This window comes from Oncorhynchus nerka, linkage group LG21, assembly GCF_034236695.1.
Source record: "Oncorhynchus nerka isolate Pitt River linkage group LG21, Oner_Uvic_2.0, whole genome shotgun sequence".
Classification (NCBI taxonomy): Eukaryota; Metazoa; Chordata; class Actinopteri; order Salmoniformes; family Salmonidae; genus Oncorhynchus; species Oncorhynchus nerka.
In genome coordinates this window covers 2157894-2229982 of record NC_088416.1, presented here as the reverse complement: position 1 = coordinate 2229982, position 72089 = coordinate 2157894, and the positions used below count along the sequence as shown (strand labels likewise).

General features: G+C 41.9%; 2 protein-coding genes across 5 annotated transcripts; one reads left to right on the top strand and one right to left on the bottom strand.

Annotated features, from left to right (window-relative positions):
- Positions 1-17114: 17114 nt before the first annotated feature.
- LOC115120493 (cytosolic purine 5'-nucleotidase-like) lies at positions 17115-49940 on the bottom strand. 4 transcript variants are annotated; one of them, XM_065006196.1, is made up of 18 exons: positions 49736-49940; positions 46754-46886; positions 34630-34703; positions 29695-29812; positions 29269-29364; positions 29019-29110; positions 28748-28805; positions 27945-28038; positions 27628-27681; positions 27352-27435; positions 26948-26989; positions 26714-26821; positions 25355-25421; positions 24892-25062; positions 22779-22830; positions 22355-22415; positions 21718-21894; positions 17115-21116 (listed from the first exon to the last, which is right to left on the bottom strand). In XM_065006196.1, exons 2-18 carry the CDS (start codon positions 46852-46854, stop codon positions 20880-20882), a joined length of 1686 nt encoding a protein of 561 aa, XP_064862268.1. In that variant the 5' UTR covers positions 46855-46886; positions 49736-49940; the 3' UTR covers positions 17115-20879. The 4 variants fall into 4 exon arrangements, with proteins under 4 accessions (XP_064862268.1, XP_064862269.1, XP_064862267.1 ...); XM_065006197.1 differs by lacking the exons at positions 46754-46886; positions 49736-49940 and adding an exon at positions 43985-44028; XM_065006195.1 differs by lacking the exons at positions 46754-46886; positions 49736-49940 and adding an exon at positions 42060-42142.
- Positions 49941-53249: 3309 nt separating this feature from the next.
- LOC115126580 (glial fibrillary acidic protein-like) lies at positions 53250-59448 on the top strand. The gene is made up of 3 exons (XM_029656207.2): positions 53250-54349; positions 55097-55221; positions 55875-59448. The coding sequence occupies exons 1-3, from the start codon at positions 53288-53290 to the stop codon at positions 56188-56190; spliced, it is 1503 nt and encodes a 500-aa protein (XP_029512067.2). The 5' UTR covers positions 53250-53287; the 3' UTR covers positions 56191-59448.
- Positions 59449-72089: the final 12641 nt, after the last annotated feature.

The window sequence follows — 72089 nt, the reverse complement described above, 5'->3', positions numbered from 1 at the left end:
GTATTCCAGTAGCTCGGAAAGATGGACAACAGTGTGCATGCCCCCCCATTCCACTGACCACACACAAACACTTACACATAAGTATACACACTTTCCAGTCTGTTCTTGTTCAGGGATTGGCAGTGGACTGTAGTATTACTAGTACTACTACAACGAAGGACTTAAACGCACGCAGACAAATATGGTTAGTCAAAGACTGTACCAAATACCGCTTTGAAGGAAACCATGGAACCATGAACCAAGAATGTTTTTGTGCATTTATTTATTATATATATACAGTGGGGAGAACAAGTATTTGATACACTGCCGATTTTGCAGGTTTTCCCACTTACAAAGCATGTAGAGGTCTGTCATTTTTATCATAGGTACACTTCAACTGTGAGAGACAGAATCTAAAACAAAAATCCAGAAAATCACATTGTATGATTTTTAAGTAATTAATTTGCATTTTATTGCATGACATAAGTATTTGATACATCAGAAAAGCAGAACTTAATATTTGGTACAGAAACCTTTGTTTGCAATTACAGAGATCATACGTTTCCTGTAGTTCTTGACCAGGTTTGCACACACTTCAGCAGGGATTTTGGCCCACTCCTCCATACAGACCTTCTCCAGATCCTTCAGGTTTCGGGGCTGTCGCTGGGCAATACGGACTTTCAGCTCCCTCCAAAGATTTTCTATTGGGTTCAGGTCTGGAGACTGGCTAGGCCACTCCAGGACCTTGAGATGCTTCTTACGGAGCCACTCCTTAGTTGCCCTGGCTGTGTGTTTCGGGTCGTTGTCATGCTGATAGACCCAGCCACGACCCATCTTCAATGCTCTTACTGAGGAAAGGAGGTTGTTGGCCAAGATCTCGCGATACATGGCCCCATCCATCCTCCCCTCAATACGGTAGAGTCGTCCTGTCCCCTTTGCAGAAAAGCATCCCCAAAGAATGATGTTTCCACCTCCATGCTTTACGGTTGGGATGGTGTTCTTGGGGTTGTACTCATCCTTCTTCTTCTTCCAAACACGGCGAGTGGAGTTTAGACCAAAAAGCTATATTTTTGTCTCAGACCACATGACCTTCTCCCATTCCTCCTCTGGATCATCCAGATGGTCATTGGCAAACTTCAGACGGGCCTGGACATGCGCTGGCTTGAGCTGGGGGACCTTGCGTGCGCTGCAGGATTTTAATCCATGACGGCGTAGTGTGTTACTAATGGTTTTCTTTGAGACTGTGGTCCCAGCTCTCTTCAGGTCATTGACCAGGTCCTACCATGTTGTTCTGGGCTGATCCCCCACCTTCCTCATGATCATTGATGCCCCACGAGGTGAGATCTTGCATGGAGCCCCAGACCGAGGGTGATTGACCTTCATCTTGAACTTCTTCCATTTTCTAATAATTGCGCCAACAGTTGTTGCCTTCTCACCAAGCTGCTTGCCTATTGTCCTGTAGCCCATCCCAGCCTTGTGCAGGTCTACAATTTTATCTCTGATGTCCTTACACAGCTCTCTGGTCTTGGCCATTGTGGAGAGGTTGGAGTCTGTTTGATTGAGTGTGTGGACAGGTGTCTTTTATACAGGTAGTGAGTTCAAACAGGTGCAGTTAATACAGGTAATGAGTGGAGAACAGGAGGGCTTCTTAAAGAAAAACTAACAGGTCTGTGAGAGCCGGAATTCTTACTGGTTGGTAGGTTATCAAATACTTATGTCATGCAATAAAATGCTAATTAATTACGTAAAAATCATACAATGTGATTTTCTGGATTTTTGTTTTAGATTCCGTCTCTCAGAGTTGAAGTGTACCTATGATAAAAATGACAGACCTCTACATGCTTTGTAAGTAGGACAACCTGCAAAATCGGCAGTGTATCACATACTTGTTCTCCCCACTGTATATATGTGTATATATGTATGTGTGGAGAAGATATGATATATACCATTGCACAAACATGCATGGGCATGTAGATGTTTGTGTGTGTATATATGTGATATTGAAATACATGCTATATATATATATATATATATATATATATATATATATATATATATATATATATATATATATATATATATATATATATATATATATATACTCATACAGTACCAAAAGTTTGGACACACCTATTCATTCAAGGGTTTATCTTTATTTTTACTATTGTATCAAATATATTTTGATTTGTTTAACACTTTTTTGGTTACTACATGATTCCATATGTGTTATTTCATAGTTTTGATGTCTTCACTATTATTCTACAATGTAGAAAATAGTAAAAATAAAGAAAAACCCTTGAATAAGTAGGTGTGTCCAAACTTTGGACTGGTACTGTACATCCATGTATATGAGTTGGTGAGGGTCTTTTAAAGATATGTATATTACAGATCTTGTTATTTTTACAATTCTTCTCTATCAGGCTCATGGTACCGTATCTTTTCACCTTCTTAAAATCACACTATTGCCTTTTAAAAAATCATCTTAATTATTTTTTAACAAAGTGCAATGGGAAAAAAACAGTATATTTAAGAGATTATGATTAAAAAATTCACTTTATTGTAAATTGAGACAGATATATTTGTATGTTTGTATGCACCGAATGTATGTGTATATTTTGGTTCAAAGATGCTGAGTTGCAACCGTCCACAAGCAAAACCCGTCCCTAAGCCAGTTTCTTTTCCTATTATGGCCGATGTACGATCAGAAGCCCTTTGACCTCATTATATTGCTGTTTGATATGGAGGTTATCCAGACTTTAGTTAACAGACTTAAGTCAGACTTAATAATTATAATCCAGACAAGTCTTACGACTGTGGTTAAGGAGTGGGACCCGGGATGTATTGACATTGAAAAGTGCGAACTTGGCACTTATGAACGCATGTGTCTTTTATTATTAATAATCAAACGTGATCATTGGCCAGTATTAATGACCTCATCTAACATGTTGAGCATCATGAACTTCACAAAAGCAACCTCGACATTAAACTATTGTCCATGAATGACCCTCTTGTATGGCACAGCACTCTCCTTTCCACTGTGTGTGTGTTGTGTGGCATGTTAAAGTATGTTCAGTCGCCTTCAGCTCATGTTGAGCTTAGAGTGTAAGCTTTATTCAATCAAACTCCTGAACTGGGTTTTGGGGTTAAAGGCAGACTATGCATTATGAAATACACTGAGTGTACAAAACATTAGGAACACCTTCCAGTCATTTTGAGTTGCACCTTCACTTTTGCCCTCGGAAAAGCCTCAATTCGTCGGGGCATGAACTCTACAATGTGTCGAAAGCTTTCCACAGGAATGCTGGCCCATGTTGACTCCAATGCTTCCCACAGTTGTGTCAAGTTGGCTGGATGTCCTTTGGGTGGTGGACCATTCTTGATACAGATGAGAAACGGTTGAATGTGAAAAACCCAGCAGGGTTGTAGTTCTTGACACAAACCAGTGCACCTGGCACCTACTACCATACCCCTGTTCGAAGGCACTTAATCTTTTGAGTTGCCCATTTACCCTCTGAATGACACACACAATCCATGTCTCAATTTTCTCAATGCTTAACAATCCTTCTTTAACCTGTCTCTTCATCTACACTGATTGAAGTGGATTTAACAGTTGACATCAATAAGGGATCATAGCTTTCACCTAGAATCACCTGGTCAGTCTATGCCATGGAAAGAGCAGGTGTTCTTAATGTTTTGTCCACTCTGTGTGTAGCATACACAGTGTGGCAACTTCCTGCTTAAATAAATTGACACCAACAAAACTGAAATTGACTATTGCATTGTGGGAGGGTGCAAAGTCGAAAGAGCCAATAGTTGGGAGCCTTGGCAGATTCAAATGTTCTCGTTGTTGTTGTCAGTAAACAGGATGTCTTCCCGCTGTGAATGATGTCATTTTTTGGAGTGTACCTTTGAGATGAAGGTACCATTCTTCTTGCAGTGTGAGAATGTAATGAAAAACAATGTTTACTGTGTGAAACAAAAATAATAATGCTTCAAACATGCTCTCTTTCAGTGCAAGAAGAATGTTTTTTCCCAACAATGCCCCAATCATCTGGTTAGCAAGTTTAATCAAATAGTGTGGGCTTGAACTGAAACCTTTTTATAATTGAACCTTTATTTAACTAGGCAAGTCGATTAAGAACAAATTCTTATTTACAATGAAGGCCTACAGCGGAACAGTGCCTTGTTCGGGGGCAGCATGACAGTTTTTTTTACCTTGTCAGCTCGGGGATTCGATCCAGCAACCTTTCAGTTACTGGCCCAACGCTCTAACCACTACCTGTCAGCCCAAGCTTGTTGATGTTTTACACCCTTTCACTTGGTCACTTGGTCACTGTTGGAGATGAACAGAAACGGTTGTTTTTCTGTGACTGACTGATCTTTTTTGTAAGGCTCAAGTTCATACCAACTTAAAACACTTTTAAGTGGAAACATTGCCAAATTAAACACTTAAGTGCTTGTTTTCACATGCTAGTTTTTCATCTTTGTAATCTAATAATAATTCATGTGCCACTGAAGCTAAAAACCTTAACATTCAAATGCTTACTATTATTATAATTATTTATTGTAAGAGCAAAACATTCCCTTCGCTGGTTACTATAGATGCTAGTTATTTGAATTGTGATGACTTGAATCATAGCAATGCATAGTTTGGGGGAAATTGAGGAAAATATGAAATCTCACCATTGATGTACTGTATTGAATGTACGCAATTACAGTATTAGAACTACTAATGCGTTTTCTGTATCTTAGCCACAAATATGTTCTAGCCACACTTATGTTGTATATTTCTTATCACAATTCTCCTATAAGCCTGTAAACAAATGATTCTCTGTTTTTCTTTGCGATGGATCATTACGTAATTTGTTATCATTTGTCTCTTGGGAAATATGTATGAAGAACCAAGCCAGGGTTGGGGTGTATGTACAAGGCCTATGCCTTCTGTTGAGTATATTAACTTCAAGTGTAAACTTATTTCTAGGGTAATGTAATGTTGAGTTGACTTTTTCTTTGTATCCGTTTGTATATAAATGGTTTTATATGAATCAAAGCTGAACTTAAAGTAGAAGTCCAAAAATAACTCTTCTATCCTAAATCTCTGTAGACGCAGCATCTTAACGTAACGCACGTTGACGCAGTTTGTAGTCATCCTAGACAGTTGTAATATCTGCTCGCTAAAGCAACGATATTCATTGCAGAATGTAGCTCCAAATAGTATGGGAGTGCAATTGCAACTTTTGACCACTGGTGGTCGCGATTCTCTTAGTGTCACAGTATTCCCAAATTACTGTGAGCATAAACAACTTCTTTAAAAAAACACATGGGTTGGCAACCTTCCCACATACACCAAGGGGCTTCCATTTCAAAATGACCAGACTATGGAAGAGATTAATAACACTGACCAGATATTGTTTTTCTTGTTTTACTTGTGAGTGTTCCTATGCATCAGGTGAACTCTGCTCTGCAAGGACAATCATTCCAGAGATAAGCGATGATGATGATGATGATATAATACGATTGTATTTGTACTTTACCATCTATATTTTGATCACTGCTGTATCTAATACACTTATATGAAAAAAAAGAGTATCTCCTTCAAAATAAAAGTCCTTCACATGCAGATGAGGGTTTTTCACATGTTCATGTCAGAATGTTGAAAATAACATATATGACTTTCCAGTGTAGTCTTGTGTTGGTTTTGGAGCCTTGTTGTGACCTATATCTTGACCCATGTGGTCTTTACCCCTGCTTCTTGAACATTCACAGGAAAAGAAACACCTGAAAAAAGAGATCCCTCTCTCTTTCTATTGCTCTTTCTCTTTTCCCCCCTCTTTCTCTGAGGACTTTCTCCGCTCTAAAGATAAGACTCACATCACCAATGAACGACTACTTCACTTGCTACTCTCCATTCTATCCTTATCTGAGTCATATCGGACCACGTTTATACTCATGCTGCTATGTATATGTGCCTGTCCACATGTTTGATACTCAACACGACAAAAGCATTCCCATATTCTGCTCTGGTTGGTGTTGGTGGTACAATAAAAAGTGAATTATTAACAGAAAGAGTGTTTGTGGTGGAATATGTTATTTTTTCCCCTCAACACAAAGGTGCTCAGATTAAAGAGTGGCAATTTCAAGGACAGAATGATCTATTGCAAAGATGATTTACCCTTCTGTTAAAATGACATTTTCACTAGCTGGTTTAAGACAACCCTGATTTAAAGCTGGTTTAAGACAACCCTGATTTAAAGCTGGTTTAAGACAACCCTGATTTAAAGCTGGTTTAAGACAACCCTGATTTAAAGCTGGTTTAAGACAACCCTGATTTAAAGCTGGTTTAAGACAACCCTGATTTAAAGCTGGTTTAAGACAACCCTGATTTAAAGCTGGTTTAAGACAACCCTGATTTAAAGCTGGTTTAAGATTTAAAGCTGGTTTAAGAACCCTGATTTAAAGCTGGTTTAAGACAACCCTGATTTAAAGCTGGTTTAAGACAACCCTGATTTAAAGCTGGTTTAAGACAACCCTGATTTAAAGCTGGTTTAAGACAACCCTGATTTAAAGCTGGTTTAAGACAACCCTGATTTAAAGCTGGTTTAAGACAACCCTGATTTAAAGCTGGTTTAAGATTTAAAGCTGGTTTAAGACAACCTGATTTAAAGCTGGTTTAAGACAACCCTGATTTAAAGCTGGTTTAAGACAGCCTGATTTAAAGCTGGTTTAAGACAACCCTGATTTAAAGCTGGTTTAAGACAACCCTGATTTAAAGCTGGTTTAAGACAACCCTGATTTAAAGCTGGTTTAAGACAACCCTGATTTAAAGCTGGTTTAAGACAACCCTGATTTAAAGCTGGTTTAAGACAACCCTGATTTAAAGCTGGTTTAAGACAACCCTGATTTAAAGCTGGTTTAAGACAACCCTGATTTAAAGCTGGTTTAAGACAACCCTGATTTAAAGCTGGTTTAAGACAACCCTGATTTAAAGCTGGTTTAAGACAACCCTGATTTAAAGCTGGTTTAAGACAACCCTGATTTAAAGCTGGTTTAAGACAACCCTGATTTAAAGCTGGTTTAAGACAACCCTGATTTAAAGCTGGTTTAAGACAACCCTGATTTAAAGCTGGTTTAAGACAACCCTGATTTAAAGCTGGTTTAAGACAACCCTGATTTAAAGCTGGTTTAAGACAACCCTGATTTAAAGCTGGTTTAAGACAACCCTGATTTAAAGCTGGTTTAAGACAATTTAAAGCTGGTTTAAGACAACCCTGATTTAAAGCTGGTTTAAGACAACCCTGATTTAAAGCTGGTTTAAGACATTTACCCTGATTTAAAGCTGGTTTAAGACAACCCTGATTTAAAGCTGGTTTAAGACAACCCTGATTTAAAGCTGGTTTAAGACAACCTGATTTAAAGCTGGTTTAAGACAACCCTGATTTAAAGCTGGTTTAAGACAACCTGATTTAAAGCTGGTTTAAGACAACCCTGATTTAAAGCTGGTTTAAGACAACCCTGATTTAAAGCTGGTTTAAGACAACCCTGATTTAAAGCTGGTTTAAGACAACCCTGATTTAAAGCTGGTTTAAGACAACCCTGATTTAAAGCTGGTTTAAGACAACCCTGATTTAAAGCTGGTTTAAGACAACCCTGATTTAAAGCTGGTTTAAGACAACCCTGACAACCCCTGATTTAAAGCTGGTTTAAGACAACCCTGATTTAAAGCTGGTTTAAGACAACCCTGATTTAAAGCTGGTTTAAGACAACCCTGATTTAAAGCTGGTTTAAGACAACCCTGATTTAAAGCTGGTTTAAGACAACCCTGATTTAAAGCTGGTTTAAGACAACCCTGATTTAAAGCTGGTTTAAGACAACCCCTGATTTAAAGCTGGTTTAAGACAACCCTGATTTAAAGCTGGTTTAAGACAACCCTGATTTAAAGCTGGTTTAAGACAACCCTGATTTAAAGCTGGTTTAAGACAACCTGATTTAAAGCTGGTTTAAGACAACCCTGATTTAAAGCTGGTTTAAGACAACCCTGATTTAAAGCTGGTTTAAGACAACCTGATTTAAAGCTGGTTTAAGACAACCCTGATTTAAAGCTGGTTTAAGACAACCCTGATTTAAAGCTGGTTTAAGACAACCCTGATTTAAAGCTGGTTTAAGACAACCTGATTTAAAGCTGGTTTAAGACAACCCTGATTTAAAGCTGGTTTAAGACAACCCTGATTTAAAGCTGGTTTAAGACAACCCTGATTTAAAGCTGGTTTAAGACAACCCTGATTTAAAGCTGGTTTAAGACAACCCTGATTTAAAGCTGGTTTAAGACAACCCTGATTTAAAGCTGGTTTAAGACAACCCTGATTTAAAGCTGGTTTATGATTTAAAGCTGGTTTAAGACAACCCTGATTTAAAGCTGGTTTAAGACAACCCCTGATTTAAAGCTGGTTTAAGACAACCCTGATTTACCTGATTTAAAGCTGGTTTAAGACAACCCTGATTTAAAGCTGGTTTAAGACAACCCTGATTTAAAGCTGGTTTAAGACAACCCTGATTTAAAGCTGGTTTAAGACAACCCTGATTTAAAGCTGGTTTAAGACAACCCTGATTTAAAGCTGGTTTAAGACAACCCTGATTTAAAGCTGGTTTAAGACAACCCTGATTTAAAGCTGGTTTAAGACAACCCTGATTTAAAGCTGGTTTAAGACAACCCTGATTTAAAGCTGGTTTAAGACAACCCTGATTTAAAGCTGGTTTAAGACAACCCTGATTTAAAGCTGGTTTAAGACAACCCTGATTTAAAGCTGGTTTAAGACAACCCTGATTTAAAGCTGGTTTAAGACAACCCTGATTTAAAGCTGGTTTAAGACAACCCTGATTTAAAGCTGGTTTAAGACAACCCTGATTTAAAGCTGGTTTAAGACAACCCTGATTTAAAGCTGGTTTAAGACAACCTGATTTAAAGCTGGTTTAAGACAACCCCTGATTTAAAGCTGGTTTAAGACAACCCTGATTTAAAGCTGGTTTAAGAAACCCTGATTTAAAGCTGGTTTAAGACAACCTGATTTAAAGCTGGTTTAAGACAACCCTGATTTAAAGCTGGTTTAAGACAACCCTGATTTAAAGCTGGTTTGATTTAAAGCTGGTTTACAACCCTGATTTAAAGCTGGTTTAAGACAACCCTGATTTTAAAGCTGGTTTAAGACAACCCTGATTTAAAGCTGGTTTAAGACAACCCTGATTTAAAGCTGGTTTAAGACAACCTGATTTAAAGCTGGTTTAAGACAACCCTGATTTAAAGCTGGTTTAAGACAACCCTGATTTAAAGCTGGTTTAAGACAACCCTGATTTAAAGCTGGTTTAAGACAACCCTGATTTAAAGCTGGTTTAAGACAACCCTGATTTAAAGCTGGTTTAAGACAACCCTGATTTAAAGCTGGTTTAAGACAACCCTGATTTAAAGCTGGTTTAAGACAACCCTGATTTAAAGCTGGTTTAAGACAACCCTGATTTAAAGCTGGTTTAAGACAACCCTGATTTAAAGCTGGTTTAAGACAACCCTGATTTAAAGCTGGTTTAAGACAACCTGATTTAAAGCTGGTTTAACAACCCTGATTTAAAGCTGGTTTAAGACAACCCTGATTTAAAGCTGGTTTAAGACAACCCTGATTTAAAGCTGGTTTAAGACAACCCTGATTTAAAGCTGGTTTAAGACAACCCTGATTTAAAGCTGGTTTAAGACAACCCCTGATTTAAAGCTGGTTTAAGACAACCCTGATTTAAAGCTGGTTTAAGACAACCCTGATTTAAAGCTGGTTTAAGACAACCCTGATTTAAAGCTGGTTTAAGACAACCCTGATTTAAAGCTGGTTTAAGACAACCCTGATTTAAAGCTGGTTTAAGACAACCCTGATTTAAAGCTGGTTTAAGACAACCCTGATTTAAAGCTGGTTTAAGACAACCCTGATTTAAAGCTGGTTTAAGACAACCTGATTTAAAGCTGGTTTAAGACAACCCTGATTTAAAGCTGGTTTAAGACAACCCTGATTTAAAGCTGGTTTAAGACAACCTGATTTAAAGCTGGTTTAAGACAACCCTGATTTAAAGCTGGTTTAAGACAACCCTGATTTAAAGCTGGTTTAAGACAACCCTGATTTAAAGCTGGTTTAAGACAACCCTGATTTAAAGCTGGTTTAAGACAACCCTGATTTAAAGCTGGTTTAAGACAACCCTGATTTAAAGCTGGTTTAAGACAACCCTGATTTAAAGCTGGTTTAAGACAACCCTGATTTAAAGCTGGTTTAAGACAACCCTGATTTAAAGCTGGTTTAAGACAACCCTGATTTAAAGCTGGTTTAAGACAACCCTGATTTAAAGCTGGTTTAAGACAACCCTGATTTAAAGCTGGTTTAAGACAACCCTGATTTAAAGCTGGTTTAAGACAACCCTGATTTAAAGCTGGTTTAAGACAACCCTGATTTAAAGCTGGTTTAAGACAACCCTGATTTAAAGCTGGTTTAAGACAACCCTGATTTAAAGCTGGTTTAAGACAACCCTGATTTAAAGCTGGTTTAAGACAACCCTGATTTAAAGCTGGTTTAAGACAACCCTGATTTAAAGCTGGTTTAAGACAACCCTGATTTAAAGCTGGTTTAAGACAACCCTGATTTAAAGCTGGTTTAAGACAACCCTGATTTAAAGCTGGTTTAAGACAACCCTGATTTAAAGCTGGTTTAAGACAACCCTGATTTAAAGCTGGTTTAAGACAACCCTGATTTAAAGCTGGTTTTAAGACAACCCTGATTTAAAGCTGGTTTAAGACAACCCTGATTTAAAGCTGGTTTAAGACAACCCTGATTTAAAGCTGGTTTAAGACAACCCTGATTTAAAGCTGGTTTAAGACAACCCTGATTTAAAGCTGGTTTAAGACAACCCTGATTTAAAGCTGGTTTAAGACAACCCTGATTTAAAGCTGGTTTAAGACAACCCTGATTTAAAGCTGGTTTAAGACAACCTGATTTAAAGCTGGTTTAAGACAACCTGATTTAAAGCTGGTTTAAGACAACCTGATTTAAAGCTGGTTTAAGACAACCCTGATTTAAAGCTGGTTTAAGACAACCCTGATTTAAAGCTGGTTTAAGACAACCCTGATTTAAAGCTGGTTTAAGACAACCCTGATTTAAAGCTGGTTTAAGACAACCTGATTTAAAGCTGGTTTAAGACAACCCTGATTTAAAGCTGGTTTAAGACAACCCTGATTTAAAGCTGGTTTAAGACAACCCTGATTTAAAGCTGGTTTAAGACAACCCTGATTTAAAGCTGGTTTAAGACAACCCTGATTTAAAGCTGGTTTAGACAACCCTGATTTAAAGCTGGTTTAAGACAACCCTGATTTAAAGCTGGTTTAAGACAACCCTGATTTAAAGCTGGTTTAAGACAACCCTGATTTAAAGCTGGTTTAAGACAACCCTGATTTAAAGCTGGTTTAAGACAACCTGATTTAAAGCTGGTTTAAGACAACCCTGATTTAAAGCTGGTTTAAGACAACCCTGATTTAAAGCTGGTTTAAGACAACCCTGATTTAAAGCTGGTTTAAGACAACCCTGATTTAAAGCTGGTTTAAGACAACCCTGATTTAAAGCTGGTTTAAGACAACCCTGATTTAAAGCTGGTTTAAGACAACCTGATTTAAAGCTGGTTTAAGACAACCCTGATTTAAAGCTGGTTTAAGACAACCCTGATTTAAAGCTGGTTTAAGACAACCCTGATTTAAAGCTGGTTTAAGACAACCCTGATTTAAAGCTGGTTTAAGATTTAAAGCAACCCTGATTTAAAGCTGGTTTAAGACAACCCTGATTTAAAGCTGGTTTAAGACAACCCTGATTTAAAGCTGGTTTAAGACAACCCTGATTTAAAGCTGGTTTAAGACAACCCTGATTTAAAGCTGGTTTAAGACAACCTGATTTAAAGCTGGTTTAAGACAACCCTGATTTAAAGCTGGTTTAAGACAACCCTGATTTAAAGCTGGTTTAAGACAACCCTGATTTAAAGCTGGTTTAAGACAACCCTGATTTAAAGCTGGTTTAAGACAACCCTGATTTAAAGCTGGTTTAAGACAACCCTGATTTAAAGCTGGTTTAAGACAACCCTGATTTAAAGCTGGTTTAAGACAACCCTGATTTAAAGCTGGTTTAAGACAACCCTGATTTAAAGCTGGTTTAAGACAACCCTGATTTAAAGCTGGTTTAAGACAACCCTGATTTAAAGCTGGTTTAAGACAACCCTGATTTAAAGCTGGTTTAAGACAACCCTGATTTAAAGCTGGTTTAAGACAACCCTGATTTAAAGCTGGTTTAAGACAACCCTGATTTAAAGCTGGTTTAAGACAACCCTGATTTAAAGCTGGTTTAAGACAACCCTGATTTAAAGCTGGTTTAAGACAACCCTGATTTAAAGCTGGTTTAAGACAACCCTGATTTAAAGCTGGTTTAAGACAACCCTGATTTAAAGCTGGTTTAAGACAACCCTGATTTAAAGATTTAAAAGCTGGTTTAAGACAACCCTGATTTAAAGCTGGTTTAAGACAACCCTGATTTAAAGCTGATTTTAAAGCTGGTTTAAGACAACCCTGATTTAAAGCTGGTTTAAGACAACCCTGATTTAAAGCTGGTTTAAGACAACCCTGATTTAAAGCTGGTTTAAGACAACCCTGATTTAAAGCTGGTTTAAGACAACCCTGATTTAAAGCTGGTTTAAGACAACCCTGATTTAAAGCTGGTTTAAGACAACCCTGATTTAAAGCTGGTTTAAGACAACCCTGATTTAAAGCTGGTTTAAGACAACCCCTGATTTAAAGCTGGTTTAAGACAACCCTGATTTAAAGCTGGTTTAAGACAACCCTGATTTAAAGCTGGTTTAAGACAACCCTGATTTAAAGCTGGTTTAAGACAACCCTGATTTAAAGCTGGTTTAAGACAACCCTGATTTAAAGCTGGTTTAAGACAACCCTGATTTAAAGCTGGTTTAAGACAACCCTGATTTAAAGCTGGTTTAAGACAACCCTGATTTAAAGCTGGTTTAAGACAACCCTGATTTAAAGCTGGTTTAAGACAACCCTGATTTAAAGCTGGTTTAAGACAACCCTGATTTAAAGCTGGTTTAAGACAACCCTGATTTAAAGCTGGTTTAAGACAACCTGATTTAAAGCTGGTTTAAGACAACCCTGATTTAAAGCTGGTTTAAGACAACCCTGATTTAAAGCTGGTTTAAGACAACCCTGATTTAAAGCTGGTTTAAGACAACCCTGATTTAAAGCTGGTTTAAGACAACCCTGATTTAAAGCTGGTTTAAGACAACCCTGATTTAAAGCTGGTTTAAGACAACCCTGATTTAAAGCTGATTTAAAGCTGGTTTAAGACAACCCTGATTTAAAGCTGGTTTAAGACAACCCTGATTTAAAGCTGGTTTAAGACAACCTGATTTAAAGCTGGTTTAAGACAACCCTGATTTAAAGCTGGTTTAAGACAACCCTGATTTAAAGCTGGTTTAAGACAACCCTGATTTAAAGCTGGTTTAAGACAACCTGATTTAAAGCTGGTTTAAGACAACCCTGATTTAAAGCTGGTTTAAGACAACCCTGATTTAAAGCTGGTTTAAGACAACCCTGATTTAAAGCTGGTTTAAGACAACCCTGATTTAAAGCTGGTTTAAGACAACCCTGATTTAAAGCTGGTTTAAGACAACCTGATTTAAAGCTGGTTTAAGACAACCCTGATTTAAAGCTGGTTTAAGACAACCCTGATTTAAAGCTGGTTTAAGACAACCTGATTTAAAGCTGGTTTAAGACAACCTGATTTAAAGCTGGTTTAAGACAACCCTGATTTAAAGCTGGTTTAAGACAACCCTGATTTAAAGCTGGTTTAAGACAACCCTGATTTAAAGCTGGTTTAAGACAACCTGATTTAAAGCTGGTTTAAGACAACCCTGATTTAAAGCTGGTTTAAGACAACCTGATTTAAAGCTGGTTTAAGACAACCCTGATTTAAAGCTGGTTTAAGACAACCCTGATTTAAAGCTGGTTTAAGACAACCCTGATTTAAAGCTGGTTTAAGACCCTGATTTAAAGCTGGTTTTAACCCTGATTTAAAGCTGGTTTAAGACCCTGATTTAAAGCTGGTTTAAGACAACCCTGATTTAAAGCTGGTTTAAGACAACCCTGATTTAAAGCTGGTTTAAGACAACCCTGATTTAAAGCTGGTTTAAGACAACCCTGATTTAAAGCTGGTTTAAGACAACCCTGATTTAAAGCTGGTTTAAGACAACCCTGATTTAAAGCTGGTTTAAGACAACCCTGATTTAAAGCTGGTTTAAGACAACCCTGATTTTAAAGCTGGTTTAAGACAACCCTGATTTAAAGCTGGTTTAAGACAACCCTGATTTAAAGCTGGTTTAAGACAACCCTGATTTAAAGCTGGTTTAAGACAACCTGATTTAAAGCTGGTTTTAAGACAACCCTGATTTAAAGCTGGTTTAAGACAACCCTGATTTAAAGCTGGTTTAAGACAACCCTGATTTAAAGCTGGTTTAAGACAACCCTGATTTAAAGCTGGTTTAAGACAACCCTGATTTAAAGCTGGTTTAAGACAACCCTGATTTAAAGCTGGTTTAAGACAACCCTGATTTAAAGCTGGTTTAAGACAACCCTGATTTAAAGCTGGTTTAAGACAACCCTGATTTAAAGCTGGTTTAAGACAACCCTGATTTAAAGCTGGTTTAAGACAACCCTGATTTAAAGCTGGTTTAAGACAACCCTGATTTAAAGCTGGTTTTAAGACAACCCTGATTTAAAGCTGGTTTAAGACAACCCTGATTTAAAGCTGGTTTAAGACAACCCTGATTTAAAGCTGGTTTAAGACAACCCTGATTTAAAGCTGGTTTAAGACAACCCTGGTTTATTTTAAAGCTGGTTTAAGACAATTTAAAGCTGGTTTAAGACAACCTGATTTAAAGCTGGTTTAAGACAACCCTGATTTAAAGCTGGTTTAAGACAACCCTGATTTAAAGCTGGTTTAAGACAACCCTGATTTAAAGCTGGTTTAAGACAACCCTGATTTAAAGCTGGTTTAAAGCTGGTTTAAGATTTAAAGCTGGTTTAAGACAACCCTGATTTAAAGCTGGTTTAAGACAACCCTGATTTAAAGCTGGTTTAAGACAACCCTGATTTAAAGCTGGTTTAAGACAACCCTGATTTAAAGCTGGTTTAAGACAACCCTGATTTAAAGCTGGTTTAAGACAACCCTGATTTAAAGCTGGTTTAAGACAACCCTGATTTAAAGCTGGTTTAAGACAACCCTGATTTAAAGCTGGTTTAAGACAACCCTGATTTAAAGCTGGTTTAAGACAACCCTGATTTAAAGCTGGTTTAAGACAACCCTGATTTAAAGCTGGTTTAAGACAACCCTGATTTAAAGCTGGTTTAAGACAACCCTGATTTAAAGCTGGTTTAAGACAACCTGATTTAAAGCTGGTTTAAGACAACCTGATTTAAAGCTGGTTTAAGACAACCCTGATTTTAAAGCTGGTTTAAGACAACCTGATTTAAAGCTGGTTTAAGACAACCCTGATTTAAAGCTGGTTTAAGACAACCCTGATTTAAAGCTGGTTTAAGACAACCCTGATTTAAAGCTGGTTTAAGACAACCCTGATTTAAAGCTGGTTTAAGACAACCCTGATTTAAAGCTGGTTTAAGACAACCCTGATTTAAAGCTGGTTTAAGACAACCCTGATTTAAAGCTGGATTTAAAGCTGGTTTACAACCCTGATTTAAAGCTGGTTTAAGACAACCCTGATTTAAAGCTGGTTTAAGACAACCCTGATTTAAAGCTGGTTTAAGACAACCCTGATTTAAAGCTGGTTTAAGACAACCCTGATTTAAAGCTGGTTTAAGACAACCCTGATTTAAAGCTGGTTTAAGACAACCTGATTTAAAGCTGGTTTAAGACAACCCTGATTTAAAGCTGGTTTGATTTAAAGCTGGTTTAAGACAACCCTGATTTAAAGCTGGTTTAAGACAACCCTGATTTAAAGCTGGTTTAAGACAACCCTGATTTAAAGCTGGTTTAAGACAACCCTGATTTAAAGCTGGTTTAAGACAACCCTGATTTAAAGCTGGTTTAAGACAACCCTGATTTAAAGCTGGTTTAAGACAACCCTGATTTAAAGCTGGTTTAAGACAACCCTGATTTAAAGCTGGTTTAAGACAACCCTGATTTAAAGCTGGTTTAAGACAACCCTGATTTAAAGCTGGTTTAATCTTCCTGAAAAGTATTTAAGGCTGGAAAAACGTAACTGTTTAAAAAAAAAAAACTCATAAAAATTTCTTTTTAAAAAATGTCACATGTCTGTTTCAAATGTTTCCATGTTTTAATTTACCTGCTATTCTTGATTTGTGTTAAAAACCATTGCGGCAGAGCATTGCTGCATTATAAACGAAAGTTGCTGAGTGAAAAAAAATGCAGCTGATGCTGCTGCAAATATGACCCCTTGACCTTGCATGTTAGTGTACACAGATCTGCCAAACACATTGACGGGTTGTGGACATTTAACCCTTGGATCAAAGCATTAAGTGATGTACATTTATTTGTGTACCTATTCATGACTTCTTTCCACTATACTGTATACATTTCCCGTTGTGTAGCCTATGTCCATCTGTTAACTGGAACCACACAATGTTTGCGTTGTAGTAAGTCTCAATGTACTCACAGTATGCAATGTAAATGTATGAAATGAAATGTTTTCAAATCTTATTACACAGTGTAACATGAATGGGGATTTGGTGCTCAGAGAAATGGATTTGGGATTACTGGATATATTTTATTTGGTAGTTAAATAGAATTGTAAAAAAAAAGAGGGAGGGGGGGTGTTTATATCTTCCAACTTTGACAGGAATTCTATTCTTGAATCATGTTTTGAGTCACGTTTTGGACACCCAAATGTCAACCCTTTTAAACTGTGAGGGGGAGGTAATATGACAAATGTAATATGCAAGTATAATTCTTACATTCAAATACTTGTTTTACTCAAAATTGTAAAACTATAGTTTTGCGAGAAGAACAACAGGAGACAGTACACACACCCAGTGACTTGTTATGGAAGATTAGCTTTTATTGTACATATGTCATTTCCCCAATGTACACATTATATAATAATTCTGGAAACAAAACGCTCTGAGGAACATCCAAGAAAATACACGAAACAAAGAAATAAGTGAATGCGTGATAGTTGTCACGCTCGGTCTGCAATTGTTGAAATTTTGTATAAATGGACAAATTGTATAAATGGATGGTGGCATTAACCTGTTCGCCATGTTTCGCTCGCTCAGACATACTCACTGAAGCCGTTATAGTACAAAAACATGTCTGAAACCAGAAAAATGCTAAAAACAAGAAAAAAAGAAAAAGAATTTAAGGAACATTTCTTGAACAACATGGAAATGCATATATTATATACAACGTTGTAAACTAAGAATCTGAAAACACTGGTTAGAAAAAACAAATAAACAGCAAAACCAAGGTGTTGTTGAGTAAGGTGCCATGTCTGATACACGGTAAATACATGCTCTTCAACATCGCCTATTGTTCAGCATATCGGTCTGCAAGGCTAATCTTATTATTATTATTAAGTGTACAATTGTTACCACACAGATGACCTTGTAGAACTTGTGTGTCCAGAGCTTTTTCCTCACAGACGGACACGTTCTTTTCTTCCACATATCAGTTGTAGCCCTAACCTAGTTCTAGCCATACAGTTATCAAACTTTGACGTAAGCTATTTGCTTACACTGGCCAGCCTTTTAGTAAGTTAGTTTACACGTATAATGCACTGTACTGAGTCTTTGCATAGAAATAAATGTCTTGTAAAGTGTTTTCCTCCCAACGACCAAGCTTTATTATGAATTCGTTAGTAATGAGACCAACAAAATAAATGACTAACCAACCAGGTGAAGAACACAGCTGCCTCAGGTGTTTCTGTGGTATTTCCAGTTAAATCAATACTTAAAAATATACTTTTTTCAGAGAGTAATAAAATATTGAACCACTATATAGTTCCTCTGTAATAATTTTAGTAAGAGGAGAATCTGTTTTAAAGATCCCCAGTTGAACCCACATTCCCCCTTTTACTACTTGTCTCGGCAAGTAGTTACAAACAGACCCGCTATTGGTCTTCCCTTCATCAGCCCAATCGAAACCTCTAGCTACACAACTACATGCCTTAGAAATAAAGTGATACGCATGTTTTACATAGCATACACATATATTGCAGATAACCTATAAAAAAAATATATCTGGGTCATGTTCATTAGGACACACAACTGAAAATGTTTAGCATTTCCGTTGCTAAACAGGAAAGTTCAACATTAACCAAGTCGGTAACATTTTCCAGTCCCATTTTTTAAAGTATCTCAACGTTTCAGTGGAATTGTGGGCCTAATCAAAGAATGCAATTTCCATTTTGAAATTAAAAGGTTTGAACATGTTTGGAGACAGCAAATGAAACCCTTGTGGGAAATATTGGGGCGGCAGGGTAGCCTAGTGGTTAGAGCGTTGGTCTTAGTAACCTAGTAAGTTTGAATCCCCGAGCTGACAAGGTACAAATCTGTCGTTCTGCCCTTGAACAAGGCAATTAACCCATTGTTCCTAGGCCGCCATTGAAAATAAGAATTTGTTCTTAACTGACTTGCCTCGTTAAATAAAAATCAGGTGCTTCTTTGCATCATGCAGTGTTTCTTACCCCTGTGACCAATAAAACTCCTGAATACTGTAGCTAGTCCTTTATTCATCTTCCACACTTCATAGGCCTGCTAGGGTGAATCTACAACCTATTCCCACCAGTCAGGAGGGCACCCCTTGTCCTTTTCCCAGGCCCACCCTAACCTCTCTGGGGGCGGTCAGACACAAACGCCCTCTCGCCGAGGCGTTGGTTCCTTGTCTGGTGCCCGTGCATTCTCAAGGCCTAGTGTCACACGTCACAGCACCCAGGCTAACCTGGATTTTCCTTTTTCAATAGCAAGGCCTACTGTACATCAGACCTGGGTTCAAATACGATTCAAAATCATTTCATATACTTTATTGGGGCTTGACTGAGCTTGCCTGGAGCAATGGAACCAGAAAAATGTTCACAAATGTTCAACTCTGCCCACCTGGCACTCCAAGCAGGCTAAAGTTTCTGAAACATTTTAAATAGTATTTGAACCCAGTTCTGTTCCTATAACATACTGTACTCTCTATGTTAACAGCAAAGAATTACTAGGAACCACGTGGTATATGGTTAGGTAGGGATGAATATGTCAGTTCTATGCAATGAAAAATAAAAACTGTTACAATGTAATATTCAAGAGAACACCTAACGAACAACTCCAAGCTGAGTAAAAAAAGGTAAAACTACTACTGCATGTTAGTTGCACATAGTGTAACAATGATAAAGGTTTCGATATCTCATATCATCCTACAGGAGAACAAAAAAAAAAATGTAATGATATTTTGCATGATGAATGTCTTGCTTTTTACAGTATCATGTATGAGAACAGTAATACTGGGTCACAGCCTCTCAATAGCATTAGGCCAATGTGACCGTCCACAGTTGCCATAGACCCCATCTGTACAGAGGCAGCATAATCGATACCCTGTACGCACAGTTGCCTAGAAACAACATTTCATGCATCTCAAAACGTCAGTTGAAATTAGCCACACAGAATCACAGATTACATTATGTGCACCATACTTTAAATAGACAGCACATTTCATGTCATAGAGCTAATATTGACAATTAGTTAACCACAATCAGACTTGTGCTTTGTGTAACCCAAAACATACACCACACTGTTCATTAGTACAATTATGGATGCCTTGGTTACAGTCGCTCAGGACGACACAAACTGGACTTTTGATTGGCCAAGGCCGGGCACACACACACACACACACCAGCTGTGTTATACAGGGTCACGACGGGAGGAATTATACTGCAAAAAAAAAAAAGACCAAAATAACAACCAGTGAGAAATACATTTTTTGGACCATGTTTTTGGATTGCCGTGCTGCTCGATACGCGTCAACACCAGTACAGCAAAAGGCTAGAACACTTTCATTCATTTCAAAAGGAGAACAGCAAAACAGTATATAGAGTTTTTATACAGTACTGTACATACTGTTTGGCAAAGGCTATATTCCGTCTTAGTGCTTCACATTGAAACTACGGTATGGTGTCTGCATTATGGTAGACTATGTAAACACACACAGGGAATTATTCTCTATGACCAGACACTGTGTAAGGTCAGTACAGAGAAAAGTAGAGTTCGTAATATTTGCTTCTTGTGTGTATTCATGTATATTTGTCTGCTACAACATCCTATGCCGTAAAAACAGTTTTAGCTTCAACTTTTTTTTTTTATTAAAAAAATTGGCCAACTTCAAGTCAACCGTTTCCCATTTCATCATAAAAATCCATAGAAAAAAAGAACCATTGAAAACATAAAACTTGAAAAGGGGTGGGCACGGGGCAACGTGCTGTAGTAACATACCGTTGTCTGATCTGACTCATAAAAGCTTAATATCCTGATACATCTCTAGTATAAAAAGTAACTTCATTTCTCTCTATATAAATCTCCTATAGATACACCACAATGTCCATATCCCCTCCCCCCTCATTCCAATGTATCCTACATTGACTCTTACTGTGGACTATAGAGTACATTATAGTTTATATTTTCCTAGAAGTATTTATACTCTAAAACCTCCTCAGGGAAACCTCAGAAAGGAATCAAGATGGTTTTCACTCCTCTCGCTCTCTTCCTCCTCCTAGGAAGGAATCAAGCCTGGTTAGGGTCACACCATCACACCTCCTCCCATCTACTCTTCCTCCTCCTCATCGTCATCTTCATCGTGGCAGTGGGTGATCTCCTGGGGGGTCTGGGGGAACATGTTGGGGGGTTTGATCTCACTGATGGACCGGGTCAGCTGGCTGCGGTTCTTGTTGCTACAGCACTCCAGGTCCTTGCTCTCAGTGCAGTGGCGGTTGCGCGTGGCCAGGGGGGACTCGGTGTCCGTGTCGATGTGCGCGTGCTCCACCGTTGACTCGTGGGGCATCTGGGAGGGGAGAGAGACAGAAACAGACAGAGAGAGAGAGAAAGTGTGAAGAGAGGCTACTACCAGAGCACTTCCAGTTGGCTAGCAGCTAGTACAGAGCTCTTCAGCTCACCAATACGTAATATAATAATGTTATTACCATGCGTTGAACTTGTTACACAGAATATTGATCACTGTGTGTATGTGATGTGCATGTTTCAGATACTATGTCTGGTAAAGACATTTGTATTGAAATGAGAAGATTACTCATACGTACCAACTCATACGTACCAACTCATACGTACCAACTCTAATGCAAATGTCACTCTGCCTGTCAGTGTTTCAGCTAAATGGGTGCCAGACTATGTAAGGGTTCAGTCTAAGTTAAGAGTCACGTACTGTATATTTTTTATTGAACTAGCCGGAAATGTTGATTCATGTGCATCTATATTTTTAACCATCAATTTCTAACAATTACAGTTTTCCAATTAGCAAAAGAAAAGGGGCTGTATCTTACACTATTTTCTCTGCAACATTTTATTCCGTAAATGCTGCATTTCTCCCTTTTTTCCCGTAAACTGTTAACAGGAATCAACAGAAGGAATTCAATAGAGTGGCTCACCAGTACGTGAGCAGCTCTGAAGAGGTAGCTGAAGGGATAGTACAGGAGGTTGATGAAGGAGGCAGCGTACAGGTCAGCATAGCGCATCACCTGAGAGGCAAACAGAGTCTGTCTGGAGCCAGACCTGAACAGACTACCCATCATGCCGTAGCACATGTCCATGTCATGGGTCACTTTCTGGGGAGGGGAGAAGAACACTGGGTTTAGATACTCAGCCCGAAAAGACGCTCTGACAATATTTCAAGCTCTGGTGGAAGAACGTGATGACCATTGTCAAATATTTTTTAAATGGATGGTAGTGTGCCCTTGTGTTACGTTGACATGCAGACTACTTCCTGCTGACCTCTTGCCAGGTCCCCTTCTAAAAAAAGAGGTTTCTAATACAACATGCTAAATTCCTCGAGGAGGACAATGGAAACTCAGTGACTTGTGTTCCGGTATATCTAAGCTTTCGATGGGACGGGAGGAGGATCATAGTATTTTCAGGATTTACTTAGGGGTTGTAAGACCATATAAGTCCACAGTTGGGAATGATTTGGTTGAAAGACAAAACTGAAACCTGTAACTATTCAGGAACACATGTGGACATATTGAATAATGTTTCTGTAGTTGCTATGGAAACGTGTAGAATCAGTACCTTGACCCTTCTCTGGAGAGCACTGATGTCAGGTCTCTCATTACTACTGCTGTCCAGATGCCTGGAGAGATGGATGAGAATGGGTAGAGGGCAAAGAGGTAGAGAGAAGAAGGGGATTGGAAGTGAGAGAGAGAGAAGACAGTGCTAGTCACTATTATAAAGAGCAAGAGGGAAGGGGACAGGCCAAGATAGATAGATGACTGTTTCTAAATGGGCTGAAGTCGGACTGTGAAGCCGGTTATCATCAGACCGATGGGGCAAACCCTGCAGACTTTGGCCCAAGGGACACACACACACACGGAGCCGACGGTGACACACACCAACGCACGCACTCAAACAGTTGTTCACGCACACGCCAGGTGCAGAGGCAGCCTAGAGAGCGAGCAGAGGGGTGTTGTAGGGGAGTAGACGGTGCAGTACTCACTTGTAGAGCTCTGCCAAGAAAATGTCCAGGCCCTGCAATTCCTCAAATAACGCTGTAAGACAGAAGAGGAAAAAGGAGGCCAGGGTCAACAGAAGAGGAAAAAGGAGGCCAGGGTCAGTCTCAGTCACAACATATTTCCCTCCTCCCTTAAATCAGCGGTGGAGAAAGTACAGATACCACAAAAAAAACGACGTAAATAGTACTTTAAAGTTTTTTTTTTTTTTTTACTTAAGTACTTTACACCACTGCCCTTAATCACAGGTGTTGGTTCACTCTTGTTCCATCTGTTGCTTTTTCACTCTCCCCCTCTATCTTCCCTTCTCATTCCCCATCTCCCTGGCACGCTATCACTCACAGGCCGTTGAGAGGTTTACGAGGGCATTTTACAGCTACAATGACACGTCACAGTTATATTTGTGTATGTGTGCCTGTGCATGAATGTGTGTGTGTGTGTGTGTCACTGCTATAGTATACACCCCTTGACTAATTAATACCCCTGGACTTTCTCCACATTTTGTTGTGTTACAGCCTGAATTTAAAATGGATTAAATTGAGATTTGGTGTCACTGGCCTACACATAATTTCCCATAATGTCAAAGTGGAATTATGTTACGACATTTTTACAAATTAATTTAAAAAATGAAAAGCTGTATTTCTTCTTTCTTATGGCAAGCCTAAATAAGTTAAGATCCCTCAGTCGGCAGTGAATTCCAACTACAGATTCAACCACAAGGACCAGGGAGGATTTCCAATGCCTCGCAAAGAATGGCACCTATAAAATGAAAAAGCAGACATTGAATATCCCTTTGAGCATGGTGAAACTATTAATTACACGTTGGATGGTGTATCAATGCACCCAGTCACTACGAAGATACAGGCGTCCTTCCTAACTCAGTTGCCAGCGAGGAAGGAAACCGCACAGGGATTTCACCGTGAGGCCACCATGACTTTAAAACAGTTACAGAGTAGAATGATGTGAAAGGAGAAAACTGAGGATGAATCAACAGCTTTGTAGTTACTCCACAATAATAACAAATGACAGAGTGAAAAGAAGGAAGCCTGTACAGAAGAAAAAAATATTGAAAAATATGCATCTTGCATAAGGCACAAAAATAAAAATAAACTTTACGTCCTGAATACAAAGTGTTACATTTGGGGCAAATCCAACACGTCACTGAGTACCACTCTTCATATTTTCAAGCATGGTGGTGGCTGCATCCTGTTATGGGTATGCTTGTCATCAGCAAGGACTAGGGAGTGTTTTTAGCATAAGAATACAGAGATAAGCACAGGCAAAATCCTAGAGGAAAACCTGGTTCAGTCTGCATTCCAACAGACACTGGGAGACAAATTCACCTTTTAGCAGGACAATAATCTAAAACACAAGACCAAATATACACTGGAGTTGCTTACCAAGATGACATTGAATGGTCCTGAGTGGCCAAGTTACAGTTCTGACTTCAACTGGCTTGAAAAAATATGACAAGACTTGAAAATGGTTGTCTAGCAACGATCAACAACCAATTTAACAGAGCTTAAACAATTCTTTAAAGAATAATATGAAAATGTTGTACAACCCAGGTGTGCAAAGCTCTTAGACACTTACCCAGAAAGACTCACAGCTGTAATCGCTGCCTAAGATGGTTCTAACATGTATTGACTCAGAGGTGTGAATACTTATGTAAATGAGATATTTCAGAGTTTCATTTGAAATTAAAACATAAAAATGTTTTCACTTAGTCATTATGGGGCTTTGTGTGTAGATGGGTGAGAAAAAAATATATTGAATCCATGTTGAATTCAGTCTGTAACAACAAAATGTGGTATAAGTCAAGGAGTACGAATACTTTCTGAACGCACTGTATGCCATTTAGCAGTCATGCTGCATACATTTTACATACTGGTGGTCCCGGGAACCAAATCCATCATTCTGGCGTTGCAAGCACCATGCTCTACCAACTGAGCTAGAGAGGACCAGTGCTCTCCAGTGTGTCCATCAGCCATTTTTATGTACGAGTATCTGTGTGTCTGCACACGTCTGTCTGGCTGCTTGCATGGGAATGTCCACCCGTCCTTTTGTTTGTGTGTGTGTGTGTGTGTGTGTGTGACTCACAGCTCTTGTCAGTCCAGACATGCAACTCCTGGGCCAGCTCGGGGATGACGAGGAAGGTCCTCCAGCCCTGGCGTTTCTTGGACTTGAGGATGTCCCCGAAGATGTGGTCTCCGATGTAGACGATGTCCTTCCCCTTGGCCCCCAGCAGGTCACACACGATGTCAGAAGAACCTGGGCGAGAGAGAGAGAGAGACATATTGAAATGTAGATGTTACTGGACGTTATTGTTTGATTAAAGATTTGTACCACGTTGTTTTTCGATTCATACCATTGTTTTGTTTTTAGGGAACCCGGACCTCCCTGGAGAACAGTGAACGTTGTTGAGAAGACTATGCTGGCTAAATAAAGGTTAACTGGGATCCATCTAGTTTAGAAGTACTCTGCTAGTTAGATGATTTGTGAAGTTGGCAGTGCTGTCTGGCGGTTTGTGCTGTGAGTCAGTGCATGTCCCCAGGTATCTTACCTCCAGAGTAGACGATGCCATGGTGCAGGGGTCCGGTGTAGGTCCCGATCTTCAGCCGCCCTGTCGTCTAACACCAGAGAACACATGGAACAGTAGCCTCACCGCAAAACAATGTCAAGTATATGTATTCATTATGGATCCCCATTAGTTCCTGCCAAAGCAGCAGCTACTCTTCCTGGGGTTTATTATAGATCCCCATTTAGTTCCTGCCAAAGCAGCAGCTACTCTTCCTGGGGTTTATTATAGATCCCCATTAGTTCCTGCCAAAGCAGCAGCTACTCTTCCTGGGGTTTATTATAGATCCCCATTTAGTTCCTGCCAAAGCAGCAGCTACTCTTCCTGGGGTCCAGCAAAATGAAGGCAGTTTATAAAATTTTAAAAACATTACATTCACAGATTGCACAACACACTGTGTGCCCTCAGGCCCCTACTCCACCACTACCACATATCTACAGTACAAAATCCATGTGTGTATGTGTGTGTGTGTATAGTGCATATGTTATGTGTGTGTGTGTGTGTGTGTGTGTGTATAGTGCATATGTTATGTGTGTGTGTATGCATGTGTCTGTGCCTATGTCCCTGCTGTTTCATAAGGTGTATTTATCAGTTTTGAAATCTAATTTTACTGCTTGCATCAGTTACTTGATGTGGAATAGAGTTCCATGTAGTCATGGCTTTATATAGTACTGTGCGCCTCCCATAGTCTGTTCTGGACTGTGAAGAGACCTCTGGTGTCATGTCTTGTGGGGTATGCATGGGTGTCCGAGCTACATGCCAAAGGACAAGTAGTGATGAAGTCAATCTCTGCTCCACTTTCAGCCAGGAGAGATTGACATGCTGCCCTGATCTGAGCCAATTGCAATTTTCCTAAGTCCCTTTATGTGGCACCTGACCAGAAGACTGAACAGTAGTCCAGGTGTGTCAAACCCAGGGCCTGTAGGACCTGCCTTGTTGATAGTGTTGTTAAGGCAGAGCAGCACTTTATTATGGACAGACTTCTCCTCTTAGCTACTGTTGTATCAACATGTTTTGACCATGACTGTTTTACAATCCAGGGTTCCGCCGAGCAGATTAGTCTCCTCAACTTATTCAAATTATAATTCTTTAGAAGTTGTACTTCACAGTGTGTGACCGATTAGCTACCAGGCTACCACGCTACCAGGCTACCAGGCTACCACGCTACCAGGCTACCACGCTACCAGGCTACCACGCTACCAGGCTACCACGCTACCAGGCTACCACACTACCAGGCTACCACGCTACCAGGCTACCACACTCAAAAAAGTCTTGGCACTGTGTTCTGACAGAACCCGTTCTCCGTCTACGTAAGTGTAGAGGTGTGACGGTGTAATTACTCACTGTGTCGACTTGTCTGAGCACCGTTCCCTCTCCAAAGAACAGAGGCTTCCTGGCGTCCACCAGAATCAGGTCAAAGTAGGACTGCCACGGCCGGTGGGACGTCCCGTGCTGCAACAACCACAGATTCTGGTCAATGTGTACCGACTCTAGTTAACTACATGCATCTACATAAGTTAACAAGATTTCACGTCTACGAGAGAATGCCGTGTATGAATGTTGAAATGATTCTCTTACCTTTGGGCCGTGGGGGAAGTCAAACAGGTATGTCATGATCTTCTGTGAGAAAATGTAACATAACGAGCCTATTAGTCATCTCATTTCAAATGTCTTTGTGACTGGGACAGATACCGCAGCTAAACGCCCCAGTTCAGTACGCAAACACGTCACCCCAGTTTCATATGCAAACGTGACAGTTTGCCAGGATATGTTTTGTGAAGCTGTGTGTACGTTTGCTTTGCCTATTAAATGTTGTTCTGCATGGATGTTTAACAAGGACGTACCTATTGCTTTGGACTCTGAAGGGTGTCTGTTACTGTGTACTGTGCATGTGAAGCGTCCATTCCTCTGTGTGTGTGTGTGTGTGTGTGTGTGTAAACAGTGGACCTGGGCACTTAGCGTGGTCAGTACTGTGTACTCACGTGTGTGTATTTGTAGTCACTGTTGGTGGCGAGGAACACCTTGGCTACTTCATTCATTCTACTCAGCAGGAGAGGCAGCTTAGCCTTCATGAGGGAGAGAACACTAAATATTACAAAGCCATTGTCATACACAGTGCGTTCGTACAGGCATACAGAGACGTAAAGTAAATGTTAACTTCTCGTCGGGTTTTGAAGTCATCGTGCCAGTGTGTTCCCGCAGGAATACGACAAGTCGAGCGCTAAAGGGGCTGGTAAAATGTTAATGTGTGTACTTACGTCTCTCACTACGTACTTTTCAAGGTTCTCTACTGTCTTTTCCTTCAGGGTGCCCTGGAAGACAGGACTACCGGTAAATGGGTTGAAATACGTAGAAAAATAACAAGCACGCATCTATACATCACATAAAATGTCTTCTTTATAATGACACTCAGTGTAAACCAATGTCATTTTCAGGGTACATACCATTAGCATGACGACAAACAGTAAATGACTGCTTCAAGATCAAGATAATCACTTCAATACCTTGAAATGGAAGTGAAGTGAATTGAAGTGAACAAATGATTGCATTGTGATAGACTTCCTCATCACGCTACCTTGAAGTGGACCCAGTCGACGGCGTCGCGGATGTCCTGGAACATGCTCTTGAAGGACATGAAGAGGTCGCCATCTTTAAAGCCAGTCTCACAGCTGAGGTAAGGGGGGAGGAGAGGGACACACAGAGCCAGTGGACAGGCCAAGGCCAGACAGAGAGCTTTGCTTTTAAATGCTAGTAGCCATTTTCACTACATTTTTTTGTTTTGTTTTTGTTTTGCTTTTAAATGGGATAGTCTTCCCTTGTTTGAGGTGGTTTCCAGCCAAACAGGAAAGCAATCTCCCCCTAAAAGACCAACAACTCATTTCAGAGGAGAAGACATGCAGCCATTCCATTGCAGATCACATCATCACACAAAGAACTCATTAAAACTATCGCTAACAAATTATTGTATAATTATATCGAGACGATAGACATGATATTACATCATGCCAGATGATTAGTCATTACAGATTCCTTTAATTAATAAAAGTAATGAAATCTGAAAATCTGGAATTAAGTTACTGCATGCATTCGTGGAATGATTAGTATGGAAGACCAATAATCATTCAGAGAGCTGAGTAATCCTAATAAAGTATCTTGTTTATGACACAATAAAAGGGTGGTCCTATTACTCAACCACTGGCTTACCAGGGTTAGGGCTAAAGTACTTCCTTATTGGAGGATTCTTATTGGAGATATGGACCTACCCTGTTGTCATGTTGTCTAATTGGCTTATCAAATGTTGCCATGTCATATCCAGGAATTACTTGTATATAACGCACAAGACAAATAAGGTGGGTAGTGTGACTAGGGATTCCTTACCTTGCATATCTGTCACAGTTTGAGAAGAAGTCCACGAGGCAGGCAAAGAGGTAGGTCTCTGGAGAGAGAGGGAAACTGTACTGTAAAATCAATCGAGTGTCAATAAAGTTGAGTTGAACTCCATGGCCTTGCCTCAAACTGTGCTCAGACAAAATGGAGGGCATGTCTGGGCTTGTCCCTCTTATGATTGACAGTTGAATCTAGATGGAGATAAACACATTTTGAAATAATTGAATGGCTCTGGCATGGACAGAATCTCTCCTCCTTCTACCTGGTAAGTTGAAGAGAGTGTTGAGGATATAGAAACGTTCAGTATCGTCGCGCTGGATGAACTTGTTCGGGTATAGCTCCCGTATTTCAGGTCTGGGGAGAGAAGAGAAAAAGAAAATGCAACGTCAGGAGAATGTCTTGGCAGGTAGACCGGGATCTAACCTTCAAAACCCCGCTCAATGATCCGGGGACAAGGGGACGTAGGGAGGACACTGCGAGAAGGTTAGGAGAGCGTGGGGTTCACCATTTACCCTCGTAGGAAATTGAAACCGTGGACACAGACCAGGATGTTGCCGTAGGCGTCCACCTTTAACAGGTTCCCATACAGGGTGTCAAACACCAGGCCTCTGAAGAAACACAGAGAAACAACATCATTCAGTCAGTTAGAATATCGACAAATGGTTGACACGTGATCTTTAAAAGCCCATCAGACAATCTACCTAGCTACAACCAGGACCAAATTAGAAACCCACGCAGCCAGGTATAAAAATAGCATTAAAACATCCTCACCATGGCAACAACATGGCAACCATGATGTGATAGGTAATAGGTACCTGGTAATAAAGTACAGCTGGTGCCCCATTGACATCAAAGCGTTTTCCAGTTTAAAATAACATATATATAGCAGTATATCACCATGGCAACAACATTAACGGTACGATGTGATTGGTGGTCACCTGGTGGGGAAGGCGGGGTCGTAGACGAAGCTGAGCAGCTCCTGGGGGTAACCGATGTGGACCAGGCGCTCCACGGTCAGCTCAAAGCCCAGGGACTCGTACTCTGGAGACTTGTACACTGGAGAATAGGAACACAGATGTTAGCATTTAACACAAGCCGGTGTCGACTACACAGAGTCACACAGCAGCACTCCCCGATGCCTAAACAGGCACGTAATTACACTGACACCATACATTTAGGAGAAGGACGTACGGGGAAGTCAAGTCTAATGGCCTGTTTGCGAAGGGACCACTCTGTAAATAGCAGCCTCCCATGTATCCTCAACCAGCCAATGTGGACCCATTCACCTCGACTAGATAACAGCATGTCAGCTACCGCAACGTGACATGATGGTGATGCAACGTGAGACAAGTATTTTTTAAATAACTCTAACCGTCAGGGTATCTGGGATACTGTTGGTAATAACATAGCCTAGCCCCACTCCCCCGAAAGTGCACACGCGCACATGCTCGGGCACACACACACAGGAGCCTGAATACCCTAGGATCTAATCCGTGGAGAAACAGGATCCATAGCTCAACTCTGGACTCTGATACTAATGAGGCCCGTGGAGACGATGACATTCAGACACCAAACAACTAGGCATCTCTAGGGCCCTGTTCATTAGGGCACGTGACAGAAAACAGTTCACACGGTTTTGCAACGGAAAAGGATAATAAGCCTTTCTTATTGGGCAGGTCCATTTAGACCCCACCTGTTTTGTCTGTTTGGTGCCTAATGAACACACCCCCAGGCCTGGCGAGCCAAGCCATGGGTGAAGGGGAAAAGTAGAGAGGGATACAATGTCCAGGCCTGGGCCAGAGGGGCCTATCAGCCGATGAGAATGCTAACTGACATTGGAAGAAGGCTCTGTCAGATGGTATTCATATAAAGGGTGTTTTTCCACATTAGGTCCAGTCAGGCTGCAGGAGGGGAGGACTTGGCTGATGCTTAGAGGGAGCAGGAAGGACGATGTGGGGATAGGCTAGCTAGCGCTGAGACCCCAAACGTGGAAGGAATAGGCCTGGGCAAATGTGTCTTACTGAGTTAGCGCGCGTGCACACACAGATGGACAGACAGGACAGACAGAGAGACAGACATAGAGAGAGATACAGACAAAGGAGTGTGAATACCCATCTTGGAGTAATGTGTGTGCGCACATTTGCCCAATTGTGTGTTCTCTCTCTCCCTCTCTGGTGAGTTCAAATCCCCTGGGGTGTTCCAGTGTCCCTGGCTAGCTAGCGAAGCAGAGGAGTGGTGGGCATCATGCCCAGTGCTGCAGCCTCGAAGAGTCGCACAGTCCTGGGCCAGACTCCTCCATACAAATAGCCCCTCCCACCTTTCCTCCCCTCATCCCTGCCTCCATTTCCCTAAGCTCTGTGGCTGATACAAAGAAACCTATTTTAAGAGTATTTTCCCCTCCGCCACCTTCCCGATCAGCTCTCTCTTTGGTTGGCCGGTGATGAGCAGAGTTCTCTCTCTCTCTCTGCACTGTCCACTGCTGTGACCTTCAGAGAGCTTTAGCTTAAACACACACAGGCGTGGAAACACACACAGCCTATTTATGTCTGTATATATAGCACAGTCTAGTCCAGGGATAGGAAACGTTGATGGAAGTGGGGGTCACAAAAAAAAAAAAAAAAAAAAAACTCATGAGGGGCTGCAGTGGGTCTGCGTACCTACATCCACACCCCCAACTTGCGAGCAAAACATTTCAGCGCCCACCCCCCCCCCGTGACAGCAAACATTTTTTTATACATTTTTTTAATTCCTGCAATTCTGCACATTTTTCCATGGGGCGAACAGAAATGTTTGCAGTTTTTAATATGATAACTGGCCCCAACCCGGTCGCTAATTTGGTCATGGTTACTACAAGTTTAAATAGGTAAACGCTAGACTAATTTACCAATCTATAAAAAAAAAAATCCCTGACATTTCAAAATGCACCTTGTGTATTCTATTATTCTAACTCTTGGGGGGTGAAATTGTTCCGTGGCCCGCCAGTGGCCCATCCCTGGTCTAGTCCATTCGATTTACTGGTCTGGGACCATGTTTAAGTTGAAATAGTTGATTTGTTTACTCATAGGTGAGGGGTATACCTTACATTTGGGACGAAAGTGACCCTGGAGGGCTGTAAACTCTAGCCTGGTCACACTCACCTTAAGGGGTATAATTATCGGTCAACGACTGCATCAGGAGAGGAGGATTTAATGGATCCCCAAGCTTAGTGTGTGTTTATGATACCAAGCTATAATTTACTACTTTCCAGTGTCACTTTCGTCCCAAATGTAAGGTATACCCCTCACCTATGAGTAAACAAATCGTGTGAGTGAGTGAGTGAGTAGGGTAGAATTTATGTAAGCTATACCCCTCAGCTATGAGTAAACAAATCGTGTGTGTGTGTGTGTGTGTATGTGAGAGAGTGAGAGAGTGAGTGAGTGAGTGAGTGAGGTAGAATTTATGTAAGCTATACCCCTCACCTATGAGTAAACAAATTGTGTGTGTGTGTGTGAGAGAGTGAGTAGGGTAGAATTTATGTAAGCTATACCCCTCACCTAAGGGTAAACAACTTAACTCTAACTAAAACATGGTTGTAGACCTGTAAATCTATTGGACTAGACTGTGCTATATACAGATACAATAAACAGCTTTCATCCCAAATGGCACCCTATTCCCAATAAAGTGCACTAATTTTGACCAGAGCCCTACGGCACCAGGTCAAAAAAAAGTGTACTGTATCGGGAATAGTGTGCCGTATGGATCGTAGCCATAGCTTATGACATATGAAGTGTCTTCTGTACAACTTCCTGGTTGCTAATTATAGGCCCAAGTAATTATATAGCTGTATCGGAGGTGGGTCCAGACATCGCTGTCACTCAGACAGCAATATCTTTATTAGACAGCAACACCTTGTCAAAATAACATAAATTAACATGAGCACTGTTAGTAGCTTGGGCTCCGCTCTGCCAAAGGCTAAGAGTTAGCATAGCATAGTCTAGCTTATTCCAAAACGAATGGCTTTCAGGCTAATCACCATGCTACAATAGAACAGTGAAAGATAACCCCGTGCCCTATAGAACTAACAGGTCGACAGTGTGGCTCCAGTGTCATTTGAGCTTCTCAGAACAGTGGAGTCTCTCACTAGGTTGTTTTCAGAACAGTGTGTGTGTGTCATTTGAACTACAGTACAGTGAAGCCTCTCTATGTTGTGTTTTCAGAACAGCGAGTCGTCGAGGACAGATGTGTCAGCCAGCGTCGCCGGGGGCATCTAGTTACCACGGTAATGTGCCAGAGGCGAGTGGGCAGGGAGTGTTAGGCCACATAGAGCTGTCATCAGTGGATGATTTCACGACCTTTGATATAAACCACAGTTAATAACGGATGACCCATCATCGAAGGGCATGGTTCAACTAATGCCCTTTGCTTTTATCAGGCATCGTAATCTTGATGTGGAAATACTGTATCGTAGTGACATGGAGGACATTTGATCTCCTCTGTGTGACACAAAGCTATTGACAGAAGGCCTATATATCATAGAGGAACATGGTCCAACACTGACCAGAGATCACGGTCCTACTACGAACGTATAGGACGACTGTACGGTTATGATCTATTTACAGTCAGAGGATTTGTTGTACATGTAACCATGTTGTATGAAAACAAAACTCCTAACAGCCCTCTTTAAATCCTCACTAGAAACAGAAACCAATGTATAGCCTACCTGCTGCCGTGAGAAGTCTTCCCAGTGAGGGGTCTGACTCCTCAGGCGTCAAGTCCTATCAACATGGGTCAAGACGCTATCTAGCTAGCTAAACGTGCTTCAGTGACTCAGCTAAATGGAGGGTTGGTAATTCATCTATAAATACAGTGTGTGTGTGTGTGACTTTGAGGAGGGGGTCATCTGTAGGGAAAGGGGATCGCTTGTACTCGCAAACACACGGCCCATATCCCATTTCCATCATCTGAGGGCAGATTTTACAGACGCTCAACTGTTGACATGTAGCCTCTTTATATGGGACGGCCCATAACCAAGTGATGATGTTTACAAGATGCCAGGGCTATCGTATGGCTTCACTCAACGCTCGAGTTGTGACCGCAGGAACGGGCTGTGGCCTCCCTGGCCCAGAGCACGACACAGCGACACCTCAGCCTCCTGCCGGTCACTGGGGAGAACCTCATCTAGGGTTCCGGCGCGCCTTGCGGTTACAATCGGGCACGGACACATGTCAACGCCATCATCTAGACATTGTGTCAAGTGATGTCCCCTAACTGACTTTAGCATTGATGTGGTTGACAGTCAGGTTACAGACAACCTATTGTCACTTAGAAAACTATTAGAGAATTAGTGCTACTTTTAAAAATATATATTTTTTACTATTACTTACTGAAATACAGAGAAACTGTACTAGTGTTAATATTTAGAAAGTGAGGATAGTCTTAGCCATTCACTTGAGGTCAAAGAGTTTTGTTGTTTGCATATTCCAATGACAGAAGAGACTAAAAACACATCTAAACTGACATCTAAACGCGTTTTCCTCAGTTACAGTATCCTTCTGAAGAACTCATCACCTTTTTCCATCATCGCTGTACCCCAAGAAACCTACACCTCCCCTGCCCTTCTACCCACCACCCCTAGTCCCCAGTGAGTCTGGTCTGGGCTTATCGAATGACATGTGAGCCCCTGTTCTGACCCGGTGTACTTTGTCAACAAACACTGAAAGAGAAATCAATATGGCCGACGACTAGTTGCTATGCCAACCAAACTAGAGTTGAGCCTACATTGTAAAGTAGTGAAGGTGGGCTGAGGGCGCCCACACACACACACACACACACACACACACACACACACAGTAAAGAAGTGTTGACGGCCAGGGCAGCGACTGTAGTGCACTTACCGGCTAGAGTGTAATCCATATCGAAGCCAAAACATTTAATCTTCTCCATGGCCAAGCTTCTGTTTACAAAAACTCTAAAAAAAGGGAGGAAACAGAAGGATAGAATCAGAAGAGTGATTTTGAGAGACATACAGTGGGGCAAAAAAGTATTTAGTCAGCCACCAATTGTGCAAGTTTTCCCACTAAAAAGATGAGGCCTGTAATTTTCATCATAGTTACACTTCAACAGACAAAATGAGAAAAAAAAAAATCCAGAAAATCACATTGTAGGATTTTTTATGAATTTATTTGCAAATTATGGTGGAAAATAAGTATTTGGTCACCTACAAACAAGCAAGATTTCTGGCTCTCACAGACCTGTAACTTCTTCTTGTAAGAGGCTCCTCTGTCCTCCACTCGTTACCTGTATTAATGGCACCTGTTTGAACTTGTTATCAGTATAAAATACACCTGTCCACAACCTCAAACAGTCACACTCCAAACTCCACTATGGCCAAGAGCAAAGAGCTGTCAAAGGACACCAGAAATAAAATTGTAGACCTGCACCAGGCTGGAAGACTGAATCTGCAATAGGTAAGCAGCTTGGTTTGAAGAAATCAACTGTGGGAGCAATTATTAGGAAATGGAAGACATACAAGACCACTGATAATCTCCCTCGATCTGGGGCTCCACGCAAGATCTCACCCCGTGGGGTCAAAATGATCACAAGAACAGTGAACAAAAATCCCAGAACCACACGGGGGGGGGGGAACTAGTGAATGACCTGCAGAGAGCTGGGACCAAAGTAGCAAAGCCTACCATCAGTAACACACTACACCGCCAGGGACTCAAATCCTGCAGTGTTCAGACGTGTCCCCCTGCTTAAGCCAGTACATGTCCAGGCCTGTCTGAAGTTTGCTAGAGAGCATTTGGATGATCCAGAAGAAGATTGGGAGAATGTCATATGGTCAGATGAAACCAAAATAGAACTTTTGGTAAAAACTCTACTTGTCGTGTTTGGAGGACAAAGAACACCATACCTACTGTGAAGCATGGGGGTGGAAACATCATGCTTTGGGGCTGTTTTTCTGCAAAGGGACCAGGATGACTGATCCGTGTAAAGGAAAGAATGAATGGGGCCATGTATCGTGAGATTTTGGGTGAAAACCTCCTTCCATCAGCAAGGGCATTGAAGATGAAACGTGGCTGGGTCTTTCAGCATGACAATGATCCCAAACACACCGCCCGGGCAATGAAGGTGTGGCTTCGTAAGAAGCATTTCAAAGTCCTGGAGTGGCCGAGCCAGTCTCCAGATCTCAACCCCATAGAACATCTTTGGAGGGGGTTGAAAGTCCGTTTTGCCCAGCAACAGCCCCAAAACATCACTGCTCTAGAGGAGATCTGCATGGAAGAATGGGCCAAAATACCAGCAACAGTGTGTGAAAACCTTGTGAAGACTTACAGAAAACGTTTGACCTCTGTCATTGCCAACAAAGGGTATATAACAAAGTATTTAGATAAACTTTTGTTATTGACCAAATACTTATTTTCCACTATAATTTGCAAATAAATTCATTAGAAATCCTACACTCTCTCATATTTTTAAGTGGGAGAACTTGCACAATTGGTGGCTGACTAAATACTTTTTTGCCCCACTATACAAGAGAGTTCTACCTCTGTGTGCAAGGAGAACATTAGGATAAATTGCCTCTCACAGAAGAAGAATGAGCAGAGGTATTTTTGGGATTAAATCACATGTTAGCCATCCAGTGATGTTTTGAAATATTGCCTAACAAACATCTACAATTGATATGCATGGCCTCTAAACAGATATTAGAAACAATCTGGCACAGACAATGAAGTCAGTAAGCTCCTATTTTCTCTAGCCTTACAAGGCACGTTCCCACATGTCTTAAAAACATAGGAATTTGAGTATTAGACAGGTAGACTCGCTGTCTTGAGCTTTTTAATCTTTTAAAATGCATTATTAGCCCTTAGACAGTGCATTGCTTCCTACAGGGTAGGTTCACAAGTGCACACTATAGCAAAACATTTAGCAATGGACAACAAAAATGAGCGTTTCTTATTGGACACGTACCATCCCTGTTTCAGTCCGTTTGGTACCTAAAGAACATGACTCTCCATTCTGCATAGACAGCATGTTTACGGTGGCACCTCAACTAGCTCAACTGTTCCCGGTGTTAAATCTGAAGGCACGGTAGGGGGGTCTGCATGGCCGGAGTGGTCGGCATTGTTGACATTTCCTGCCTGACACTTTCTGATCCAGCCATCTCCAGTGGCAGGCCAGGCCAGGCAGCTCCAGTGGCAGACCAGGCAGCTACCACAAAACAACTTATACCGCAAAGTAACTTGTATAAAAAAAGATTAGGCTGCACATAGAAATTCGCAATTTCTTTATAAATATGTTGGTATTCAAAAAAGGTCTCCAGATGTTTTCACACACAAAACAACATAATTCATCTAGCCATTTAAAAAAAAATGTTTCATACAACTAGTAAATCCAGTTCAACAACTACATATCTGTTAATGAGATTGAAAACATGTTGACAGGCATTCCACAAACCGGTTTTTCTTTGCTCCGAAACAATCAAATCAACATCTATGACACAATCCTCATTTCCACAACACCCTTACACTACTCAGGGAAATAGTAGGTCCGGAACGATACCAGTATCTACTCGTTAGTATTATGGCAAAATAAATAAACAGATTTAACTTCTTTACGAAAAAAAAGTCCTATTGTTGGTAACAGACATGTTGCCATCAAGTCACATTAATATATTTTCCAAGCTATAGAACACAATATTTTAAATACAGCAGGTTTTTAAAGGAGCAAATAATTGTCTGCTTTGTGTTTTCATTTTTACCATGGAAAACATATGCACTATGATCGAATACTCATACTAACCACACTAATGTACTATTTGTGACTTAAATTGAATATGTAGTATGCTTACTGATCATAGTATGGATATAGTTAATATATGCCAAAAGTTCCGGAAGTCATACTAAAAAAAAAAAAATCACCAAAATACGAAGTATACAAGCAGTGGACACTATTTCCGAGCTTTTAGGGCCCATCATGCAAAATGGGCGTGGCTTCACAACGTTTTCAGATTTGGAAAAAAATGGTGGAAAATATGCAGCTAAAGTACAACGAGAAAGGATACAAATTCATTGCTTTCACTAATTAAGACAAATGTTAAGAAAATGTTGAGCAATGTAATAAAGTAATGACTTTTAAAATAAGTTACATTTCACGTTGTTGGCTGACAGTTAGCTAACCTTACGAACCTCATAGCATCACTGCAGTATGTAAGCTAGCTACCGTCCTAAAGTTAGTTGGCTACTAACATCGAATTTGCCAGGCAGTATATTAACTATATGCTATATAACTAACTACTCAATGTTTATTGACATGATTATTCACTTCATTCTTAGCTATGTGGTTTAGTCATTGTGCATTCTCAACGGCATTGCTAATTCTGTCTATCTACTCCGATTTCAGAGCACTCTAGTCTGAGTGTGCAAGAGCGCAGAATAACTGATGAATTTATGAACGCTCAACACCCATTGAATATGGCCGGTGTCAAACGTTGGCTTAAAAAAAGCGTAATTAAAATGTTGCCAGCCGCACAGTTACAGTCACCAACGCTCTGGATAACCAGCTCTGATAGGGCGAGTAAAATAAGGTGACCAGATTTCTGAAATGAAAACCGGGGACATTTCCAGTTCGGCGGTCAATAAATAATTAAAATATCCAATGTTATTGTCTATTAAATAAAAAAGAGGTACAAAATTCAGGTTTCATGTATTTAGTCTAACAGGCACACTGGGATAGAGAAAACAACTGTATTACAGAAACACTACAGACAAGACAGAACTGTCCGATCTGAACAGCCGTTCTGTGGTAAGAGTAGAAGAGAACATGAGCAAAAATGAAAAAACAGACAATAGTATGTGTGAAATACTTAACATAAAAGAAAAAAGATGCTGATGAGATTGGTAACTACATAATATACTTATACCAACCTAATCTGTATATTTCTCAGAAGAATGCATCTTATTCAGGATTGCTGTGTGTTTGGCCAGCTTCTCCATGAACTCCTGGCAGGGGAGGTTAAAGTTTGTCTTCACAATAAGCATGGCCTTGATGGTAGGAACAGTGAACCTATTTCTTGCTGCTGTCCATAGATCATTCATTTGGGAGAACACTCTCTCGACTGGTGCATTACTTCCAGGTAAGCACATGACAACAGACGCTAATCTAGCCAGGTTAGTGTGTGGGATGTCGTTCTCTTTGAAGTGGGTAACCACCGAGCTCCATCTCTGACTAAGCGGTGTCTCAGATGTTTTCCATTCTTTAAGCGATCCCCCCTTTAGGAACTCTTGCAGGCCAGTAACTTCGTCACACAATGCATCCTCATTGATGGTCACATTGGGGCATTTTCCCTGCAGTGTGCCTGCTGCCTTCTGGATCTCTTCACGCTGAGGTTGCCTTTTTAAAAGGAGACAATGTAAATCTTTTACATTATCTGTGTGCTTTCCCCAATGCCTGCAAGTAGTTCACAGCCGTAGTGAAGAATGATTGGAATGTTTTGAGAAAGATCTCTTTAAACATGGTTCCATTTTCCTCTAGCTCTCTCAGAAGTCCAACAACTTGGTCAATTTTGCCTCAATGTTTCTCAGAATTGCAGTGGACTCCACAGCACAGTGGTCCTGGCCTCCAAGCATCTTGATCGTGTCACTGAATACGGTCAAGTTTCCATGGACAAAGTCCAGCCAAAGTTCAGTCAGTGGATCTTCGAACATTGTTCGTAGGACAACAGTGCATTAGTCTTCAGAAATAAATAAAAAAGGATTTGAATGGCACATACGTTTTCAGCACTCTTTCTAGAGCAGGGAGCAGGGACATCCAGCGAACATTGCTGTGTCCTAAAACGTTATGGTACTCCTGGCCAACAAACTCACAAAAGCCCTTCAGTCTTTCTACTCTGACGGTGAAAATATGAACATATTCAAATATCTTTGTGAGCAGGAACTCAACATCATATCCAAAGCTGTTCTGGCCGTGTTATGAATGATGTGGGCAGGAAAACCTAAGCCAATCACCTCCCGCTGCAGAGCATTATTAACTTTGGTATGGACATTGACCCTCCCCAGCCTATTCTGCCGTCAGAGAATGTTTCAGGTTACATTTGTGGATGATCACCAGGACCTCAGCTGCAATTTCCTCTGCTGTTTCTCCATTCAATTCAACAAAATCAAGCATGTTTCCACAGATGTGTTGCCACCATATATCTTACAATATCTGACTACTATTGGCAGCAGCTTTACATGTCTATGATTGGAGGCATCAATGGACAGGGACAAAAATTCAACCTGGTCTAGGTCCTGTGTTACCAAAGTAGTTGCCCATGGTGCTAACACGCTACTCACTATGGCGTCACATTTTGTCCTAGCATATGTAAACTTTGGCTCGTAAAGCTTCCGTGTCAGTTGTGCTGTGCAGTCCATAGATCTGTAACTATGATTGTGTTGCATAGTGTGGTATGCAAAGACACCCTCCTGCACAGCTAAATCATATTCTTCTTGGGAAGGCTCTACCTTCTTGAAGAATGTGGTGACAGAGGGCATACCAACACGGCCAATCAGAGAGGCTTTATGCTTTTTCGTCTGCTGATGTTCTACCACTGCCGTTCTTCCCCGGCTGCCAATTGAAAGAGAGGATGCAGTGAACCATTCTGTCGTCTTGACCTGAGCGTAGTACGGTAAATGGAAATTCTCTCATCATGTTTATCATAAAAAGTGCATTTCCGTTTCTTGGAAAGAGTCATTGCATCTCCTCTGTCTGGTCTTCTTCACTCTCCTTGTGCCACTCTTAATTACTCTTAACTTTTTCATTCTCCTCCAATCTCTCCTCTTTTCTTCACTCGTCTTCCTTTCCACCTCACTCTTCTACACTCTCCTTGCTTCACTCTTTTTACTCCCTTCATTTTTCCTTCTCCTTCCTCTCCAATCTGTATTAATAAATAGCATACTATTAGATAACCAAAGTAGTTTAACAGATTCCCATTGCTTGCCTCATGTTTGTATTTAATCTCAAAAACATTGTTTGGAATAATAAATTGGCAGGCTCTGTAATCATATCTTCACCTTTCCTCCTCTGTCTCCTTCACTCTTCTTTCCTATGCAGTCTTCCTCCTCTCCTTCCTCCCCACTGCTAATGCTATCCATGAACATTTCTAAATACATTTTCACACTACTTATTATAATGCCAAACCACTCAAATTGTAATCTACAAAAATATTATCAGAATAAAATTGTGCATTCATTTAATACAATCACATTTTCAAAATAGCCCAGCCACTGCATGTTTACATGTGAACCTTTTTTAACCTAGCTACCATAACAATAGCTAGCTAACCTAGCTAGCTAACCTAGTCTACATAGCTAGCATAACCTATATAAAACCTTAGAGCAGATCATCTATCTATATAATAAATTGTGACATAAATCACTAGCTAGTATCTCAAACGAGTGTAACTTACCTGGCTTGAAAAGACGTTTGTGGGGATGTTGTGGATTCACTTGATACTTGCTAGCTTCTGGCCGAGTTTTCCACAGCAGTTTTCTCTACAACTATCGCGAGCAAGTAGTTAGTAGAAGAATAAGAGTGAATGAAGCTGCTATAGCGAGCAGCCCCCCCGTTGGCCTAAACAAGCACAATGCGATTGAGACATTAACCGGTAGGCTCTGCTGCCCAGTCTTTCTTGCCAAGTAAAATATTTCACTTTGCAGTCTGTTTTTAACGCACAGTTAAATAACGGGGTCATTTCCGGGGACAGCTCCAGCCGAGGACAGACAACCAAAAAAATGGGGACTGTCCCCGGTGAACGGGGACATCTGGTCACCCTAGAGTAAAATTACACCTCATTTGTGTCTGGAAGTAGCTAAAAAGCTAGCTAACGTTAGCCAGTTAGCTTGGGCGCTTGACTGCCGTTGTGAGGTCAGAACGCTCAGATCAACCTTTACTCCTCAACCAGAGAGTCCAGTGTGTGCGCTCTGAACGCTCCAAGAGCGAAACGCTCTGAATTTACAAACGCTCCAGATTGAAATTATGAACACACCCGAAATCGTAAAAGACCTAGCTAGTCATTTGTTATGCTAACAAGCTAGCAAGAAGTTGCATAGCAACAGCATCAACTTCCGGTAGACAGGCAAAGCACTAGTACACTCAACTGAAAGGATACAGTCTTTACAGTATACTAAATATAACTAATAGTATGTAGTATATACACTCATTAAGTACGTAGTATACAGTATGTTAATATGGGTATTTGAACACAGCTATTATGATACTGCTATCGTCACGGACCTCGGAAATAGACCATAATACATTCAGAAATGATCCAATATTTTGCCATTACCTTGCTGCAGCTCCATACTGAACCAGCTTCCACTGCGAGTTAAGCCCGGCGGCAGACATACGATGCATTCTGTGTCGTGACTCAAAGTGTACTAGCCTGCGCTCTGGCCTAGCCCGCTTACATAATGCTATTCCAACTCCAGCCCAGAAACAAAAAGAGCCCACTCTCTTTGCTTCCTTGCCATTCAATTTCTGACGTGTTGCAAAAATTATTGTTGCCATTCTGCATCATTCTCTGTTATTGTTGTTGTTGTTTGTGGTGCCCGTGTTGGTTGGAGGGAGTTGTTTGCTCTAGCCCTCAAACATCCAGAACAATCCATCAGGTGGAAACAGCAACAAACTCAGTGCCTCCCAGGCCCTAAGCCACTGGAGCTAGGCTACTGTACAGTACTAAGGCTCGAGCCTGTATTCGCAAAGAGTCATAGTGTACTAGGATCAGTTTGGCCTTTTAGGTGATAATGAATGTGATTGTATGGACCGGAGGGACCTGATCCTAGATCTGCGCTCCTAACTCTGAGACGGTTTGTGAATAGGGGCTATGCTTTCTATCAGGAATAAGGAGAACGGAACCCATTCACTGCTTTAACTCAGAAGAATTTCATCAGAAATAGCCAATTACCTAATATGGATGATACGATTACAATGTCAGTGCACTGGATGTGAGGTAGACCTACTACTGACACTAAGCTGTAGCTTACAGCCGAGGTCTCTCTAGGCTAACTGATAACAATCGTCTGGAATGTGAGTAGGCCTAAGAAGGACCTACTGTATTCTCAGCATTGAGTACAAAGCGGAATCTTGAAGTAATGGGTAGAGTTCTCCTTGTTATACAGTCCCCCTATGAACAGGTTAAAACGGTCAAACTCTAGGTGTACAGTTCAGGCCCTCCTTCTGCAAATAGACCAAGGTGTTCTGGGGCTATTAGCACGGAGGTGAATGTGAGTGGGAGTCATAAATGTTGCCCAAGTGTGCGAGTACTCTTCTCCCCACTATTGACAAAGAGTGACGGTGGGGGACAGCCCACTTTGACCTGATGACTGGGCCTCAAATAGACTGAATGTGTGGGCCGGCCTCCCGTACTAGCCTACCATTACCGGATTGTCGCCACTGGTCTGACTGAGGGATTCACTTTTACATTTACATTTAAGTCATTTAGCAGACGCTCTTATCCAGAGCGACTTACAAATTGGTGCGTTCACCTTAAGACATCCAGTGGAACAGCCACTTTACAATAGTGCATCTAAACTTTTAGGTGCAGGCGGCGTAGAAATAGATTTACTAGAACGGGTAAATCCCCTCAAGAGCACAGTGATTCTATTTCTATGTAGTCTATCTCTAACAGTGAATCCCTAGCTTAGGCAGACCACAGCGTGTGACAATCAGGCAGATTTGTGTACCACCAGTAGCCTTATCTTATGGAAACAGTACATTCAACCTACCGTGAAAGAGTTTATCTAAGTCTAACAGACTCTTCTCTGTGAGACTAACAAAGGGTGTTAGAGTGGATTGTTTCATTGTATGGTTTCAACCTCTCCGCAAAGATAATCTTTCTGTAAAGGTTGCTGATGTTTGTTTTTTTATCTGCAAAGCTTGTTTAACTAAGCCCGACATTTCAACAAAAAAAGTATTGTTAGATGTACATAAATGTATCAACCCCTCTCAAAACAACCAGGTAGTAACAGTTCAATGCTGTTGTTGTGAGGGACTTCGCTTACAGACTTCCTTACAGATGCCAGAGTGCCAGTGAACTCAGATAGACCCAACAGTGACACAGTGACAGAAAAGTGACAGCTTTAGTGGCGCTGTAATGTCCATAGGTTATGTAACCGAATGAAATAAATGCAATTAAGCCGCACGCGCGCACACACACACAACGTCTCTTTGGTGAAGTTAAACGTTGCACAAGCGGCTGTTTATCTCACTCACGTGAAGCTGGCATTCCTGCCCACTGCCATTGTCTACCGTTAAGGCCAGCTAACCAGCATGCACGGCCAAAGGCTTCTTTCCTGTCATGAGATAATATGCATTTAGGGCTCATCTATTTTAGGGTCCCCATTTTCAGTTATAAAAGTAAGTGACTGTCAAACCATTGTAACTTATTTTACAACCGGGCACCACTTTAGCCTATATTTAACGAATTAGAGGACTAGTTTATCGAGTTAGGACATAGAGAGAGGTTATTTGACCGCTGCACGCAGCTAGTGTAGGACCACACACACACACACTAGAGCTGGGATGATGAACCGAAAATGATCGACAGACATTTTGCTGATATCTTTCATTACGATAAGTAGCCTATAGTAGTGGAATGTGAAGTTTCTTAATATAATATGTTTGTTTGTTAATGACAATTGATGGCTACAACCATCAAACAGGTACTAGTAGTTTAAAGGCTCATTTTAAAAACCTGTGGTGTACATTCATGTTGTAAACTTATCGTTCTCGCCTAAATTCAGGCAATTTATCGCAATATGGATTTTTTTTTTTTTTTTTTCATATCGCCCACCTCTAACACACACACACATCACAAATGACATGTCAGTATTGAGAAAATACACGTGTTTCAGTCGAACAGGATGTTGGTATAACGGTTATGAGGTTCCGAGGAAGACGCTTCAGACAGGAAGTGTTAGATTAAAACCACAGAGACTTCAGAACTGAACGGGTGTAAAACGAACTAGTACACAGTGACTCTGTAATATACGCTACATGGCTGACAGGTTGTCACAAGATATTTGACCAAAGAATAACCTACAACTACACCACATTCAAATCCACAGGCATTTAACAAGACATACTGAGTGGTTATGACGGTGTGAACTGAGAATGAGGAAATGTGAAAAGTGGAAATGTGTTGACCCCAAGTTGAAAGACATCTACAAACAGAGGGTTGGGTTAACATTTACAGCCAAGTAGTATCATAGCGTCCTGTCATATGTTGCTGCTGTAATTATCTGATGTAAACTAATGACTAAAGAAAACAGTGACACACAATACCTGCTACATACAGTATAGTAGCTTAAATAGAACTTAACCTTATTATACATCATTTACATGTTAGTCATTTAGCAGACGATCTTATCCACAGTGACTTACAGGCGCAATTAGGGTTAAGTGCCTTGATTTTTCACCTACTCGGCTTGGGGATTCGAACCAACAACCTATTGGCTCCTGGCCCACAGCTCTTAACCGCTAGGCTATCTTCCCAGTGTGCATCCATCCATACATATAGTACCAGTCATAAATTTGGACACACATACTCATTCAAGGGTTTTTCTTTATGTTTACTATTTTCTACATTGTAGAATAATAGTGAAGACATCAAAACTATGAAATAACACGTGGAATCATGTAGTAACAAAAAAAGTGTTAAACTCTCTTGGCATTCTCTCAACCAGCATCACCTGGTTTGCTTTCCAACAGTCTTGAAGGAGTTCCCACATATGCTGAGAACTTGTTTGCTGCTTTTCCTTCACTCTGCGGTCCAAGGTAGGGGTGGTATACCAAAGGTAAACCTATTTGGTAAAAGACCAAGTCCATATTATGGCGAGAACAGCTCAAATAAGCAAAGAGAAACGACAATGTTTCATTACTTTAAGACGTGAAGGTCAGTCAACACTGAACATTTCAAGAACTTTGAAAGTTTCTTCAAGTGCAGTCGCAAAAACCATCAAGCACTATGATGAAACTGTTTCTCATGAGGACCGCCACAGGAAAGGAAGACCCATAGTTACCTCTGATGCAGAGGATAAGTTCATTAGAGTTATCAGCCTCAGATTGCAGCACAAATAAATGCTTCACAGAGTTCAAGTAGACACATCTCAACATCAACTGTTCAGAGGAGATGGTCGAATTGCAGCAAAGAAACCACTACTAAAGACACCAATAAGAAGAAGAGACTTGCTTGGGCCAAGAAACACGAGCAATGGACATTAGACGGGTGGAAATCTGTCCTAGTCTGATGAGTCCAAATGTGAGATTCTTGCTTCCAACCGCCGTGTCTTTGTGAGATGCAGAGTAAGTGAATGGATGATCTCTGCATGTGTGGTACCCATTGTGAAGCATGGAGGTGTGATGGTGCTTTTCTGGTGACACTGTCAGTGAATTATTTAGAATTTAAGGCACACTTAACCAGCATGGCTACCACAGTATTCTGCAGCGATACGCCATCTCATCTGATTTGTGCTTAATGGGCCTATCATTTGTTTTCAACAGGAAAATGACCCAACACACCTCTAGGCAGTGTAAGAGCAAGTTGACCAAGAAGGAGAGTGATGGTTTGCTGCATCAGATGACCTGGCCTCCACAATCACCCTACCTCAAACCAATTAAGATGGTTTGAAATTAGTTGGACTGCAGAGTGAAGGAAAAGCAGCAAACAAGTTCTCAGCATATGTGGGAACTCCTTCAAGACTGTTGGAATAGCAAACCAGGTGATGCTGGTTGAGAGAATGCCAAGAGTGTTTAACACTTTTTTGGTTACTACATGATTCCATGTGTTATTTCATAGTTTTGATGTTCACTATTATTCTACAATGTAGAAAATAGTAAAAATAAAGACAAACCCTTGAATGAGTAGATGTCCAAACTTTTAACTGGTACTGTACATACATACCCATGGGAACATGTCACCCCTGACAATATCAATAACTGTGGGTAACTAATATGTCACTGACAGTGTACATCCAGACATACCTATGGTAAGACTCTCTGCGGTACTTCTTCATGGCCAGCCCGTCCATGTTGGCTGGAAGGTCTGCATAGTTCTGCAGTCTGTCGCTCCATGAAGTGGTCATGTTTATACCTTTAAAATCCTCTGAAAGTCAATCTAGAGAGGGAGAAAAGAAGAGAAATTCACCTTGACATGATTCTGCAGTTTCCTCTTCTTGCGCTTTGAGCATAGGCCTAACTGAACATTATATAGGATGATCTATTTAGCGTCAAATATCTCTGAAATTTTCAAACAGGAGGAGTATGAACTCTCAAAGAGTTCACTACACTCGCTCTGCGAAACATGTACGAACGAGCCACAGTTGCAAGCCACTGCCTGAAAAACAGCTGCATTTGGACTAATTATGTAGTTCTAAGGCGGGGAGAGCCGCCGGGCGGGGAGAACCTAGTCCTCCAGTCACACCAGCTGTTTGTTATGTCAATGACAGAACAAAAAGAACCACAATAATCTTATCAAATCCCTAAACTACACTAGGCCAAGTCTGTGTGCCAAATGGCACCCTATTCCATACATAGTGTACAGGGTGCCACTTGGGACACATCCCTAGTTTGAGTCACTCTTGACGACTAAAGAAATTGAACAGCGTGCGTTGTCAATGTTCACACTTTGCAGGCCATTTCTATGCAAGACTCGGTAATGAGTTAGAGGAACAGGGGATGAATGGAAGACTAATTACTGTCCTCATCCTGACTAATGAAAAACGGTCGGCCACCAAGGTGGGAGAAATCAAAGGAGTCACTTCTTCTGGGCTACTCAGTCTGAGGGACAAAGAGCTAGGGCAGGTTAGATTAGATTAAATCGAGCACACGTGAAAGGAAATTGAGTTGCACGGTAGGCGTAACACATTATTATTCTTTTTTTTAATGATAAAAACAGAAACGAAAAGAGCCTTCAGTGCCAGCAGGCACATCTGTTCAGTGTTTAGCAGCGTAAAATTCTCAGGGGAAAGATTTATGTTTTTAGCTGTCTCCAGAGAATGACCAGTTTTTTTTAATTATTTTTTTTACATGAACTGCCTTCTCTATCTCCCAGGAGACAAGGGAAGGGGGCAGGAGAAAAAGCTGAGGTCAGCTTTTTTTTGTCACACAACTCGCAAATGACACAATACACAAACAAGCCAGAAAACCTTGAGGGGCTGAAGGGCGAGGTAGCCAGCAGAACTGACCTTGCTTACAGCAGCACTAGGGTTCCCCAGTGCCGGTGTGAGATAAGGCTCGGGAAATGTACCTCAATCCAGGGATGAGAAATGTGTTGTACTTCCAACTGTGTCGTTATCCCAACTGTTACACTGAGAAGATTGAACAACTGCTAAAAAACAAACACTCGTTCAATCTTCTCGGTGTAACAGTCGGCATATTGGGACAATTCGGAGTAAAACACATTTCTCATCCTTGGATTGAGGTACGTTTTCTGAGCAATACCTCGCGCCGGCTCCACGGTGTCTTAATATACATAGGAATGCTGTCCATCCCTAGTGCAGCTGCAAGCAAGGGGGTCAGATCTGCTGGCTAAGGGTGAGGGAAAGACATCCCCGGCAACCATGAGTCTCCTCGCTCGCAGCTGTGCTAGGGAAAAGTGACTGTTGATGAGATGCTCTGAAACTGGGTTCAGGCAAAGTGACATCACAGTGTGAACTACTCAACGGAGTAAGTTTTCTAAGGAGGCCAAGGACAGCCCTTGGCATTTTTGGCATAGATAAAAGTTTGCCTGTTCCAGCCTTATGCTCCTTGACAAACCAGTGAAGAAATGCAGAGTTATAGCTTTATTTAACATTTTGTAATGGGCTATACAATCAAAGACCAAGTTAATATTTCTATCCTCTATAGAAAATGATAGTGTTCAGACTTGTTCCAAGGTCCTACAGGGAACACTGGACCTGCCTTGTCAGACCAGTCAATGCTGATGATGCACCATGCCAGATATGTTTTTGATGAAAAAAAAAAAACAGATAGCTAACGTTATGTAGCAGCTAACTAATTTTTACGTTTGCTAAAAGAATGGGCAAATCAACACAAGGTTTTTAAAAAAAAAAGTCACGTAAACTAGCAGTAACTACTCCATTTGAGTAGCAAGCAATAATCAGCTGAGCTACGCTAGCTAGCATGGTAGCTAACAGTAATTTTGTGGCCAACAAAAAAGTGATAAGTTAGTGAGGTCACATTTTAAATTCAGCAGCTAGGTATGTGCTTTAAAAGGGTGCAATATGAATAAATCACTTGCTAATATTTCGCCTGAGTTCAGTTTGTGACAAAACAACCAGTCATTGTGTAGAGAATCATTGTACAATCTACTATATTTTCCATAAACAAAAATATTGTATTTTCAGCTGTTTGAAGCTGGTATACAAAACCTAAACTTAAGAACGGGAAGCATAGAAAACGCGCACATACAACAGATCTGCCGCTTCTTAGACTTGTTTTCAATAATGACATATCTATAATCTGTATTTCTATGTGAATTTGGTTGGGTCGCCCAAAAAAAAGTAACATATTGCATCTTTAATAACTAGGTTTAGCTAATTGTTAGCCTGCATATATACTGTAGTTACCTTTTAATTATAGGCTCAGCTCGCGCAGGGCTTGTCATTATGCGCTTATCTTGCCAGCACAAACAATGGTCTCGGTCAAATCACCTTTTCTTTGCTTGCAGGTCGCCAAGGGGGTTAGCTAGTAATGTAGCTAGTTATAGCTACCTTGTCAGCTAACAGCTGATTAGGGAGTTTAGCATTAAATACTAAGGTTAGGCAATTTACAAAATGGACGTTAGCTAAAGACACAATTGAACTATTTTGTCGCATTTATTAGCATTATGCTAAGCTAGCTAGCAGGTTACAAAAACAACCATTCACATCTGCTCCCCCTTCACGGAAAAGCCAAAGTGGCAGACTGTCTATAGTAGAATAGAACAAAAACGAGTGTTCTGTGACCGATTTTCCATACACTCACCTCTGTATTCCTCGATAAAGCAACAACTGCACCGTTTGATAATCTGAACATGCGCTGCATACACGATCAACGTGGAACAAAATCGAAAAAAGTATCTGAAATGCACTCGCAGAAGAACAAGTAGATACGTTATGCATACACAGTCCGTGGAGATATGATTCTTTCGCAATTTCTTGAAAAAGCTCTCTACTGACAGTGGATTGTTACGGAGGCAGTGGGCGGTGTTTTTCTGCTGTAAGGGGGAGGGACACAAATTGTATTATTGAAATGTGATGTTTTTAGGCTGAATACAATTCTGATATCATCAATGGGCCATCAATGAGACTACTGTTGCAATTCCTTTCATTCACTAAATGCATTTCGAATAAAAATACAATTGTGATTTCGTAATTTCACACGTTTCACTGCAAACAAGGATGTGACTAGGTGGCAGTTCCACATGATGAAGGTCTAAGGGCCAGGCTCCAGTCTGTTATTGCTGTCTCCCTAATCTACCTGTGTCTCCGCTGCTGTTAGCAGTTTTAATGACAGGGGGACAAAGTACTGTTTATATCTGTTCAGCCTGCAACTAGGCACCCTATAACACCTCCCCGTTGGCATCAGCTGGAACTCTGTGTTCAGTGCATGTGTGGAGTCCGATATGACCCTGTCCTGGAGAGAGGAGGGAAGTGTCATGACTATAATCTTTCCTGTTCTCTTAGTCAGTGTCAAGATTTGGGCTTTGAGCTACACCGTCAGGTTACCAAACCATGTAACAGTGAGCTGCACCGTCAGGTTACCAAACCATGTGACAGTGAGCTACACCATCAGGTTACCAAACCATGTGACAGTGAGCTACACCATCAGGTTACCAAACCATGTGACAGTGAGCTACACCATCAGGTTACCAAACCATGTAACAGTGAGGTGCCCCGTCAGGTTACCAAACCATGTAACAGTGAGCTGCACCGTCAGGTTACCAAACCATGTAACAGTGAGCTGCACCATCAGGTTACCAAACAATGTAACAGTGAGCTGCACCGTCAGGTTACCAAACCATGTGACAGTGATCTACACCATCAGGTTACCAAACCATGTAACAGTGAGCTGCACCGTCAGGTTACCAAACCATGTAACAGTGAGCTGCACCATCAGGTTACCAAACCATGTAACAGTGAGCTGCACAGTCAGGTTACCAAACCATGTAACAGTGAGCTACACCATCAGGTTACCAAACCACGTAACAGTGAACTGCACCGTCAGGTTACCAAACCATGTGACAGTGAGCTGCACCGTCAGGTTACCAAACCACGTAACAGTGAACTGCACCGTCAGGTTACCAAACCATGTAACAGTGAGCTGCACCGTCAGGTTACCAAACCATGTGACAGTGAGCTACACCATCAGGTTACCAAACCATGTGACAGTGAGCTACACCATCAGGTTACCAAACCATGTGACAGTGAGCTACACCATCAGGTTACCAAACCATGTAACAGTGAGGTGCCCCGTCAGGTTACCAAACCATGTAACAGTGAGCTGCACCGTCAGGTTACCAAACCATGTAACAGTGAGCTGCACCATCAGGTTACCAAACCATGTAACAGTGAGCTGCACCGTCAGGTTACCAAACCATGTGACAGTGATCTACACCATCAGGTTACCAAACCATGTAACAGTGAGCTGCACCGTCAGGTTACCAAACCATGTAACAGTCAGCTGCACCATCAGGTTACCAAACCATGTAACAGTGAGCTGCACAGTCAGGTTACCAAACCATGTAACAGTGAGCTACACCATCAGGTTACCAAACCACGTAACAGTGAACTGCACCGTCAGGTTACCAAACCATGTGACAGTGAGCTGCACCGTCAGGTTACCAAACCACGTAACAGTGAACTGCACCGTCAGGTTACCAAACCATGTGACAGTGAGCTGCACCGTCAGGTTACCAAACCATGTAACAGTGAACTGCACCATCAGGTTACCAAACCATGTAACAGTGAGCTGCACCATCAGGTTACCAAACCATGTAACAGTGAACTGCACCATCAGGTGACCAAACCATGTAACAGTGAACTGCACCGTCAGGTTACCAAACCATGTAACAGTGAGCTACACCGTCAGGTTACCAAACCATGCAACAGTGAGCTACACCGTCAGGTGACCAAACCATGTAACAGTGAGCTACACCGTCAGGTTACCAAACCATGTAACAGTGAGCTACACCGTCAGGTGACCAAACCATGTAACAGTGAGCTACACCGTCAGGTGACCAAACCATGTAACAGTGAGCTACACAGTCAGGTGACCAAACCATGTAACAGTGAGCTACACCATCAGGTGACCAAACCATGTAACAGTGAGCTGCACCATCAGGTTACCAAACCATGTAACAGTGAGCTACACCGTCAGGTTACCAAACCATGTAACAGTGAGCTACACCGTCAGGTTACCAAACCATGTAACAGTGAACTACACCATCAGGTTACCAAACCATCCATGTACAGTAACAATGCCATAGCGTATGATTGACCCAATAGTAGATCGGTGAATAATCTGCCCACTGGGCATTAGAATCTGTCTATCATCCATCTCATGTCATATTTAAAGATACAAATGTCTGCTAACGCTATTTGTAATACGAGGCTATATAAACCCAACACTGTCTACATCCATCCATCTAACCACATGCACCTAGCCTTGTATTTAGCTGCATCTGTCCCATCCCAAACTCTAGTGCCGTGCAGTATGAGTTGCGTCAACAGAGGGCAGCGTCACACAACCGTTTCCATGGGAGGTGTGGAGAGAGGTCTGATTTTGGAAAGCTGCATGATGACGAAGGATGATACAGGGATATTTACAAACTAAATCTAGCCATGTCAGAAATGTGCATGATTCTCTGCATGACAATATCTGAAGTAGGCCTATTGACTTAGAGACAAGACGCTTCATAGTTCATGGTTCAAAATTGTAGTTTCAAATTATGTAGAAGGACATGTATTACGTTCAGTAATGGGAGGAGTAGCTCACAAATGGCAGTAACACTTCAGGTTCATCTTCTAAAATAATATACATTTCAGCATTTACTACAGGTTTTAGGCTACAGAATAAATGTGTTAGGTAGCCTTAAACGTATCCTAAGCCCAATAGTATTGAGAATGAAAACTGCATAGGTTTAGAACATTAAATATAGTTTAGTGCAATGTGTCCAGTCTCCTCAGAGGTGAGTGGCTAAAACGAGATATATAGTATTTCTTGCTGAAATCAGCACTGCGCCAAAACGGACAGTTCCATCTACCGACTCTAGCGTCCAAAATAGGTGCGGCTCCTTAGATGTGAGTTTAATCACAAATATAAATGTGGTTATTAACCATTTGAAAGTGCTTATAATCAATGACTCAGTATATTTAAAGGTATTTGATGAGAGGTTGTTTTACCTGGTAAATCTGCAGTGGCCAGTTGGGCAGGCTAGAGGTTGCCATCAGCCGGCTTTAATTATTGATCGTTGGGAGGTCCCCCTATAAAAAGGAGACGCGCCTCCTGCTCTGCTCCCTTTCATCACTCGCCAAGATGAGCTACGGATCTGACTTCAATTCCGCTTCTTCCTACCGAAAGATGTTCGGGGAGTCTCCCCGTTACTCCAGCTCTCCATCCCGGATGAGCAATGCCTCTTTACGCAGCGGCGGTTACCGGTCCCACTCTCAGTCCCGGAGCATGGGCTCTAACCTGGGCTCCTCTTTCCACCAGAAGAGGTCCTCTGGCCGGTCCTACTCGCAGATGCCCATGCCGATGGAGAACTTGGATTTCGCCCAGAGCACGGTGCTCAACAATGAGTTCAAAATCATCCGCACCAACGAGAAGGAGCAGATGATGGGGCTCAATGACCGCTTTGCCATGTTCATCGACAAGGTTCGCAACTTGGAACAGCAGAACAAGGTGCTCGAGACCGAGCTGGTGACCCTGCGTCAGAGGCAGACGGAGCCCTCGCGCCTGGCAGACCTGTACCAGCAGGAGATCCGCGAGCTGCGCTCCCAGCTCGACGAGGTGAACGGCGAGAAGTCCCAGATCCTCATCGAGCGTGACAACATCGAGGAGGACCTGCAGAAGCTCCGCGGCAAATACGATGACGAGTACCGCCTGCGGGAGGAAGCCGAGCAGACCCTCAAGGCGTTCAAGAAGGACGTGGACGACGCCACCATGGTGCGTTTAGACCTGGAGAAGAAGGTAGAATCGCTCCTCGACGAGATCAACTTCATGAGGAAGGTGCACGAGGAGGAGGTGGCCGAGCTTATGAACATGATCCAAGCCGCCCAGGTGTCCGTGGAGATGGAGGTCTCCAAACCTGACCTCACCTCTGCCCTGAAGGAGATTCGAGGCCAGTACGAGTCCATGGCCTCAAAGAACCTCCATTCCGCCGAGGAGTGGTACAAGTCGAAGTTCGTTGACCTCAATGAGCAGGCCACCCGTAGCCAGGAGGCGATGCGCGCCAGCCGGGAGGAACTCAACGAGTTCCGGAGGCAGCTCCAGTCCAAGACCATCGAGATTGAGAGCCTGAGGGGAACCAACGAGTCCCTGGAAAGGCAGCTCAACGAGATGGAGGAGAGGCACAACCAGGAGATTGGCCAGTACCAGGTAAGACATTATTTGTTTACTTTAAATACACTTAAAAGCTCAAATGTGAGCTTATCTTTCTTGCAGTTTGTTTACAAACATGTCCAGGATAAAGCAAGAGATAAATAACTGTTTCGTTTGGAAAGATGTTGCATTTAACCATGTGCAAAAAAAATGTATAATTCTGATTAAAACAAAAATCACAATTTCTGTTCTAATAAAAGTGGGGAATTTAGCTTTATGACATTATTTCAGAGCTATTAAATTGTTTTACTAAAATGCACAACACGAGAGCTGTAAAATAAAAGTGTTGAGATGACAGCAGGAGCTGTTCACTCTCCATGGTGCTGAAACTATTCCGGTGGCGTGATAAGACGCTCTGTCACCGGTTATCGGGCTGCGGTTGAAATAGTCTTTTAGCTCTTTTTGAGTTTGGAAGTTGAAAACCATTGTTCTAATTTTAAAATACGCACGCGCCTCTCGTTGTAACTGCTTTGTGTTGTACTTAGTAACTGAGAAACCCATTGACTGCTCTCTTATAACCGTATTTTATTTGGCGTTAGTGCGTCTCTGTACATAGTGATGAAATATTATTTGGAGAGCGGCTGGTTCTGGTTATTTAAAATCGAATTTATAAGTCTTATTGTTATCGTTATTCTCTTGAGTCAGGCATCACCAACACTCAGAAGAAAGGTAGGCTATATTAAAACAACACTTTTAGGGTTGCCACCGTTTCAAAATGTGTTTTCTACTTCAATATGTTACCAGGACAACATGGCCGAGATGGACAATGACCTGAGGACCACTAAGAGCGAGATGGCTCGTCACCTGCGGGAGTACCAGGACCTGCTGAATGTCAAGATGGCGCTGGATATTGAAATTGCTGCATACAGGTACTTAATATAATCATATATAATAACATAATATATGCAATTTAGCAGATGCTTTTACCCAAAGACACTTAGTCATGCAAACATTTTACATAGCTTGTATTCATAACTCATCCTTGTAATCACAACATCACAATGATGTATTACTGTAACATACACATTGATATCCTAGCTTTCATATAGTTACAGTAGATGTATTAAACTTGAAAATGTCATGCCTAAATACCTGCATGACCTACACATGATCAGCATCACTTTAAAAAGATCCTGATCAATCAATGACATACATTTAGAAGTCATTAGCCACACGCCCTGAGGTGACCTAGCATTACTCTCCTGGGGTAGCATGGGCTGGTCACCTGACTCGTTTATATTTTAACCTGTATTTAACCAACCCCCCTCTATCTCCCTTCCTCCCCTCCCGCTATCTCTACATCTCTCCTTCCTTTCCCTCTTCCCCTTCTTTCTTCTCCTCCCATCCCTCCCTCTGTCACACTCCCTCCCTAACACCCCCCCTCCCTCTTCCCCTTCTTTCTTCTCCTCCCATCCCTCCCTCTGTCACACTCCCTCCCTAACACCCCCCCTCCCTCTTCCCCTTCTTCTCCTCCCATCCCTCCCTCTGTCACACTCCCTCCCTAACACCCCCCTCTCCTCAGGAAACTCCTGGAGGGGGAAGAGACTCGCATCGGCACAGGTATCACCTACTCCAGCCCCAGCATGAACATGAGGTCCTCCGAGATGAGGTCCTTCGGGATGAGGTCCTCCGGGATGAGGTCCTCCGACATGACCTCCTCCGGCGACGTGGACTTGCCCAGCATGGGCAGCTACAACCAGACCACCAGGTACACCACCATCTCTGGAGGATCCCAGAAGGACGAGGGAAAGGACCAGGAGGATGGGCAGAGCAAGTCTGGCAAGGGGTCCAACGATGGAGACCAGAAGGGGTCCAGCGACGCCAACCAGAAAATCTAGACTCTCCCCTTCCCTTAGGTTTAACCTTACACCTTCCATCCCCTCCCTCCTACTCCCCATCCCCCTCTCCCCCTTCACAGGGGTATTCTCAGAGAGGAATCCGTTATAGTTTAGACTCTACTACTACTACTGTGTAACCTACCACTATCCAACAACCAATCACTGTACTTCTCGCCACTCTACTCTTACTATGACAACAACAAAGTAGTTACAGGCACACTTCTGGCCCTATCAGGAGACACGTAGGTTATTGTGGTGATAGGAACATACAGTTCAGTACAATACTCCCAACAGTTTACTCTCACTTTGGGCTCGCGCTATTGTATGGCACTAGCCTGGTTTAACCAGACTGAACGCTGCGCTCACTAGAAACAGTGAAACACAGCTAAATCCGTCTAGGACGCCAGGCTAGTTTGGCATCGAGCTGTGATAGATGTCATTCAGTTCAAGAAATAATCACGCGCTACTGCCACCGCCTATGATAATATTCTCTATACACATTCCATAGGGGGAGGTGTGTGTGTGTGTGTGTGTGTGTGTGAGAGAGTTTGAATTTGTGCACGGAAAATAAAAATCCAAAACATATCAGCTTGTTAACACGTCTACTACATCCACATACTACAATATGAAGGGAAGCACCTGTATGGTACGGAGGTGAGAGCTAGAGATCGACCAAGTTGTTAAAGGAGCACACAGTTATTCAAAGTCAGCAGACAACCAACAAGATCTGTGATCTTGCTGAGCCATTTTTGCCTTATCTACAACGCAGATAATATTGCGAACTCTTGCGTTTCAATGCAATGCAGATAAAATTCTTTATTTTTTTCAGACAAAACATCACGAGTAACACAATCAGACTATATCTAAAAGGCTTGTTCGTACCCTGGCCTCGTCACTGTCAATAGCATCTGCCTTATGATCCTGGTCCACTCAAATCTGTATGACAACAGCGCGTAGCTGTTTAAACTGCTCCAGAACCAGAACTCAACCAACAACGGTTCCATCAAACGCATAATTACTCTCCAAGATTGCTCGTGATGCCAATTAATCAAACTTCTACAAAAGTCCAGTCCAGTCAGAAACGTGATTTCCCGGTGTTTTATAGATGTTTACACACTACGCGGTTGGAATAATTCAGTGAAATTGTGAAAATGACGATAATGCCCTTTTAGTGTAAGCGCTGATTGCTGTTTGAATAGACCGCCTGACATTTCAGCCTGAAAGTGAAACTAGCTAATAATCAAACTGTTATTTGCATGATGTAGCATATCTCAAGCTTGCATGGTGACAGATTGTTAGAGGGCCATACTTCATATTCACACACTTATAACGTATAGTCGGAAATCAATGGGAGGCTAGGTTCCACACTTCATTGCCAGTGCTTTACATCGCCATGTACACAACACTCGTTTTAGAACATGAGGTTGTACGCGCTTAGTTGGCCAGTAGGTTCGACTTGAAATGAATGCCATCATTTAGACAGGATGTGACATTGTCCTCAGCCACGCTGCTTGGTTCTTGTGTAATGATTATGCTAATGATGAGGATGTCCGTCATGACGGGAGTCATATTCAGGGCACTTATATATCGATCTAGATGAGATTTCATTTGTACTGACGATCAGTTTGTGCAGGCCATGACTGGTTACAAGAAAAGGGGCAATGGGAGAAGTAGAAAGAAAAGTAGGAGGTGTGGGACTCAGAAACAGGGAGAAAGGAAATGAAAGAGAGAGAAGATGAGCTACCTTTAAATTCTCTTTCTCACGACAGGCTCAATCAATCAAATAGAGAATGCGTACGTAGCGAATGACGTTTTAGCACGAATGCATGGGCTTCTACACGGTCCAATAGGGTGTGACGGACAGAATGGTATGCATAAACCCCATTTCCCACGTTCCATTGCGGACTCCTGAAGCTCGTTTGAATTAACAGCGACGTCCAGCCTCCGAACAGTACCACATCACGACACTACGCCTTAGGAACACCACAACTAACAAGCCAAACAAACACGTAAACAAAAAAAAGGCAAAAGTACAGAAAAATGGACCGGATCATGATGCTTTTGAAGCACCATGACCTCTGAAAAATACGGCCGTGACGGAGTTATGTCTGTAGTGAATGATCATGAATGATCTCACCAATAGAAATCTGTATGTTAGGACACTAGGCAGCCCTTTTGTTTCCTTCTTGTGTATTGTCCAGGATTCAACACAACTACTTCTGTCTTCTTACCGCTGTATCTTAGCTTGAGTGCCAGTCTATTTCTGCTATGTTGCCAGCTCATTGTCTCTCATTGACAGAGAGTTGGCAAGAGAGCACAAACAAATCTGGAACTAGGCTACCTCTGTATCTATGTCTGTCTGACTGTCTGTCACGGCCCTCTAAGCCCTGACCGGCTGCACTCACTCACCCTGCGAATGGAAACCACTGATTGTACAACAAACTACAGAAAGCTGTTGATTGGTGGAGATGTGGTTGCCGTTGTTTTACACAAGGCTTGCGTTACTAAGTGTCTGGAGTTGTATGTGTTTGTATATGCGGACAGTTTCCTAGGGTAACTCATAGTGGGGAATCAGGTTGGGAAAATCAGAAAGTTTGGCCTACCGTTTCCTTAATTCTTGAGCTCCAATGTAAAGGAAATTTACAAAGGAAAACTGGTTGCAAGTACAAGCACAGCTACATCGACAAGTACAAATATGAGTACAAGTACAAGTAGCCTTGTACACAACCACAGGTATAAGTTTAGAATAGCTATGACTTCAACATAATCAAGAGGGTCACAGGTGTCTAAATACCATTGCAACAAGCCTCACTACTACTACTGCAGCACTGCCAAACTTTTCTAAAATGCATGTGCGGCAAAAACAACTTTTCGTGTACCGACAGAAACAATACATGGAATGAATGCTAGAGTGTTGTCAAAATGCCTTAAAACACCAGCCGCTCTAACTGAATGGGTCCTGACTTGCACTTCAAGTTAAACCTCCACTTAGCCTCCCATAGATATCAACGCAAGTGGAAATAGGACTTAAGTGGAAGTCGGGATTCATGTGCGTCTGCGTGTGGTTATGTTTAGGATGTTTTATTCTCAACCATCTTCCTCTAGCGTTAAGAGCAACAGCTACCATGCGGAACTGAATAACTGAAAACATGTCAACGCTTAGTATCTGAATGTAGTTTGATGGGCTACGCTCTGACTCTGTACCTTACTGCTGATGTATGGCACACACCAATAAAGACTTAAGATATTAAGACTGTATCTCTGGGCTTGTTGTGTCTTTCTGATGGGTGTTTAAAGGACTTGCCTCGTGGGGTGAGCGAGCATACCAAACTGGGCACAATTCCACGTCTATTCCACGTCGGTTCATTGTAATTTCATTGAAATGACGTGGAAACAACGTTGATGCAGCCAGTGTGTGCCCAGTGGACTGCACTAACTATTTGACTTCCGATGCGCTGAAACACATTAGACCCAAACTCAAACCTTTAACAGTAATGTTTCCCATGTGCACTCAGTCACGGGAGATCTCAACCAAGCCAAATGACATCATACATCGACGAATGGGTGGCTCCTACTATAAAGTAGTCATTTTTAAGCGGTAATGCAGTCATTAGGGTGGTAATGGACCAATCAAGCGAGGTTTAGTACATCTATGAAGAAAACATGTCATCCCATTTACTAATGAGATTCTAATCTTATTCAGACAAGATTAACAGTGGTATGATGGAAAGTGGTTTTCCACTCTTGGTCATGCTAGGTAAATGAATCTAAGAAATATGCAGGATCTCACTTTAGATGAATCAAGCTTTACGTGAGCATCTTCTGTGATTCATCTAGCGTTACATGTGTTAATGATTCTATCAAAGCCTAGGTTGTTCATTAGAAGTTGAATGTGCAATAGATGACTACATTAGTAGGCCCATTCACTCTCGCAGTTCACTTTCCAGTTAGAGCGCTTTTGTTCATGTTGTTAATGATGAAAGGAGTAGGTAGGAATGTAAGAATGATCATTGAACAACTCACAAATAAACTCATGAATAAAGAACAAAAGATGTTCATTTCATTTTGAATGTCCCGCCCCTCCATCTGTCAGGTGGGAAATGATTGACAGTTGTTGTAGATGTTTGAACATCTCTGTGTCAAGAAGTGATGCTGAGACAATAAGGGCACAACCACCTTGACCGTTTGGTTATGGCTGTAGTCTGCTCTCCAGTGCCATGGTAGAGAGACACCTTTATAGATTGTCTGCTGTGTTGACCTTTGTATCTCTTCCTCTACCTACCTCATACACACACAAGCGCACACACATACACAAGCACACACACACACACACACTCCCGCACAAAACCCTCCCAACACCCAGGCCTTGGGCCTCCATGGACCCCCTGTAAGCCCCTCTCTCCCTGCAGCCTCGGTGCCTGTGGGCCGGGCCGGATTGGGCTGGGCGGTTCTGTGTGTGTGACGCACTCTGCAGTCCTTCAAAGATTTATACCCCTGCAATGCTGCCGAGTGGAATGTCTAGCGAGAGGCTCACACAGTGGCACGCCATGTAAAAGCCCTGTTATGAAACAGCCCTGCATCAGATCAGACCGTCCTGCACCGGAGCTATGCCTTTCTTACCTTGTTACGCAGGTCCCAACTTAACAACCCTGCTCAGAACATTCAGAGATGTTGCCAGATGTGTATTTTAGAGAGTGAAGCAAATGCTGTCAAGAGTGGATGGCTCAGAGGCCAATGCAAGAAACAATCAATCACTCAAGGTCAGTGTAGCGTGCTGATGGCTAATTTCCTGCTAGCGTCAGTATGTTGCGCACATGCAGTTAACACACTGTGTCACGCATAATGTTTTCCTTACAGTGGAAATTATTAACTTAAATGACTTAGTTGGAGTGTATTGGATAGGGGGACAAACACTGGATAACCCCAGTAGCTCAATAGCGTGATAGCGACATATGTTCTAAAATACCTCTACAACGAACTACGTGAACAGAGAGAGGAATGACTAAGGCAATCATGACTAGTCAGCTTGTCAGGCAATGGCATCTGTTTTGAGGAAACATTCTATCTCTATATATCTCTCTCAGGGTCTCGCTCTCCCTGTTTCACCCCTGTTCTCTCTATCTTTCTCCCTCTCCCTCTCCCTCCCCCTCCCTCCTCGTCCTCCCTCTCTCTGTGAGGGATGTTCTGAAAAAGATAAAACAGGTTCATTTCCGGGGTCATGGCGATGAGTCTCAATCTCCTCTCTGTTGGTGGTGGACGGGGAAATGACAATGAGGCCGGAGACTGTGGCTGCGGAGCAAAGGACGTCATAAACCACACACACACACACACACACACACACACACACACACACACACACACACACTTGACTGGGGCTGGGGGAACGAGGGAGGCCATAAACTTCATCTGGCCATCAGCGCCTCGGATCAATGCAATCACCCCTCTGTGGGAGAACAAGAGAAGGAGTGAGTCATCATGGTACCAGGCAGGTCACCCGTGATACAAGTCAGTATTTGACGCCCATCCATGTCTGAGGACGTTGGGAGATGTGGAGACCTGCCACTAGGGGCAACAGTGAGCGCTGTTACCTTCAAGTAGGTTTCAGTTTTGTGGATGGGGATGGTGGATGGGCACCAAACGTTGCATGTTCGAATTCAGCGATATAATAAAAATTGTAAAAAATTAAGCCTATCCCAAACCTTAACCATTCAGAGTTAATGCCTTGAACACTTCTGACATTTGAGAAACACTGATGAACGTGTAATTTTGACGTGAGACTGTGAGAGCTTGTAGCACAGCACGGACAGATGCAGAGTCACACACACATATTCACACATCACGCACACACACACACCTCCATAAATCATCTCATTACTTCATCAGTCACTACTTACTGTGACAAGTATGGACAGTACGTCAAAATCCCTGAACCCAAGGGCCCACTGAAAACAACAGTTACGATACATTACCATTACATTCTATATATATATATATATATATATATATATATATATATTCCCTATAGCAACAGTATGATATCAGCCTGCAGCCTATTCTAATGAAATGAAATCACCCACAGCTCTGACCTCTGCTGCTCCTTACCCCGGTGGGAGTAGACGCATTCATCACACTCTCTCAAAGGCTTACCGGTCACTTAGTCCACCCACAGACCCATAAACAGAGCACACACACACACTCATGTGGACACGTAAGCAGATGCGCGCGCACACACACACACACACACACACACACAGTCTCTCCCGCCCACCACTACTTCAATGGGCCGTAAAAAATATTAAAAAACACATTCCGGAATCAAGGCAAGGAATACGACTGTTACTGAAAAATTCCTGACGTTGTAGCTTTAACCCACATGTTATGTATCACCTGATGGCAAACAGGAAGAGGGAGGAATTATTGGTTGTAAAATGGTGGACGTGCTGCAGTCTCCCATCTCAAGGTCGCGTTAGAAAGTGATTGAGCATCTTCAAAAGTCACCGTCCAGGGCTGTTGATGTCATCAGTCGGCGTCCTGAGGGTTATCGTTAAGCTTGAACTCTGTGCCTAATGAATGTGAGAGAATAGTATGGCCTTCCATCTTTTACCAGTACCAGTGGAGGCTGGTGGGAGGAGCTATAGGAGGACGGGCTCATTGTAATGGCTGGAATAGAATGAACGGACAAGAGTCAAACATGTGGTTTGATATTGTTCCAAATAATTCCATTCCAGCCATTACAATGAGCCCATCCCCCAATAGCTACTCCCACCAGCCTTAACTGACCAGAACATGAATATGTAAATAGGCATGTTGTATTAAACACACTGTATTTGGAATATGCAGATGCTGTGCAGGACCTATGATCTATTTATCCAATCTTTGTAATGTTTCAAAATCCTTTTTTTCTAGGCAGACATAGACAATCAACGTGTAAAAACAACTATTAGGAAAACACTTCTTTGCATAGCTTGATCTTGTTACCTGTAAACAGTGTTAATTCGGGGTCGCTAGCGGCTGCTGTTGCCTTGGATACTGTTGCTAACGTCCCACTGTGCTCTAGCGGCCTTGAGAGCGACCTCTCAGACAGACAGACACACACACACACAGAGTCCTGTCAGTGCCTGGTCTTGCATCCAAAAGACAAAGAAGATCAGACATCACAGTTTAAACTCAGGGACCAGTAACCTCTCAGTCAGTAGGATCCCAAGCCTACAGGTTCAGTATTCAGGCACCAGTAACCTCTCAGTCGATAGGATCCCAAGCCTACAGGTTCAGTAGTCAGGGACCAGTCATTGTATCATTCAGTGGCTGCAGACAGAGCCCCAGCTGGTCATATTACAGAGACTATTACAAACAGGACAGTATGTTTTTTTTATCATGGTGAATTCTCATAGAGGTGTGTTGTGTGTTGTCGTGGCAGTTTACTGTGATTGGAAAGTGTCCCACATCCAGCAAATAATAGGCAAGCGTTGTTTTAGTAGCCTGCTGCCAGCAGTAGCTTTATATCAGTAGTCTGACAGTCTCCAATGTCCCCGGCCCATTACACAGACGTATATGTGGTGCCCCTCTGGGAAATCATAGAAACAGCATAAGTCAAATGATGTGGGAGCCCAGAGTCCAACAATCATTATTACTGCAGATTAAAGGGAACATCAAAAACAAAAGGTGTCTTCAACAAAAGAGCTGCAGGGGATAAGAATAACACAGGATATTGACATGGCAAAGGCCTACAGAATAACACAGGATATTGACATGGTAAAGGCCTACAGAATAACACAGGATATTGACATGGTAAAGGCCTACAGAATAACACAGGATATTGACATGGTAAAGGCCTACAGAATAACACAGGATATTGACATGGTAAAGGCCTACAGAATAACACAGGATATTGACATGGTAAAGGCCTACAGAATAACACAGGATATTGACATGGTAAAGGCCTACAGAATAACACAGGATATTGACATGGTAAAGGCCTACAGAATAACACAGGATATTGACATGGTAAAGGCCTAAAAATAGAGTATTGATAAGGTAATAAAACCCCAAAAAACATGTGACCATCAAAACCATATCAAAAGTACTGCATGGACAAAAAATAGCGTATTGATAAAGAAAATCCCACTGAGCACACACTGGTTGAATCAATGATGTTCCCACATCATTTGAATGGAATTACGTTGAACCGACATGGAAGAGATGATGAATTGACATCTGTGCCCAGTGGGATAATCCAGAAACCAGGAGTATGTCCAAGCATACTATAATACAGCTAGCAGCTACACCAAGCACATCTCCAATTACTACAATCAGTGCTTCCCCATGAATGAGAAAAAAACAACTGTGTCACATTACCCAAAAGGATAAGTGACTCAGGACTCTCCCTGCTATGAAAACAGCGTGTTTTTCCCCCCAGCTGGTGCTAATTATAGATCAGACCGACTCAACAGAGCGAGACAGACAGAAGCAGTTAAACCCTGAACAAAGGGATCGGCTGTGCTGCTGCTGTCACCATGGACACCGTGCACTAGTCTTATATCATCTCCCCTGGAGGAGATGGAACAGTCTATTCCCTGGTATTATCTGTACTGAGCCCAGAGCCCTAAGCCCTGAACCCTGAGCCCCCGAACCATGAGCCCTGAACCCTGAGTCCTGAACCTTGAGGGGTCCAGCAGCAGAGGCAGAAGAAACAGAACAGACCTACAGTATCTAACCCCATTAGAGACTCAGTAACGGTTCAACAAGACACACACACACACACACACACACACACACACACACACACACACACACACACACGCCATCAGCCTAACTGTTCAGATGGATAGACAGACCAGCCTGGGGAGGAAGACTGTGTTACTCTCTGTCTCTTTATACAGCTGACTGGGTTGGTGTGCAATATGAGAATCCAGCTGAGCTCTCCCCTGTCTGTCATACAGCAAGCTAGAATGGGAATACATAGTCCTGCTGTGTAGTTCTGGGCTGATCCCTCACCTTCCTCATGATCATTGATGCCCCACGAGGTGAGATCTTGCATGGAGCACCAGACCGAGGGTAATCACCGTCATCTTGAACTTCTTCCATTTTCTAATAATTGCACCAACAGTTGTTGGCTTCTCACCAAGCTGCTTGCCTATTGTCCTGTAGCCCATCCCAGCCTTGTGCAGGTCTACATTTTTATCCCCGATGTCCTTACACAGCTCTCTGGTCTTGGCCATTGTGGAGAGGTTGGAGTCTGTTTGATTGAGTGTGTGGACAGGTGTCTTTTATACAGGTAACGAGTTCAAACAGGTGCAATTAATACAGGTAATGAGTGGAGAACAGGAGGGCTTCTTAAAGAAAAACTAACAGGTCTGTGAGAGCCTGAATTCTTATTGGTTTGTAGGTGATCAAATACTTATGTCATGCAATAAAATGCAAATGAATTACTTAAAAATCATACAATGTGATTTTCTGGATTTTTGTTTTAGATTCCGTCTCTCACAGTTGAAGTGTACCTATGATAAAAAATTACAGACCTCTACATGCTTTGTAAGTAGGAAAACCTGAAAAATCGGCAGTGTATCAAATACTTGTTCTCCCCACTGTATATAACTGCTATACCTATATTGATGGATGTTATAGTTAGTGTTGTGAGTCAGTGTGTTGATGTGGAGTGTGTCTCTGCAAAACTCCTCTTAAAGCCAAGCCTTTTCTCCTCCTGTACCTGGGGAGCCCAACGCCACGTCACGCCACTGCCGTTCTGACTGCGGCAGAGGATGGGAAAGAGACCGTGTGGGTAGATCAAAGCATAAATGCAGGATAGCATTTGTTTTCATTTGCATTAGTTTACATTACAAGTGATTGTTTTTGCAGACTTACAGTATAACACATCCATCTTAGAATTGCATAGCAACATGTTCCTTGTTGTACATCACATGACAGAGAAAAGCAGTCAGCCCACATAAAATAAATACTACATTGTACTATAGAATACTATAGTACTTAATATGGAATTACAGTGCATTCTGAAGGTATTCCGACCCTTTTTCCAAAGTTGTTACATTACAGCCTTATTCTAAAATATATGACATTGTTTTTTCCCCTCATCACTCTACACACAATACCCCAGAATGACAAAGCAAAAACAGAAAAAAATACATTTTTGCTAATTTATTAAAAAGAATGACTGAAAAATAACATTTACATAAGTATTCAGACATTTTACTCATTACTTTGTTAAAGCACCTTTGGCAGCAATTACAGCCTTGAGTGTTATTGGGTATGACGCTACAAGCTTGGCACATCTGTATTTGGGGAGTTTCTCCCCATTCATCTCTGCAGATCCTCACAAGCTCTGTCAGGTTGGATGGGGAGCATCGCTGGACAGCTATTTTCAGGTCTCTCCAGAGATGTTAGATAGGGTTCGAGTCCAGTCTCTGGCTGGGCCACTCAAGGACATTTAGAGATTGTCCCAAAGCCACTTCCTGTTGGAAGGTGAACCTTCGCCCCAGAATGAGATCCTGAGTGCTCTGGAGCAGGTTTTCATCAAGGATCTCTCTGTACCTTGCTCTGTTCATCTTTCCCTCAATCCTGACTAGTCTCCCAGTCCCTGCCGCTGAAAAACATCCCCACAGCATGATGCTGCCACCACCATGCTTCACTGTAGGGATGGTGCCAGGTTTCCTCCAGATGTGACGCTTAGCATTCAGGCCAAAGTTAATCTTGTTTCTCATGGTCTGAGAGTCCTTTAGGTGCCTTTTGGCAAACTCCAAGTGGGCCGTCATGTGCCTTTTACTGAGGAGTGGCTTCCGTCTGGCCACTCTACCGTAAAGGCCTGATTGGTGGAGTGCTGCAGAGATGGTTGTCCTTCTGGAAGGTTCTCCCACCTCCACCGAGGAACTCTGAAGCTCTGTCAGAGTAACCGTAGGTTTCTTGGTCACCTCCATGACCAAGGCCTTACTCTCCCGATTGCTCAGTTTGGCCGGGCGGCCAGCTCTAGGAAGAGTCTTGGTGGTTCCAAACTTCTTCCATTTAAGAATGATGGAGGCCACTGTGTTCTTGGGGACTTTCAATACTGCAGAAATGTACTGCAGAAATGTTCTGGTACCCTTCCCCAGATCTGTGCCTCGACACAATCTGTGCCTCTACGGAACATTCCTTCGACCTCATGGCTTGGTTTTTGCTCTAACAAGCACTGTCAACTGTGGGACCTTATATAGACAGGTGTGTGCCTTTCCAAATCCTGTCCAATCAATTACATTTACCACAGGTGAACTCCAATCAAGTTGAAGAAACATCTCAAGGATGATCAATGGAAACAGGATGCACCTGAGCTCAATTTCGAGTCTCATAGCAAACGGTCTGAATACTTATGTAAACACATTTGAAAAAATATCTACAAACCTGTTTTCGCGTTGTCATTATGGGGTATTGTGTGTCGATTGATGAGGGGGGAAAAAACGATTTAAAACATTTTTGAATCAGGCTGTAACTTAACAAAATATGGAAAAAGTCAAGCGGTCTGAATTCTTTCCGAATGTATTGTATATTTTGCCACTGGCCTGAGACAATTGACATTCAATATGTAGCCATTAACTAGCTAGCTAACTTAGCTGGTTCATTGTTGCCCATGCGAGGAAGTTAGGCTAACAAGCGTTTTAGCTATGTAGCCTATGACAACACAAACTAAAAGCGTACTGCATGACAGAGCTACAGACCATTTTGCCAACATGAAAGAGAGGAGGATGGCATCGGTTTTCAGCTAGTTTGTAAGTAGGGAGAGTCAAAAACATGTTTTTACTTGCGCACACACAGACACACACACACACACACACACAGACAGACACACACACACACATACACAGACAGACACACACAGAGACACACACACACACACACACACAGATAGACACACACAGACAGACAGACACACACACACACACACACACACACACACACACACACACACACACACACACACACACACACACACACACACACACACACAGACAGAAATAAGTACCATAGACAGCCACATGATATTTATCAACATTGATTGTACTAAGTTGTTTTTGGTATCTATTAAACTAAGCAAATATAGCCTTGTTGATTTGATGATGTTTAAATGTTCAAGTTGAAATGGTGCTGAAATAGCAGAGGCAATGCTCCTGTTGTCTTCGTGATGATTTGCGGTAACTGTGCTTCTAAATCAGTAGTTGTTCAGTAAACTGTCAAACATGAACTTGCTTTACCAAGTTGCCGGTCATATAACTGTTTGTTACATGAAATATTTGCTTTGTAGACTTCATGGGACAGATGTTGCGCTCCGGTTCTGTGATTAAACAAACATATGTGTAGTTGAATTTATTCCGCCACTGTGTGACTGTTGTCTTGTTTGTTGTCTCGGCCATTTTATATCACAGTGCCTTATGAACGAATGGGTTTATAGAGCAAACAACACAATTATCACAACATTGGTTATAATGTGGATGTTTTACTGACTTGGCTTCCTCAGTGATTTTACTCCGCTTCAATCCGCAAAAACGCCACATTAAATACTACAGTATATACCACATTTTTCTTTTACAGCAGTATTTATACTATAGTTAACTGTAAATATAACAGTACACTACAGTAAGTACTACGGTATTCACTGTAGAGTTTTTGCAGACTTTAGACTTCAGTCCGCAGAAACACTACAGTGAATGCGGCAGGTATTTTTTCATGTGGGAGCAAAATGATATTCAGGGAAAACTTTTAACCAGAATCTCTACCACTTCACTCAAAGGCTGCTGATCAAGGAAACGGTGAAAGAATGAGATTTCGCTCCCAACTCTCCTCAGGCCTGGCAGAGAGAGAGAGAGAATTGAGAACAATCATGTTCTTCAATAATTTCCCAATACTGTACCTCAAGCAGCCTCTCACAGCAGAACAGAAGAACGTTTTCAGGAGATGTTAGAAGAGAGACACTTTAAGACTCAACTCTTAAGAAAAGACGGACTCCAACCTCAATCAGCAAGGAAACTTTTTAAGCCATCTGCAGCAGCAGAGTCCTGGAGGCAGATAGAACTCTTCAGGGTTCCTCTAGTTCCTCTAGGATGCTCCTGAGATGCACTTCAAGTGGAACACTCGTTTTTCAACAGATCGAATGCCAGTTTGCCTTCCAGGAAATCGGAGGAGTTAGACATTTTTTAGAGTCTGGTTTTTTGCCCATATGAAAGTATGAGTTTGAGATGCAGGACTCTTGATATGGTTGCTGTTTATCATTTGGATGTGGATACGTTTTTGGAATCTAACTATCCCCCTGGGTGCATTCTGAATACACTTGGCACACCAATCCATTGACTCCCTTAGAATGTACAACTCTATACAAACGCTCCTCCACTCCTGTGTTTGGCTATATTCTACCATTGGAGTATTCCCACAAAACTCCAGGAACCTTCTCAGACTACAACACAGAGACCTTGAGCTGCGTACAAATAAAACAGTTACATTTGAAAGCTTTCCTTTAACGATTAGGCCTCTTTGTCTCAGCAAATGTCTTTGACTCTAGTTGTAATTACTGCCCGGGATTTCCAGTGTAAACTGGGAGGAGAAACAGAGAGATGTTTCATCTCTATTCAGATGGGACTCGTTATTTTTTTTTTTTTTAGGGCGCATCACAGGAAAAACAACCCCGTCCAATGGGACGTATCCTGACGCCGGTGACATTGCCAAATGGAGCATAAAATAGTCCTGGGCATCAGAGAGATTATGTTGCATGGCAGTGCTGAAATGTAGAGTACAATCTATATCAGAGCAACCCAACATTAGAGGGAGGAAAGAGACAGCATGACATTGCAAAATGGTGGTGACTGACAATTATGTGCTCAATAATATGGATGGCCTCCAATTCCAATAAATCTAAATGTTGAGACTACGCCACCTCACTCAAGCTAGTCCTTCATACTCCCAGCTAAATATTCCATCAAATCTCACTCACTCATCTCGCTACAAGCAGGGTACAGCATTTATTAGAAATCAACGACGACTGGCCAGGTTAAATCAACAATGACTCAAGGTTGCACTCCAACAATCCTACATCCGCCTAGGGTGACTTGGCACTTTGAGAGAAGGGACGAAAAAAAGCTACAAAATGAACGGACCTAACCAAGCCGCACCAGTCAGGGGAAAAGAACACAGTAGGTGACGATAACCCGAAGTGACAAGGTGTTCTGTGGAGTGCAGTAACACTTCCGGGGGGACTCGACTGTGGTGGAGGCTGATTTCACACCTCAGAGATGGAACGGATTGATATGTGGGTGTATCAGACAGAATAACTAATGATGAAGAGGCAAAAGAGCTCCAAGCCTTTAGGATTGTTGTTTTTCTATCATTTTTTGATGATTTGTCTCAATAGAACGGATTTTGAACTTCCTGTCTCTTCATAGAATCTCATTTATCATTTCTCTGTCAGGAGAAACCTAATTTTCTCAAAACTGTTTTTTTCTACCTTAAAAAAAATCGTATTGAATATAGCAAGAAAGCTGATTTACATGTAAAAATGGCTAAGTTTCAGTAGGCAGGCCTATGTGGAGTTATCAATGTACAGAAAACACTTACATCTGCAACGACAACATTTCATGTCTTAATTACAATGAACTGGTTCATAGCTTAATGATATCAGCCCAGCTGACTTTTGGCCGGCTTAGGCAGTCATCCCCTTAGTGGTACAGTAGTCCAGCTGTTAAACAGGTGGAAGGGTGGAGGAGGTGGAGGAGACGGAGGGGGACCCTACCCTTCTCCAGACCTCTCTCAGAGGGCGTGTGTGTGTATGAGCCAAGGTGTGAGTGGGAGGGGGAAGAGGGGGTTGGAGAGGGGTTGTGTGTGTGTGTTTGAGCATGTGTGTTTGTGCCAAGGCACTGCACCACATTCCTAGTACTTGCTGTATCTGAACTAGAGGACACGCAGCTCTCAGAGGTTCTCTCAGGTTATTAATAGCACTGCTCCATCAGAGGAGATTTTTTTCAAAGCCGTGTTTGTGAGCTTTTCACTTAGAGCATCAGGATACAAATAGAGAATGAGAACATCGCCTGCGTTTGGCTTTATTTAACCGTTTCCCCTCACAATCTGAGAAGGATTCGTCTCCACACAGTATATTCTATGAAGCTAAACGACTGGATGTAGGGAATAACAGTAGCTCTGCCACATTGAGATTCTAGCTAGCGACTATTTTCCATGCAACCAAATGGCAGGTTGACGTTTATTGTCATGTCCTGGGGGCAGAACTGACCGATTTCTGCTTAGATAGGCCAGCTGCAAAGTCAAAATTGGCAAAAAATTCATGAAAACAAAACATTTGCTTTTTGACTTAGTTTAAGGTTAAGGTTAAGGTTAAGGTTGGGTTTTAAATCAGATGTAATCACTTTGTGGCTGTGGTAGCTACTGATCACTCTGCAGAGTTGCCTGTGGAACAAGATTAATGGAAAAAAAGCTAACCTGCTTCCAAATCACTATACAGTACAAGCAATCACATTATTTGCACTCTACAGTCTTCAGCACACCCGTGTTGATTCCACAAATGCGCCACAGTCATATTCTAGCTGGCGTGATGGCAGAGATAGAGACACACCCATACGGCGTTGCACTGCAGGTTGGTGTGCTGCAGAGATAGCGATTACACCAGAGGTGTGTTTAATTGAGAGATAAATCTGTTTTCGTATCAAAGTGTCACTGACTGAGCACTGTGTTGTCCCACCCTAGGGCATCTGTTAGGCACAGTGCACACACTGCGTGGGTGACTGGGTGTGTGTGTGTTGGGGGAGGGTAGTGTGTGTGTGTGTGTGTGTGTGTGTGTGTGTTGGGGGAGGGTAGTGTGTGTGTGTGTGTGTGTGTGTGTGTGTGTGTGTGTGTGTGTGTGTGTGTGTGTGTGTGTTGGG

What these genes read in the sequence shown, in the direction of transcription:
- LOC115120493 (XM_065006196.1), bottom strand. Translation starts at nt 46,854, where the DNA reads ATGACCACTTCATGGAGCGACAGACTGCAGAACTATGCAGACCTTCCA. An exon ending in TCGACTGGGTCCACTTCAAG is followed by an intron (nt 27,682 to 27,944) that starts GTAGCGTGATGA and finishes CCTGTCTTCCAG; the next exon opens with GGCACCCTGAAGGAAAAGAC. An exon ending in CTCTCCAGAGAAGGGTCAAG is followed by an intron (nt 21,895 to 22,354) that starts GTACTGATTCTA and finishes TCCCCTCCCCAG; the next exon opens with AAAGTGACCCATGACATGGA.
- LOC115126580 (XM_029656207.2), top strand. Translation starts at nt 53,288, where the DNA reads ATGAGCTACGGATCTGACTTCAATTCCGCTTCTTCCTACCGAAAGATG. An exon ending in AGGAGATTGGCCAGTACCAG is followed by an intron (nt 54,350 to 55,096) that starts GTAAGACATTAT and finishes ATATGTTACCAG; the next exon opens with GACAACATGGCCGAGATGGA. An exon ending in ATTGAAATTGCTGCATACAG is followed by an intron (nt 55,222 to 55,874) that starts GTACTTAATATA and finishes CCCTCTCCTCAG; the next exon opens with GAAACTCCTGGAGGGGGAAG.